This window comes from Petromyzon marinus, chromosome 79 (assembly GCF_048934315.1).
Source record: "Petromyzon marinus isolate PM22_M1 ecotype Great Lakes invasive population chromosome 79, UKy_Petmar_22M1.pri1.0, whole genome shotgun sequence".
Taxonomy (NCBI): domain Eukaryota; kingdom Metazoa; phylum Chordata; class Hyperoartia; order Petromyzontiformes; family Petromyzontidae; genus Petromyzon; species Petromyzon marinus.
In genome coordinates, this window is record NC_133745.1 from 5,289,186 (window position 1) to 5,361,274 (window position 72,089).

Here is a 72,089-nt window from a genome sequence, read left to right on the forward strand (position 1 = left end):
GAGGCGCTGCAGCTGTTGACTGTCTTGACAGCGAATCTGATCGCGGGCTTCATGGCTCACCTAGCGAAACAGACAGAGTAGCTGCAGGTGCAGGAGCAGCTGCAGGTCCAGCAGCTGCAGAAGGTTCAGCCAGCACAGCTGGTGCAGGAGGTGGTCAACTGCCTGGGGACCTGTTCCTCGCGCGGTTCAGAGACTCTGTTCTGGTGAGCCACGCGGAGGAGCGCGTGGAGCACCGAGGGCCCCGCCGGCTGCTCGTGGACGTGGCCTGGGAGGTCCTCCGTGACGTCTTCGCGAGCTGGGGCCGCGTGGTGGTCCTGGTGGTGCTCTGCTCGCTCCTCCCTCGCGAAGAGGCTGGTGGACTGCGTACGTCTGAGTGACGCGGAGAAGACGGCGGCAGTGACGGACGTGGTGGCCGCCCTGCTGGTGAACGCGTGCTGGGCCTGGTTCGTCGAGCAGGGAGGCTGGGAGGGCTTCCTGCGAGAATTCGGGCTGGGGACGCCCACCTAGGAGAGGGGCCGCGGATGCCGAGCTCCGACGGTTGGCGACGGTGGAGACAAAAAGAGAGGAGAGAGCGAGAACATCGCAGTTGGGAAAGGAAGAAACAATCCGTACGGAGGAGACGGCGCGACCGCACCCTCACCCCAACCGAGACGCGTGTCGGAGAACCCTCATGTCATTGTTGTTGAATCCGTAGTACAGGCTTTGTTTGGGTTAGATCGCGTGAATATATTAATTTTGTGTCGTTAAACCCGCCACCACCCGACATGGCCATCACCACACAGAGACCCACAGACTCACCACACAGAGACCCACAGACTCACCACACTGACACCCACAGACTCAGCCCCTTTACCGTATTCACCTGATTAAGAGACTCAGTTTTTTCTATGTTCTTGTTACAACAAAGTTTGGTTTGCGTCCTATCATCCGGTAATAGGAAAGATCAGATTTATTTAACTCACCGGTTTTGGGGTCCGTCTTACTTTACCCACTAAGCCATTCATTGCTGTTGTTTGTGTTATATTTTAAATACAACACGTTTACGTTTATGGGACCTCTTTGGCCCAGAATTAAAAAGACAGAATAAGGACACCCTGCAAGCCTCGCAGAGTGCCCTGCTAATGTGTAAGAGGCGTGCGGTAGCATTCCACCTGCCATGGCCCCTGGGGGAGGCCACATGGAGCCAACCATGGGCCCCCGACTCTTGGCCCCCACATGCAGGGCATGGAAGCAAGAAGGGGGACTCGGATTATGACCTCCGTGTGGGTAGCGAAACCAGCCAGGTCTCAAAGAGGTCATCTTCGCCGGCACCATCTTCTGCCAGGAAGACCTGTGGAGATTCTTCGAAGAGACCCACAGGAAACCAAACAAGGTGATGGAGGCCTTGTCAGGATGGCGAGCCAGACGCCATAGAAGTCTCCCTCAGACGCATCCTAGGGGAGCTCCAGCAGGAAGGACAACAATCGAGAGACCTGGAGAGGTCCAGGGTAAGGAGCCTTCTCAGCAAGGTGACTGATTGGAACAGGCGGGCCACTCGCTCACAATGACACTGCGCATCGCCTCCCTGAACATGAATGGGTGCCGAGAGGCGCTGAGAAGATACTACGCAGCGTCCCTTGCAAAGCAGCATAATGTCTCTGTGCTGTTCGTGCAGGAGACCCATCTCGCCATGGACGATGAGGTTGCCTGGAGGACGGAGTGGAAAATGGGAGCCTTTTTTCAGCCACTTCAGCAACACCTCCTCAGGAGTAGCAACCGTGCTGTCACCAAACTTCACTCCTGACACCGTCAGCCAGGTGGAGGTGATCAAGGGGAGGGTCCTGGACGTCCGGGCGCAGGTCGGCAACACCGCCATCCACCTCGTCAACGTGTACGCTCCCACCACTGACAGTGAGAGACCCGGGTTCCTGCAACTTCTGCGGAACCACCTCGGTGGCATTCCAGAGGACGAGTTTGTGGCCATGGGAGGTGACTACAACTGCACGCTGGATGCTCTCGACCGTACAGGGAAGGGTCACTGCAACGCCAAGCTCTGGGGAGAGCTCCAAGCCCTTCTGGACCCCTCCGATCTGGTGGACGTGTGGCAGCTTCACCACCCGAGGCGGCGAAGCTTCACCTACACGAGGACAAGGGGCAATGAACCAGCTACCCAGTCCAGGATCGACCGCTTCTATATCTCCAGAAGTCTTGTCTCGAGCATTCTGCCTGCTGACATCAGGGCTGCACCACTAACAGACCACAGCCTGATCCTGCTGGACCTTAGGCTGCGTGGAACACCAAGTGCTGCGGCCTACTGGCACTTCAACAACGCCCTGCTGGAGGACAGTACGTTCACCGACCTCTTTAGGAAATTCTGGGCAGGCATAGACGTTTTATCAGGAGAGAAGAGGTCACTATAAAATTCCCAGGTTATTGATATTATGTCCTCACTCTTTGTTTTATGAGTGGAGGAGGAGGAAGAAGAAGGTGAGGGGGAGGAAGAAAAAGGAGGCGCTGCAGCTGTTGACTGTCTTGACAGCGAATCTGATCGCGGGCTTCATGGCTCACCTAGCGAAACAGACAGAGTAGCTGCAGGTGCAGGAGCAGCTGCAGGTCCAGCAGCTGCAGAAGGTTCAGCCAGCACAGCTGGTGCAGGAGGTGGTCAACTGCCTGGGGACCTGTTCCTCGCGCGGTTCAGAGACTCTGTTCTGGTGAGCCACGCGGAGGAGCGCGTGGAGCACCGAGGGCCCCGCCGGCTGCTCGTGGACGTGGCCTGGGAGGTCCTCCGTGACGTCTTCGCGAGCTGGGGCCGCGTGGTGGTCCTGGTGGTGCTCTGCTCGCTCCTCCCTCGCGAAGAGGCTGGTGGACTGCGTACGTCTGAGTGACGCGGAGAAGACGGCGGCAGTGACGGACGTGGTGGCCGTCCTGCTGGTGAACGCGTGCTGGGCCTGGTTCGTCGAGCAGGGAGGCTGGGAGGGTTTCCTGCGAGAATTCGGGCTGGGGACGCCCACCTAGGAGAGGGGCCGCGGATGCCGAGCTCCGACGGTTGGCGACGGTGGAGACAAAAAGAGAGGAGAGAGCGAGAACATCGCAGTTGGGAAAGGAAGAAACAATCCGTACGGAGGAGACGGCGCGACCGCACCCTCACCCCAACCGAGACGCGCGTCGGAGAACCCTCATGTCATTGTTGTTGAATCCGTAGTACAGGCTTTGTTTGGGTTAGATCGCGTGAATATATTAATTTTGTGTCGTTAAACCCGCCACCACCCGACATGGCCATCACCACACAGAGACCCACAGACTCACCACACAGAGACCCACAGACTCACCACACTGACACCCACAGACTCAGCCCCTTTACCGTATTCACCTGATTAAGAGACTCAGTTTTTTCTATGTTCTTGTTACAACAAAGTTTGGTTTGCGTCCTATCATCCGGTAATAGGAAAGATCAGATTTATTTAACTCACCGGTTTTGGGGTCCGTCTTACTTTACCCACTAAGCCATTCATTGCTGTTGTTTGTGTTATATTTTAAATACAACACGTTTACGTTTATGGGACCTCTTTGGCCCAGAATTAAAAAGACAGAATAAGGACACCCTGCAAGCCTCGCAGAGTGCCCTGCTAATGTGGAAGAGGCGTGCGGTAGCATTCCACCTGCCATGGCCCCTGGGGGAGGCCACATGGAGCCAACCATGGGCCCCCGACTCTTGGCCCCCACATGCAGGGCATGGAAGCAAGAAGGGGGACTCGGATTATGACCTCCGTGTGGGTAGCGAAACCAGCCAGGTCTCAAAGAGGTCATCTTCGCCGGCACCATCTTCTGCCAGGAAGACCTGTGGAGATTCTTCGAAGAGACCCACAGGAAACCAAACAAGGTGATGGAGGCCTTGTCAGGATGGCGAGCCAGACGCCATAGAAGTCTCCCTCAGACGCATCCTAGGGGAGCTCCAGCAGGAAGGACAACAATCGAGAGACCTGGAGAGGTCCAGGGTAAGGAGCCTTCTCAGCAAGGTGACTCATTGGAACAGGCGGGCGACTCACTCACAATGACGTTGCGCAACGCCTCCCTGAACATGAATGGGTGCAGAGGGGCGCTGAGAATATACTACGTAGGATACCTTGCAAAGCAGCATAAGGTCTCCGTGCTGTTCGTGCAGGAGACCCATCTCGCCATGGACAATGACGTTGCCTGGAGGACGGAGTGGAGAGCGAAGCCCTTCATCAGCCACTTCAGCAACACCTCCTCAGGAGTAGCAACCGTGCTGTCACCAAACTTTTCCCCCGACACCGTCAGCCAGGTGGAGGTGATCAAGGGGAGGATCCTGGACCTCACGGTGCAGGTCGGCGTCACCGCCATCCACCTCGTCAACGTGTACGCTCCCACCACTGACAGTGAGAGACCCGGGTTCCTGCAACTTCTGCGGAACCACCTCGGTGGCATTCCAGGGGACGAGTTTGTGGTCACGGGAGGTGACTACAACTGCACGCTGGATGCTCTCGACCACACAGGGAAGGGGCACTGCAACGCCAATCTCCGGGGAGAGCTCCAAGCCCTTCTGGACGCCTCCGATCTGGTGGACGTGTGGCGGCTTCACCACCCTAGGCGGCGAAGCTTCACCTTCACGCGGACACGGGGCAATGAACCAGCTACACAGTCCAGGATCGACCGTTTCTACATCTCCAGAAGTCTTGTCTCGAGCATTCTGACTGCTGACATCAGGGGCTGCATCACTAACAGACCACAGCCTGATCCTGCTGGACCTCAGGCTGCGTGGAACACCAAGTGGTGAGGCCTACTGGCACTTCAACAACGCCCTGCTGGAGGACAGTACTTTCACCGAGCTCTTTAGGAAATTCTGGGCAGGCATAGACGTTTTATCAGGAAAGAAGAGGTCACTATAAAATTCCCGGGTTATTGATATTATGTCCTCACTCTTTGTTTTGAAAGTGGAGGAGGAGGGGGAGGAGGAGGAGGACGGGGAGGAGGAAAACGAGCGGGAGGAGGAAGGTGAGGAAAAGAAGGAGGCGCTGCAGCTGTTGAGCGTCTTGATAGCGAATCTGATCGCCGGCTACATGGCTCACATGGCGACACAGACGGAGTAGATGTAGGTGCAGGAGTAGCTGCAGGTGCAGGAGCAGCTGCAGCTCCAGCAGCTGCAGAAGGTTCAGCCAGCACAGCTGGCGCAGGAGGTGGTCAACTGCCTGGGAGACCTGTTCCTCGCGCGGTTCAGAAACTCCGTTCTGGTGAGCCACGCGGAGGAGCGGGTGGAGCACCGAGGGCCCCGCCGGCTGCTCGTGGACGTGGCCTGGGAAGTCCTCCACGACGGCTCTGCGAGCCGGAGCCGCGTGGTGGTCCTGGTGGTGCTCTGCTCGCTCCTCCCTCGCAAAGAGGCTGGTCGACTGCATACGTCTGCGCGACGCGGAGAAGACGGCGGCCGTGATGGACGCGGTGGACGCCCTGCTGGTGAACGCGTGCGGGGCCTGGCTCGTCGAGCAGGGAGGCTAGGAGGGCTTCCTGCGAGCATTCGGGCTGGGGACGCCCACTTAGGAGAGGGGCTGCGGATGCGGTGTGTTAAAGTGTAGGTACTACTTCCTCTTCATCTGCCCAGTGTGGAAGAGTAGACCAAAACATCGAGTAAAGGGGTTCTCTAGAACTCCGTCTTGTAGAAATTCTTCCTGTCACCAGAGGTATGAGAAAGCAATTGCGGAATTGTGCCACCACTCCACAATAAACATTTTTTGACAGAGTATTCAAAGAATGCTGCTGCCCACGATACAGGTTGCTGCTTATGTATTTGACATGGGGGGTGTTTGGAGGCGGCTAAGTGACCCAGAGGTCATAGCACTGACCAGGCACCACGGAGTACTTGGGTTTGAATCCACACCGCCTGTGATCAAAGCAGGTTCTCAATTCTAGCGAGCTAATGATCTCAGCCCAGTCATCATTGACAGCACAAAATAAACCATTACATGGCTGCAATGTGGTTCTGCACTTAATTTGGATAAATTTCATCGAAAAGAACGTTGTTATGACCAACGTTACTCCTACTTAAAGGACAGGTGGGAGGGTGCTGCTCTTTACTGTGAACCAGAGGGCGTTTGAAGGGTAATTAGAAGTAGCTCTGTGATATCAGCTTCAGTGAGCCATTCTCTAACACAAGGCCTGCAATGGTCTGCTAGAGACACGAATTAATAATTGGTTCCAGGGCAGGATGGCGACAGCCCAACCCAGGTTAAAATTTGGGAAAAATAAGAAAATGCAGGTTGATGAATAAAATGCGTTGCAGTTTTATTACCACTGCAGTGGCTTTTCGGCATGGAGCACAGAGGTAGGGTAGATGTAAAGTTTCACGTCATTGTGTACCCCATGCTGTTTAACGACACAGTAAAGACTCGGAGTGAATGCACATCCACTCTCGTTACTATCCACGTACAAATACAGAACACATACAGTGCATGGAATTGTCCATGTCTCTGACAAGCTCGCAGGAACATTCTCCTGAAGCCGGTGCCTCGGATGATTCCTCTGCTGCATTCGGTCGGTGCCTAGGGCGACACATTCACGGTGGTACAGGTGTTCCACTACGTGGAACAGTACATCAAGCGGAGGCGACTTTACGATGAAGAGAGGCAGTACCTGGTGAGGTGTGGCAGGGACCCCCTGGAGGAGGTGTTTTGTCTGGAGGGATTCTCACTCAGAGATCTCAGACACTCGGTGGCAGCGCTGCTCATTAAGTTATTCTCCGTAGTGACGGCCGACAACAGGCGAGCCGGTGCCAGCGTCAACACCACCTCCACCACTGCCTCTCCTTCTTACACTCCAGCCGGTAGCGGTGGTGGATGGTGATGGTGTGGGTGGTGTGGTTGGTGGTGGTGTAGGTAGTGGTGGCATGGGTGGTGGTGCTGGTGGTGTTGTGGGTGGTGTTGTGGGTGGTGGTGGTGTTGTGGGTGGGTGCGTGGTGTGCCGGTGTGAGCCACGTAGCTGCACGTTGGTTCACGGCGACAGCGAAAACCTTGCCACATGCCGCCACTGCGTCTTCGAGTTGCAGCGGCGCGGCATGGCCTGTCCCCTGTGCCGCAGGGAGATTCACTCTGTGGTGCACACATTCCTGGTCTGACAGAACACAAAGATAAAGATCCCCCATATAGCCTTAACAGACTGTAGGGGCAAGTGCTGTTAGCGAGCACCTATGAAGGCCGGAACGGTACACGAGGGGGTGGGTGGCCAGCACCACGCCCGACCGCCTTTGTCTCCCCAGTGGCAATGTTTACACACCGCACCAGGTACTCATTTGAGGCTGAGTCGACCTAGGGGAAGCCCGGGACCGGTTCAGAAAATCGTCACTGGTGTTGGCCGTGAGCGGGAATCAAACCCGGGTCGCCAGGTTCATAGCGCAGCGCGCTAACCGCTACAGAACACACACACAGACACACACACAGACACACAACAACCGCCAACTTGCTGGGCTTTTTGGTGTGTGTAAAAACACTCTTTGGTTGTTTCGGTAAAGAAAAAAAACATAGTTAATGATTTAAGTTGTTGTTGTCACGTCTGCAGCGATCCTGGCTCTCTTCGAGCCTCGCCTGACCGAGCGCCAGGAGGAGGAGCTGGCCGACGTCTGTCAAGTTTGGTTTTTCTCTATGGACGAGGGCAAATCCCGCGGTGGCATCTGCAACGATGGCTACGACGACCAAGAAAACAAATACATCCCTGTGAGGCTCACAGAGACCCAGACATCCATAGATACACCCATTGAGACACCTATAGAGACCCATAGATAACACCCATAACGACCCACAACTACATCCCTGTGAGGCTCACAGAGACACCCACAGAGCCCATTCAGACACCCATAGAGATCCACAGAGACACTCATAGAGACTCACAGAGGCACCAATCGAGACCCACAGCTATATATCAGTGAGATGCACAGACACAGAGATACCCACAGAGACCCACAACTATGTCCCTGTGAGACTCGCACAGACAGACACACAAACACAGGCACACACACACAAAGGCACACAGACACACAGGCACTACTGCTACTACTAACTACTAACCACTACGACCACTGCTGCTCCTACCACTAAGCGTTAAATATTCCCATCGTGATTGTGACTCTGACTGGCTGTGGCGGCGCTGCTGCTGCTTCGGCTGCTTTTTAGATACCCCAGGATCAGCACCAATAGGGCTTCGAGGTGCAAGAGAAGATTGGCTAGAGAGGACAGGGTGTGGTGCTGCAGTGCGTGGACCACAAGATGGGATTCCTGGTGGCTGTCAAGATGCTGGTACTGCACGGAAAGTGGGTTGGGGCAGGGGTGATGGGGTTGGTGGGGGGGTGGGTGGGTAGTGGTGATGTGGCGTGGTTGGAAATGGTGTGGGTGGTGGTGGTCTTAACACAGTGGGAGCAGTCGTAATAATTATACATGAATAAAATAATAATAGATCATAAATGGTAGTAAATACAACATGGTTACAAAATAATGAGTATAATAGTAAACAGCAATGATAATAACCTCCGTAAAACTCTCTAAATATAAACTGAAACTATCTCACTAAAATAATAACCCTCTTAAGACTACTATAAACTAGAGACAACCATAGAGATCCATAGACACCCTTAGACACTCATAGAGACCCACAGAGACCCAAATAATTCATAATAAAGGTGTTTGGGTTAGATCGCGTTTATTTATAAATGTGTCGCAACCCTCCACCACCCGACACGGCCAATCAGCAAAAAAGTGTCACGTTGACAAAAGACAAACAATTCACTACTTCAGCCCACCGGTGTGTTGAAGAGTCAATCCACATTTAAAGTTTGAGTACGACGTTTCGCTGGTAAATACATCCAGCATCATCAAGCAATTGATGATGCTGGATGTATTTACCATCATCAAGCAATTGATGATGCTGGATGTATTTACCAGCGAAACGTCGTACTCAAACTGTAAATGTGGATTGACTCTTCAACACACCGGTGGGCTGAAGTAGTGAATTGTTTGTCTTTTGTCAACGTGACACTTTTTTGCTGATTGGCCGTGTCGGGTGGTGGAGGGTTGCGACACATTTATAAATAAACGCGATCTAACCCAAAAACCTTTATTATGAATGATATTGGTCGCGAAAGTCTACGTGTTAAACTGACCCAAAGAATTGCTGTGTGCACGCAGCCCTACCAAGATGGAGATGCAGAGGATGGAGCTGAAGGTGATCACGGAGCTGCAGGGGGAGGGCAGTGCTGAGCTGCACGGCGTCATCCGCGTCCTGCACTCGTTCCACTTCCGCGGACACAACTGTCTCGTGCTGGAGCTGTTGAAGTACGCATCATCACCATTGTTATTATCGTCATCATTATCACCATCGTCATCATTATCACCATCGTCATCATTATCGTCATTATCACTATCGTCATTAAAATTGATTAACACGGAAGTGTTGTGTGTTCTTTCCTGAAATTTATGCATAAGAACTGTATTCTGTGCTGAGATCTGAACTTGGAGACCTGGCTGAACACACTAACACATACTCAGTAAATGGTAAAGCGAGAATAATTGTATTATACCCATCGATAATACGAAGTTAAACAACACAGCCGAGTTTAATGTGACATGCTCACAGTACCTGCATAACTGCATACGATTAATTGCATTATCCCGATTGATAAACGACCCTCGTCAACGAGGCGGGGCCTAATTATCATAACGGCTCGCAGTAGCATAATCACACATACACTAGCATAAATTAATACGATTATCTCTCGAATTAGCATAGTCTATGCACTTACATCAATTAGCATAATGTCGGATTATTATGCAAATTTCATTTAATTTTTATTATTTACATCAAATTTTCATAACCTACATATACAACAGAAAGCACCCTCACCCCAACCGAGACGCGCGTCGGAGAGCCCTCACGTCGTTGTTGTTGACTCCGTAGTACAGGTTTTGTTTGGGTTAGATCGCGTGAATATATAAATGTTGTGTGGTTAAACCCGCCACCACCCGACATTGCCATCACCACAGAGACCCATAGACATCGTCACCACACAGAGACCCACAGACTCACCACACCGGCAACCACAGACTCAGCCCCTTTACCGTATTCACCTGATTAAGAGAATCAGTTTTTTTATGTTCTTGTTACAACAAAGTTTGGTTTGCGTCCTATAATCCGGTAGGAGAGATTGGATTTATTTAACTCACCCGTTTTGGCGTGCGTCTTACTTTACCCACTAAGCCATTCATTGTTGTTGTGTTATATTTTAAATACAAAACGTTTACGTTTGTGGGACCTCTTTGGCCCAGAATTACAATTACAAAATAAGGGATACGGCGTTTACACCTTGTGGAAATAAAAAAAAAAACTTCATCAGCAAAAAGAAAAAAGAGGGAGACACAGGGAAGAGGGAGACGGGGGAAGGAGGAGGGACGCACGGGGACGAGGAAGGAGACCGGGGGAGGAGGGTCACACAGGGAGTTAGAGGGAGACAGAGGAGAAGGAGTCTAAGGAGGGGGAGGAGGAAGATGATGAGGTGGAGGAGGAAGACGAGGGGGAGGAAGAGAAGGAGGCGCTGCAGCTGCTGACCGTCTTGCCAGCGAATCTGGTCGCCGGCTTCATGGCTCACCTAGCGACACAGACGGAGTGGCTGCAGGTGCAGGAGCAGCTGCAGAAGGTGCAGAAGGTTCAGCAGCTGCAGGAGGTTCAGCCAACGCAGCTGGTGCAGGAGGTGGTCAACTGCCTGGGAGACCTGTCCCTCGCGCGGTTCAGAGACTCCGTTCTGGACTTGGTGAGCTACACGGAGGAGCGGGTGGAGCACCGAGGGCCCCGCCGGCTGCTCGTGGACGTGGCCTGGGAGGTCCTCCGCGATGGCTCCGCGAGCTGGGGCCGCGTGGTGGTCCTGGTGGTGGTCTGCTCGCTCCTCCCTCGCGAAGAGGCTGGTGGAATGCGTACGTCTGAGCAACGCGGAGGAGACGTCGGCCGTGACGGACGCGGTGGCCGCCCTGCTGGTGAACGCGTGCGGGAACTGGCTCGTCGAGCAGGGAGGCTGGGGACGCTTCCTGCGAGCATTTGGGCTGGGGACGCCCACTGAGGAGAGGAATTGTGTCAGCACTCCACGATAAAAATTATTTTGGCAGAGTATTCAAAGAATGCTGCTGCTCACGGTACAGGTTGCTGCTTATGTATTTGACATGGGGGGTGTTTAGAGGCGGCCCAGTGGCCAAGAGGTCATAGCACGGAACTGGCACCACGGAGTACTTGGGTTTGAATACAGGCACCCGCAAGTGATTAAAACGGGTTCTCAAGTCTAGCGAGTAAATGATCTCAGCCTTGTCGTCATTGACAGCACAAAATAAACCATCACATTGCTGCAATGTGGTTCTGCACTTAATTTGGATAAATTTCAACGAAAAGAACATTGTTATGACCAACGTTACTCCTACTTAAAGGACAGGTGGGAGGGTGCTGCTCTTTACTGTGGACCAGAGGGCACTTGAAGGGTACTCAGAAGTAGCTCTGTGATATCAGCTTCAGTGAGCCATTCTCTAACACAAGGCTTGCAATGGTCTGCTAGAGACACGAATGAATAATTGGTTCCAGGGCAGGATGGCGACAGCCCAACCCGGGTTAAAATTTGGGAAAAATAAGAAAATGCAGGTTGATGAATAAAATACGTTGCAGTTTTATTACCACTGCAGTGGCTTTTCGGCATGGAGCACGGAGGTAGGGTAGATGTGAAGTTTCACGTCATTGTGTACCCCATGCTGTTTAACGACCCAGTAAAGACTCGGAGTGAATGTACATCCACTGTCGTTACTATCCACGTACAAATACAGAACACATACAGTGCATGGAATTGTCCATGTCTCTGACAAGCTCGGAGGAACACTCCTGAAGCCGGTGCCTCGGATGCTTCCACTGCTGCAGTCGGTCGGTGCCGAGGGCGACACATTCACTGTGGAGCAGGTGTTCCACTACGTGGAACAGTACATCAAGCGGAGGCGACTTTACGATGAAGAGAGGCAGTACCTGGTGAGGTGTGGCGGGGGACCCCCTGGGGGAGGTGTTTGGTGTGGAGGGATTCTCACTCAGAGATCTCAGACACTCAGTATTAGCGCTGCTCATGAAGATATTCTCCGTAGTGACAGCCGACAACAGGCGAGCAGGTGCCAGCGTCAACACCACCTCCACCACTGCCTCTCCTTCTTACACTCCAGCCGGTAGCGGTGGTGGTGTGGGTGGTGGTGATGGTGTGGGTGGTGGTGTTGTGGGTGGGTGCGTGGTGTGGGTGGTGGTGGTGGTGTGGTTGGTGGTGGTGGTGTGGGTGGTGGTGATGTAGGTAGTGGTGGCATGGGTGGTTGTGGCCTGGGTAGTGCTGCTGGTAGTGTGGTTGGTGGTGTTGGTGGTGCGGGTGGCGTTGGTGTGGGTGGTGGTGTGGGTGGTGGTGGTGTTGTGGGTGGTGGTGTTGTTGTGGGTGGTGCTGGTGGTGTGGGTGGTTTTGGTGCGGGTGTTGGTATAGGTGGTGGTGGCATGGGTGGTGGTGCTGGAAGTGTGGTTGGTGGTGTTGGTGGTGTGGGTGGTGTTGGTGTGGCTGATGGTGGTGGTCTTGTGGGTGGGTGCGTGGTGTTGTGGGTGGTGGTGGTGTTGTGGGTGGTGGTTGTGGTGTGGGTAGTGGTGGTGTTGTGGGTGGGTGCGTGGTGTGCCAGTGTGAGCCGCGTAGCTGCACGTTGGTTCACGGCGACGGCGGCCACCTTGCCACGTGCCGCCGCTGCATCTTCGAGTTGCAGCGGCGCGGCATGGCCTGTCCACTGTACCGCAGTGAGATTCACTCTGTGGTGCACACATTCTTGGCCTGATTGAATATACACACACACACAACAACCGCCATTCGCCACTAAGTGGCGGTGACATCATAACGACGCTTGTGCCAGGCTATGTGCACTTTTAAGCCAAGTGAAGTGTCGAACTCCCGCTGGCAGGAGGTCACGGGGCAGACCCAACAGGTGCCACGGGTCGACCGACTGAGACGAGTGGCTGATGCACCACCTGTGCCCCCTACTGTGCCAATTTACTGGGCTTATTGGTGTGTAAGAAACACTCTGGTTCTGTCGGTAAAGAAAAAAAACCCATAGTTGTTGTCAGGTGTGCAGTGATCCTGGCACTCTTCCTGCCTCGCCTGACCGAGCGACAGGAGGAGCTGGCCGACGTCTGTCAAGTTTGTTTTGTCTCTATGGACGAGGGCAAATCCCGCGGTTGCATCAACAACGATGGCTACGACAACCAAGAACACAAATATATTCCTGTGAGGCTCACAAAGACAGACACTCATAGACACACTCATTGAGACACCCATTGAGACACCCATAGATACACCCATAACGACCCACAACTACATCCCTGTGAGACTCACAGACACCCATAGAGATCTACAGATACCCATTGAGACTCAAAGAGGCACCAATAGAGACCCACAGCTACATCCCAGTGAGACGCACAGACACAGAGACACCCACAGAGACCCACAACTATATCCCTGTGAGACTCGCACATACATACAGACACACACACACTACTGCTACTACTAACCACTACTACCACTGCTGCTCCTACCACTAAGCGTTAAACATTCACATCGTGATTGTGACTGACTGGCTTGTGGCGGCGCTGCTGCCTCATCTGCTCCATTTTATATTCCCCAGGAGCAGCTCCAATACCACTTCGAGGTGCGAGAGAATAATTTGGCGAGGAAGGGCAGGGAGTAGTGCTGCGGTGTGTGGACCACAAGATGGGATTCCTGGTGGCTGTGAAGATGCTGGCACTGCCCATCAAGTGGGTTGTTGCGGGGGTGATGGGGATGGTGGTGTGGGTGGGTGGTGGTGTTTTGGTGTGGTTGGAAATGGTGTGGGTGGTGGTGGTCTTAACAAAGCGGCCGCAGTCGTAATAATTATAAATGAAGAAAATAATAGATAATGGAAGTAAATACATGGTTACAAAATAATGAGTAAAATAGTAAAAAATAATAATAACCTCCGTAAAACTACTATGACCCCCAAACACCCATAGAGATCCATAGACACACGTAGAAACCCACAGAGACCCACAGAGACCCAGAGACCCACAGACTTGCTGTGTGCACGCAGCCCTACCAAGATGGAGATGCAGAGGATGGAGCTGAAGGTGATCACGGAGCTGCAGGGGAGGGCAGTGCTGAGCTGCACGGCGTCATCCGCGTCCTGCACTCGTTCCACTTCCGCGGACACAACTGCCTCGTGCTGCAGCTGTTGAAGTACGCATCATCACCATTGTTATTATCGTCATCATTATCGTCATTATCACTATCGTCATCATCACCATCGTCATCGTGATTATCACCATCGTCATTGTCATCATTATCGTCATTATCATCATCGTCATCATCATCTTCATTACCGTCATCATCGCTATCGTCGTCGTTGCTGCTGCTGCCGCCGCCGGGATTGCCTCTACGACTTGAGCAAGCGAGCGGTGATCTGGCGCATCAACGACGCCGCGTTGAGGTCATACACCAGTGGAATCGTCCGCTTCCTGGCCCAGACCAAGTCCCGCGGCATCGTCCACGCGGTCATCAAAGCCGGTGATAGCGGAGGGCACTCTGGGGGCGCGCACGCTCCCCACGACGCACTCGCGCTCGCTCCTGTTGTAGCGGTGGTGTGTAGTAAACATCGCCCAATGGGGGAGACAAAGGCGGCCGGCCGTGGTACTGGCCACCCACTCCCTCTGTGTGTGCCACATTGTCAGCTTGCATAGGCAGTGCTGCTACTAGCTACTTCTAACAGCACTTGGCCCTACAGCCTGCTAGCGGCTACACGAGGGGACCTTTGTAATTGTCGTTGTTCGTGGGTCGATCCACTGCTGGCTGACCGCTCACAGGGCAGCCTCTGAGCGTGACCTCCCCTTGCCTCCCCGTGTACGTCCAGGACAACGTGATGCTCTCTCAGGCCGGCCACATGAGAGTCACCGATATTGGTTGCAGCTTCTATGTTTGTCAATCAATGTGAGTGGCCACCCACCCATCGACCGACCCACCCACCCACCGACCCACACACCGACCGACCAACCCACCCACCGACCCAAACCGACCCACCCACCCACACCGACCCACCCATCCACCCACTGACCCAAACCGACCCACCCACCCAAACCGACCCACCCACCCAAACCGACCCACACACCCACCCACCGACCCATGCCGCCCTGACTGCACGACACGTGATGCTGCTTGCGCGCAATGCCCGGCGACGGCACCACGGGCACGCGCTGCGCCACTCCGCCCGACACAGCGCCCGCGGCGCTCCGAACGGCGCCGGTGACGCGGTCCGGCAACCCGCACCGGCTCCCGGGACGCAGGGAGCTGCTGTCGCGACTGTGGCCCTGACTGCGCGGTAGGTCTCTCCAGATTTCATCTTGGGCAGGCATAGACGTTTATAAGGAGAGAAGAATTCTGGCCAAAGCGCTATTCTCCAAGATGAAGACTGTATTGGCTCAGGTGGTGGGCAGTGACCAGGCCCACACGGTCCCAGTGAGAACAATTCATGATGGCGTCTTCCTCGTCAGAGACCTCAGCACCCTCTTCGAGAGAAAGGGGGCTCCCACTCGCGCTTCTCTCCCTCGACCAAGAGAAGGCGTTTGACCACGGGTACCTAATGGGACCACCGAGGGCGTTTGGTTTTGGGACCAGCTTCCTGGGACTGAACCGCCTGCTCTACACTGAAGTCCAGTGTCTAATCAAAGTCAACGGTACGCTCACTGCCCCTGTCAGCTTCAGAAGAGGTGTACGACAGGGTCGTCCCATGTCAGAGCAGCTGTATACCCTCGTTGTGGGGAAACATACTAATTAACTGATTACTAACGTAGTATATAATTACAATAATACACATTACACCTAATTACTAATCTACAACTTATTACTGATCATAACATTTGACTGATTACTAATCTATTATATAATTAAAATACCCCCCACTCCGCCTCAAATCACTGCACCTGAATGAGTTAAATGATGTCACCCTGCTGCTCTATTTAAGACCGCGAGTGAGTGAGGGCTTCACCATTCTGGCGAATTGCCCGATGATGCTGGATGTAATTACCAGCGAAACGTCATACTAAAAAATTGTAAATGTTGTGGATTCACTCTTCAACACACCAGTGGGCTAAAGTAGTGAACTATTTTGTCTTTTGTCAACATGACACTTTTTTTACTGATTGGCCGTGTCGGGTGGTGGAGGGTTACGACACATTTATTAATAACGCGATCTAACCCAAACACGTTTATTATGAATAATATTGGTCGCGAAAGCCTACGTGTTAAACTGACTAACCTCTATGGGGAGGATACTTTTCTTAAAACCAGAAAGTTGGAGAAGCTCCGCATCAAGCGGATGGAATTGATATCTTCACTGACGTTCCTCAAAAGGTGCAGAGATTCGAAGTTAATACCAAACGCAGTTAAAATAACACATCACAAAGTCTGCTAAAGCTAACCAAATACTACACAAAGCTAGCAAATGATTATTAATAGAGAGAATACAGCACAACAGGAGTGAATTATCTTACATTTCAGAATCTCTAAGGCAGTTGCACTTAGATATAAGCAAGTAGATCAATGCATTATTGGAATATAATCGAGACCATAACACAACAATCGGCTGATAATGTGTTTAATCTAACCAAAACTAGCCAAATGAATAAATTATCTAGACTTCATAATAAACAAATACCCACTAAAAACGAACAATTTAAAAACAAACCCGTAATGAACTTGACTAACACTGTTTTAACCAGTGACATGATCTCTGTCCTTTCTAAAGGCCTTAACTTTGCCGTTACCCCACGCACAATTCCAGTGGATGAGATAATTGCTGAGGTAGAATCAGCAGTTAGACTCCTTCCACATAATGAGGCAGAGATGACTAGACACGAGGTTGCCAAAATAATTGAAAATAGCAAAGTACCAAAAATAAATATTAGCTCGAACGAAGCAAAAGCCTTAAGAGAGATTCATTTAAATAAAGATTTTAAAATCCTGGCAGCTGATGAAGGCCGCACTACTGTGGTGATGCCACGAGCCAATTATGATAATAAAATTAAAGGTTTACTAGAGAAAAGTACCCACATTAAAATTAAACGAGATCCTATTAATACTTTAGAACGTCAGACTACTGCAATAATTGCAAATTCATTAATCCCTAAGAATGAGCAATACCGAATAATTCCAAGGGCCTCAAAACCATCTAGACTGTATGGGCTACCAAAGATTCATGAAATCGGCATCCCATTATGACCCATAGTCAGTACAATTCGCTCTGCCACATATAAATTAGCAAAATATATAACTAAACAATTACATCCCTACATCGGGAGGACATCTTCATACATAAGAAATTCAGAACATCTTGTGAATGTGAATAAAGATATTAAACTTTACCCTAATGATATTCTGGTGAGTTTTGATGTGATTTCTCTATTCACTAAGGTTCCAGTGAACGAGTCACTTAAATTACTTGATACACTAGTAAAGAATACAGGTTTACCAAAATATATTCTGAAACTGGCTCATCATTGTTTAAATAACACTTACTTCTTTTGGAGGTGATTTATTTAAACAAAAGGAAGGAGCAGCAATGGGCTCTCCTTTATCTCCGGCTATAGCAAATATGCACATGGAAAACTCTGAAACAAGAGCACTTGTCTCGAGCACATTGAAACCATGTTTTTGGTTTAGATATGTGGATGACACTTTGGTTGCCTGGCCACATGGTAAAGATACACTTAATGATTTTCTAAATCATCTCAATGCACAAAACCCGGCCATCCAGTTCACCATGGAAATGGAGGTGAATAACACATTCCCGTTCCTAGATATTTTGCTTGGACATGGCCTAAATGGTAAAATAGCACACAGCGTTTACAGAAAGCGAACGCACACACTGATGCTATTTGAATGCAGAATCACATCATCACCCAGCTCAGACATCCTCTCTTATCAAGACGCTGATATATCAGGCTAAAGCAGTGTCAGATGGTGAAAGTCTCGTGAGAGAGATTAAACACGTTAAAGAAGCACTACGACAGAATGGCTACAATAATGCTCAAATTAACAGAGCATTGAATGCCAAATCACGATGGCAAAGCAACAATGCTGAAATCGATAAGATTGTTAAAACAATTAAAATAGCATATATCTCGGGAGTAACTGACAAATTAGTACGTGTTTTGCAAAAGCAAAACATTACAGTAGGAGGGAGACACAGGGAGGTGGAGGGAGACAGGGGGAGGGAGTGGGACACGGGGAGGAGGAATGAGACACGGGCAGGAGGAGGAAGAAGATGAGGGGGAGGAAAAGGAGGTGCTGCAGCTGCTGACCGTCTTGACAGCGGATCTGATCGTCGGCTACATGGCTCACCTGGTGACACAGACGGAGTAGCTGCAGGTGCAGGAGCAGCTGCAGGTCCAGCAGCTGCAGAAGGTTTAGCCAGCACAGCTGGTGCAGGAGGTGGTCAACTGCCTGGGGGACCTGTTCCTCACACGGAGTGGGTGGAGCACCGAGGGCACCGCCGGCTGCTCATGGACGTGGCCTGGGAAGTCATCCGCGATGGCTCTGCGAGCTGGGGCCGCGTGGTGGTCCTGGTGGTGCTCTGCTCGCTCCTCCCTCGCGAAGAGGCTGGTGGACTGCGTACGTCTGAGCGACGCGGAGAAGTCGGCCGTGAAGGACGTGGTGGCCGCCTTGTTGGTGAACGTGTGCGGGGCCTGGTTCGTCGAGCAGGGAGGCTGGGAGGGCTTCCTGCGAGCATTCGGGCTGGGGACGCCCACTTAGGAGAGGGGCCGTGGATGCGGTGCGTTAAATTGTGGGTACTCCTTCCTCTACTGAAACATCCGCCCAGTGTGGAAGAGTAGACCAAAACATCGCGTAAAGGGGTTCTCTAGAACTCGGTCTTGTAGAAATTCTTCCTATCACCAGAGATATGATAAAGCTATTGCGGAATTGTGCCACCACTCCACAATTCAAATTGTTTTGGCAGAGTATTCAAATAATGCTGCTGCTCACGATACAGGTTCCTGCTTATGTATTTGACATGGGGGGTGTTTGGAAGCGGCTCAGTGACCCAGAGGTTGTGGTGCCGCGGCAGCGGAGCCGCTCCATCGGGGCCGTGCCCACCGCCGTGACGCAGCCACCGGGGAGTGACGGCGCCGACGTGGCGCGCCCATCACACGAATGCACACACACCCCACGTAGAGCCGGGAGGGAAGGTCACCTGGCCAACAGGTTTTTATCCAGAAGCCCCTAATGAGATCAAGCTTCATGGTTTCCTGCAGCCGGGAAATTGGGCGACCTACCCCCGAGGCTGAAGAGCACCGCGGTGCTGTGACCTGGGATTGTAATGGCATGGTCATGGCAGGGGCTGTTTAGCCACCGCGAGTGGAACCACACACACACAAACACGAGTCAGTGGGCGGATAGCGGGAAGAACGGAAAGCGGACGTCCAATAAACCACTGCGGTGACGTCACCAGAGCGGTGATCCGAGGGCGGGAAAATCCAGACCTCTGATTGGACAGGGGGGCACGGGGTGCGGGAACATCACCGTTCCACAGCTTCTGCAGCATCAGATTGGGACTAAGGTGAGTGCGGGCTAATTGATCAGAGGGAAGAAAGCGGAGAGGCAGGCAGGATAAGTTCAGCCCAGGATCCCCGAGGGATAAGCTAAAGTCTGCTGACCCACACAATCACGAGTAGTTTAGCGGGTTACTCGCGGTGAATAAAATAGCTAGTAGGGGGATAAACTGTGTCGTGTGGTCTTTGTGAGTGTGAAGAGGAAGGCGGAGTGCTTAGCATTCGCGTGCCCGTGCGGCTGTTTACCGGAGTGCTTAGCGTTTGCGTACCTGGGCGACTGTTTACGGGAGTGCTTAGCGTTCGCGTGCCCGTGCGGCTGTTTACCGGAGTGCTTAGCGTTTGCGTACCTGGGCGACTGTTTACGGGAGTGCTTAGCGTTTGCGTACCTGGGCGACTGTTTACCGGAGTGCTTAGCGTTCGCGTACCTGGGCGACTGTTTACGGGAGTGCTTAGCGTTCGCGTGCCTGGGCGACTGTTTACGGGAGTGCTTATCGTTCGCGTACCTGGGCGACTGTTTACGGGAGTGCTTAGCATTCGCGTGCCCGTGCGGCTGTTTACGGGAGCGCTTAGCGTTCACGTACCTGGGCGATTGTTTACGGGAGTGCTTAGCGCTTGCGTACCTGTGCGACTGTTTACGGGAGTGCTTAGCGTTCGCATACCTGGGCGACTATTTACGGGAGTGTCTTGCGGTCGCGTGCATGCGCGGTTGTTTCTAGCGAAGCAGAGAGCTAAGCGCCTGGTGTGCGCGTACACGCGCGGCTGTTTAAACGGCCCTTTTAAATCAGAGCGGAGTGACTCCCTCCAATAAGCGGCGCGCGCACGGCAGACACCCCTGCCCTCTCACCCCCGAACCCAACTCCCTCGCGTGTGATTGGTGTATGGGGCTGGGCAGGTAGCGGTGTTGGGTTTGTTATTGCCTAGGCGCATAGAGCGTGTGTGTGAGGGAGTCATGTGTCAGCATACCGTACCCATTTGTTTACGTACTGAAATCACGCGTCGGCGCACCGTACCCATTTGTTTACGTACGTGAGTCACGCAGAGTTCGACCGGGGGGGGTCGACTCTCGGGAGACAGTTCGACTCGGAGGGGTCGGAACTCGGGGAGTTCTACCAGGGGGATCGGAACTCGGGGAGTTCGAATCGGAGGAGGTCGGAACGCGGGGAGTTCGACCAGTGGGCCGGCTCAGGAGCAGTTCCAATCGGGAACGAGAGCAACAGGTCGCCAGCCGGCAAGCTGCAGAGCAGGAGGCGGCGAGCAGAAGCCAAAGTGGCCCCGTCGCTACCCACTGACGTTGGCAAGACTCGCAAGGTAGTGAGGCGTCACCTAGTGTGATTTCCAAGAGCTGAAAGACAGAGTATTGCTGAAAGATTATTCTACATTGAGTCCAGCTGCAGAGCGACCGACGCACCAAGCAAGAGCTTCTGCAAACCAGAGCAAGAGCACGTGCGACTTGAGTCATCGAGCAGTGGAGAAAAACCTGCTTTCAGCAAACCAGCAACGAGCACGTTCGAGTTCTCCACCCAGAGAGAGGGAGCGTACCGATGCAGCTCATCCAACAGCGGAGAGAAACTGCTGTCAGCGAACCAGCACGAGCGTGATCGCGCAGCTCATCCAGCAGTGGAGAGAGGTGTCCACTGAGCAGAACTGAGAGCGATCAAGCAACTCTCCCCCGTGGACAGAGGCTGGCTGCTGCGTGGAGGAGGGCGGCGATTCGTATGATGCACTCCCACACACCTCACCGCTCTAAAGGGAGCGAGGCTACTTCTCCTACAAGCGATGCCAACTTCAGCATATGGCAACGCAAATAATTAATTCCAAACACTGACTATTCAAAACAATTCATATCACTCAAACATACACAGGTCCTTAACCAGAAGCGAACACTCAAGTCCGTGAACCATCTGGCTGTGGAAGCATCGATCGTGTGATAACAGTCCGTCATTTATAAGTATATTCATAATTTCCCTCTTTAATATTTTGTTTTGGACTGTACTTCTAATCGCATAAGTTACCAACCGATCTATCAATACGAATTAACCCTTGGCACCTTCGCCACGGAGCTACGGTCCCGGGGAGGAATCGTGCTAAACCGATTTTCTGATCATACATTCTTATTCACGAATTAATTAATTAATTAATCTCCCGTGAGATAACACGTTCCGCCGCATACCCTCACACTAAGCCATTTCGGTAATCTTATAGTCTGTCCGGTGGATCTGTTGTTACATTTATGCCTTTGGAAATAATAACTGTTTGATTGTCTTTTTATATGAATACCGTTGCATGTTAATCAGTCGCCTGTGATAATGTGCTGACCATTTCAAGCATAATGATCGTTCATATTATAATGTATAAGCTTTTGTGTAACATAGCATTTGCATGTTCTGACTCTCTCTCTCACTAACAGCAATCGCTTTATGCGGGGTCCATGTGTTATCAAAGTGAAATCGTACAGTCGTTGATGATACTGTCTTGATACCGTGTGGATACCGTGTTGAAGTTCCGAGATTGAGAGTCACATACATATTATAGTTAAGGTTTAATTAGAAAATAAATTGATTAATACAGAAGTGGTCGTGTGATTCTTTCCTGAAGTTTTTGCATAAGATCTGTATCCTGCGACGAGATATGAACTCGGGAACCTAAACTATAAACACACCAATCCACACTCATTAAACTAATGCGAACGATGTGAACATGGAACCTAAAATATGAACACTCGGGGAGTGTTAAAGCGAGAATCATTGTATTATGCTGATCAATAATACGAAGTTAGACAACGAGGCCGAATTGACACTAGCGTAACGGCACACGATTGATTGCGTTATCCTGATTGATAACCCCACCTCGTCAACGAGACGGGGCCTGATTATCATAAAGGCTATCATTAACACAACCACACCCACTCGTATAAATTAATACGATTACCTCTCTAATTAGCATAGTTACACGCATAAGTACACAAATTAGCATAATTTCGGATTAATTATGCAAATTTCGAATTTCATTTAATTTTAATTATTTTTCATCAATTTTCACACACCCACATATACAACAAATTGGGGGCTCGTATCCGGGATCTCTCGCAGACAGTTTATGCTTAAATTAAGGAACGAATCACTGTTGTATTAATCAAGGTATTGTGAACTAACATTGCCCTGTGACTGTAAACGGTGTAAACAAACAAAAAAACGCACTCTGAAGGAAAATACCAGAGTAGCAGTGGATAACAAAGACAGTGGGGGTAAGATTATTTGCTCGAGTTGAACCAACACATCCTGTGATACGAATGTTTTTATATGTACTCTGAAGTGGAATTCCAGAGTAACTCACGCCACACATAAGAGACTAGAGTTAAGATACACTCTTAGGTCTATTAACTACACTACGTAATAGAGATGGCACATGACCCGCAACGTTCTGAGGGTGACATCCCAACGCATAACACTGATACAGAATGGACCTCCGAGGAGGAGATAGAATCTATGGAAAAACAATATCGTGAATTTGTGTTAAAACGTACTGGACGGACTGCTAGACAGCAGACAGAGCAGAGAGACGTATGGGAGGGGAGACATATAGAAGATGTTAAGGCACATAGGAGGAAACTACTTAAGGATGTGATGAAATGTAGCAAAGACAAACGTGACGTAAAAATTGCAGAAATAGCAAGGTTAGGCTCGTATCTCCTCACACAGACATACAGAGAAAGATTATGGACTGGGGAAAAATTTGACAGGGAAAGGAAGGAGAAACTGTCCCTAATAGAGGATGCTGAGCGTCTGCACGCCCTCGTGAGAGAAAAAGAGTCGGCGCTGAATGCACCAGCGAAACCCCCAGATGTTGATACACATAACACATACGGGAGTAACAGTTTACCACACTCCGAGCCACGCGGACGTAAACCAGAGACAGGTCACACAGGAGGTGTGGCTACCAATCAAAGTGGTTTTGACAGAGATTCCCCCTCGCGACTCGAGAGAGGGGAGGGAGAGATACGGATGAAAATAGGAAAACATAGGACTGACAACTTCGAGGGTAGAGAGGAAAAAAATATTAACACTAAGTCAGCAGGATATTCTGTACTGATCGAGCAAAAAAGGGCGGAGCTGGGGCAAGACGAGCGACATGACAGAGACAGCTCATTTGGTAGACACATTCCACGCAAGCACGACCGACGTGGAACCTATGGCAGAGATTACTTTCCAGAAAGACGCACATCACACAAGCATGAGCCATGGGATAAGCAGGAGTCACCGAGCAAAGTTGACTCACGTTACAGGTGCAAAAGGCTCTACAAAAGTTATGTTAAGCAGCGCCACCGTGATGGTGACAGCTCGAGTGAGCACTCCTCAGGAACAGACGCCTCTGACGATGATCAACTGTCCGAATACTCATTCAGTAGTAAAACTCTGAAATTGATGGACAAGGCTCTCGTCAGAATTCCCTACTTTGATCCACACGATAGGAACAGAGACATACACGCTCACATCGCAACGGTAGAAGCAGAAGCAGAAGCAGTGATCAGGGGTTTGAGGAAAACGAATGAGAAAGCCAGTTTACTGAGACGAAGCTTGCACGAGCAGTCTATACCATGGGTAAAGTCGCTTTCATACAAGGTTCGGAACGATTTCAAAAAGCTGAGCCTGGCAGTGAGCCGGAAGTTTGGAGAATATTTAACATGGTCTGAGGGATTTAATGCTGCAAAATCTATGACCCAGTGCGCAGACGAGGATCCGCGAGATTACCTCCTACGGTTTAAAAGAGCGTACTACGCGGGTGATGTGGATCAGTATCACGAAGGTGACAAAAGGTTCAAAGTTATGTTTTTCGGGTCTTTGAGTCCAGAGATTACAGAAATTGTGGGAATGGTATTGAATCCAGAAACAGCCTCCTTACACCATATAGAGGATAAGGCGCACAGAGCTTGGCTGTACAGAGCTAAAGACAATAGTTCTACGACACCCAGAGAGAGGGATGATGTAACCAGCGTTTCAGAGGGAAATAAAAATCACGTGAGCAGAAACACAGCACCACCAGCGAGGCAATGGCCCGCAGGCTGGGAGCGATCGCAGTGTGCAGGGACGCATATTTGCGAGAATCGCGGTGTGTGTAGACCAAGAGCAGAATCATGCCGGGTCCCAATGCCACGACACACGAGGGATCAAACACAATCGGCCCACTTCCGATCGATTCCCCCACCAGTTTTACCAGGAGAGAGCAGAGGCATGAGGAATAGGGAGACAGGCGTGAGCTTGGCTGAGACACAAAAAATGACACGGGCACGTGATGAATCAATCACATTGGTTGAGAGGGAGCTTTCAGTGAGAGTGGTGTCCGTGGAGCTGCAGGGAAATTATGGACCCGTTAAAAAAATTAAGCAGGCTGCGGTTGACAAGGTAAACCAGGAGGGTCCCAATGATTGGGAAACAATAAATGCGTCGGGCACCAGTTCTGATAATGTGGTGGAGAGCGCAAGTGTTGCTCCCGTAATTGACACACCTATCGAGCAGGGAAACATAACTGCATTAAAGTGTGATCCTACAGGAGATGATAACCAACCGCAGGGAGGGGAAGGAAAACCTGATTGTCTGGTAAATATAAATGCCATCCCTTGTGTCGCGGAAGTGCGTGAGTGTACTGTGGAAGAGGCAGATGAATGCAGACATCAGCCTTTGGATGTTAAATTGTGCTCGGGCACACTAAGGAGGGATGGAGATCAGAGTGTTGAAGTGGAGGAGAAGAATATCCGTGACGGATCGGGAATTGTGTTGAAACACAGCATACTCAAAAGCACGGAATCGAATCGTGACCCAGAATCGAATCGTGGCACGGAATCGAATCGTAGCGCAGAAGGGAATCGTGGCCCAGAGTCAAATCGACTCCCAGAGGCAGCAGATGTGCACAGGGCTGCGGAGAATACAAATGACCCCAACAGTCGAGTACGGAAACTCGTGGTGTATGTTGATCCTGGTTACGCACAGCATAACTTCACGCCACACAATCTCACATGGAAAGGGAGTGATAAAATAAATTACCGATACGAACCAGTGAGCCATGTTCATTAGGCCAAAGCCATCACGACGATGAGCCGGGACGATGATGTGATGATGTTGCATGGAAGGGTCATCGGTAACTCTAAGATACCTGGCCATGAGAGATATGATACACTCGTGACTAAAAGAGTCAGTCAGGTTATCAATGACTTGGTACAAGGTGGCAGAGAGGTAACATGAGAAAGTCAGAGAGACACCGTGGTTCTCGTTAACCTGCACTCCGCCATGGTTAACTTAACAATCCAAGAATTGGGTTTCGCAATCCGAGATCTGTACGAAGAAGAGAATACTCGACAGCAAATTCAATAGTTGATCCAAAGACTTGTTGCATTGCACCAGCGGCAGCATCAGTGATCTTCTCCAAGGACAATTTCCTTCATATCTGGTAACCCCAACACTAAAAAAAAATGTGATACCATTAGCATCCCTGGAAACAATCAGTACAACACAGGTACAAATTGACTTTAAAATGGGTACAGCCACACCCATACATGGGGACTCCCAGACCGGACAGGTGGGATTTTTGTTGAATTTCCCACTGGTCAAACCCGAAAATGTATTTCGATTGCGGACAGTATTGAACGTGGGTACATGGAATAACGACATCTCCTATAACATGTAGCCAGTTAAACAATTTCCCCTTGTTTTACCTTCCTTTTAGTATTTCTTTTCTTATTTCAAATGTAATCATAAGTTGTGACGTGCGCGCGTTGTAAGGAAAAATTACTTGAGTAATATTGATGATTCATGATGGAAAAGTGCATAGATTCTTTGTTTTAAAAATGACCCGTGGCCAATTGACCACCGATCATTTTTAAAAGGGCGGAATGTTGTATCTAGGCACCTTTTCCATCTTAATATTAACAAGTAATTTTTCAATACATATAGATACATATTTCTATTGTTTCTTTTAATTTTAATAATGAATAAAAACACCAAACCAGGCCTCAGCATGGCATGTGGGGTCATATTTACCTTGACCCACTAACACGATTTTGACGTTCAGAGCCCTCCCAGGGTCAGAGGGAGCAGATAGAGAGCAGAGCGCAGTGGATTGCAAAGGGCTGACGTAAACACAAAGCCAGGGTCACTGGGAGGTTGCGTTAGCCTAGATCTAGTTAAGTCAAAAAAAGCTAATTGGTTCTGCATTACTATTAAAGTAACTTAAAGTCGGAATTTAACGACAGGGTAGGCTAAAGTTATTGATCTTCACACCCACTTCAATTGAACCCTGCCACAAGCTACGTCAATGTAACCATCACCCGTCTATTAATTTAATATGAAATGTATTTCCATATTTTAATAATGTCTATACGACTTGACCCGAAGCCTATAACAATCAGGTTTTCCTAAGTCAACATAAATGCTCTAGCCTCCACCCATACGCAAATAATATGCAGGGTTAAAGTAAGAGTAGAGAGGAAAAGAAATGCAAGCGCACAGCAAAACTGCAACGTAAGCAAAGGGTGATGTTAAACCCAGGGTCGGAGAGAAAGACAAATCCCGACCGTCTTTGTATCCCTGCAGCGCGGGGTAGGAGTGTGTATACGCTTGGGGAAACACGAGTCAAACACCACAACGAGAAGCTGACTCAGACCTTGGATTAATACAGAATCATAACTATGGAACTCTGATGAAATGAAATGTTAACTTAACACTTTTTAACCATTTCTTTGTGCGTCGGTGAAAGTCGGAGGGAATATCGCCCCTCCCTCAGGTTGTGCACCCAGACAGAGAGGCGCCTTCGAGACAATTTATAACATTTGATTGTTTTAATTGTGGGTTTTATGGTAGGAGTATGACAACGGAATATACCGTGGGTGATCCACACAAGGACACACACTGACACATGTACGGACACACACACGGACGCAGATACATACGGACAAACCCTGACACAGCAAAAATCGAAAGAAACCTCGCCTTGTGGGCAGGATTTTTGGGCATAAAAAGAGGATCCTGAGCATTGAAACCTCAGTTCGACTGGGGGGGGGGGTGGGGGGGGGGGGTCGGCTCACCAGAGTTCGACCGGGGGGTCGACTCTCGGGAGACAGTTCGCCTCGGAGGAGCAACTCGGAAGAGTTCGACCCGGGGGGGGTCGGCTCACCAGAGTTCGACCGGGGGGGGTCGACTCTCGGGAGACAGTTCGACTCGGAGGGGTCGGAACTCGGGGAGTTCTACCAGGGGGATCGGAACTCGGGGAGTTCGAATCGGAGGAGGTCGGAACGCGGGGAGTTCGACCAGTGGGCCGGCTCAGGAGCAGTTCCAATCGGGAACGAGAGCAACAGGTCGCCAGCCGGCGAGCTGCAGAGCAGGAGGCGGCGAGCAGAAGCCAAAGTGGCCCCGTCCCTACCCACTGACGTTGGCAAGACTCGCAAGGTAGTGAGGCGTCACCTAGTGTGATTTCCAAGAGCTGAAAGACAGAGTATTGCTGAAAGATTATTCTACATTGAGTCCAGCTGCAGAGCGACCGACGCACCAAGCAAGAGCTTCTGCAAACCAGAGCAAGAGCACGTGCGACTTGAGTCATCCAGCAGTGGAGAAAAACCTGCTTTCAGCAAACCAGCAACGAGCACGTTCGAGTTCTCCACCCAGAGAGAGGGAGCGTGCCGATGCAGCTCATCCAACAGCGGAGAGAAACTGCTGTCAGCGAACCAGCACGAGCGTGATCGCGCAGCTCATCCAGCAGTGGAGAGAGGTGTCCACTGAGCAGAACTGAGAGCGATCAAGCAACTCTCCCCCGTGGACAGAGGCTGGCTGCTGCGTGGAGGAGGGCGGCGATTCGTATGATGCACTCCCACACACCTCACCGCTCTAAAGGGAGCGAGGCTACTTCTCCTACAAGCGATGCCAACTTCAGCATATGGCAACGCAAATAATTAATTCCAAACACTGACTATTCAAAACAATTCATATCACTCAAACATACACAGGTCCTTAACCAGAAGCGAACACTCAAGTCCGTGAACCATCTGGCTGTGGAAGCATCGATCGTGTGATAACAGTCCGTCATTTATAAGTATATTCATAATTTCCCTCTTTAATATTTTGTTTTGGACTGTACTTCTAATCGCATAAGTTACCAACCGATCCATCAATACGAATTAACCCTTGGCACCTTCGCCACGGAGCTACGCTCCCGGGGAGGAATCGTGCTAAACCGATTTTCTGATCATACATTCTTATTCACGAATTAATTAATTAATCTCCCGTGAGATAACACATTCCGCCGCATACCCTCACACTAAGCCATTTCGATAATCTTATAGTCTGTCCGGTGGATCTGTTGTTACATTCATGCCTTTGGAAATAATAACTGTTTGATTGTCTTTTTTATATGAATACCGTTGCATGTTAATCAGTCGCCTGTCATAATGTGCTGACCATTTCAAGCATAATGATCGTTCATATTATAATGTATAAGCTTTTGTGTAACATAGCATTTGCATATTCTGACTCTCTCTCTCACTAACAGCAATCGCTTTATGCGGGGTCCATGTGTTATCAAAGTGAAATCGTACAGTCGTTGATGATACTGTCTTGATACCTTGTGGATACCGTTTTGAAGTTCCGAGATTGAGAGTCACATACATATTATAGTTAAGGTTTAATTAGAAAATAAATTGATTAATACAGAAGTGGTCGTGTGATTCTTTCCTGAAGTTTTTGCATAAGATCTGTATCCTGCGACGATATATGAACTCGGGAACCTAAACTATAAACACACCAATCCACACTCATTAAACTAAAACGAACGATGTGAACATGGGACCTAAAATATGAACACTCGGGGAGTGTTAAAGCGAGAATCATTGTATTATGCTGATCAATAATACGAAGTTAGACAACGAGGCCGAATTGACACTAGCGTAACGGCACACGATTGATTGCGTTATCCTGATTGATAACCCAACCTCGTCAAGAAGGCGGGGCCTGATTATCATGAAGGCTATCATTAACACAGCCACACCCACTCGTATAAATTAATACGATTACCTCTCTAATTAGCATAGTTACACGCATAAGTACACAAATTAGCATAATTTCGGATTAATTATGCAAATTTCGAATTTCATTTAATTTTAATTATTTTTCATCAATTTTCACACACCCACATATACAACAGAGGCCACATGGAGCCAACCATGGGCACCCGACTCTTGGCCCCCACATGCAGGGCATGGAAGCAAGAAGGGGGACTCGGATTATGACCTCCGTGTGGGTAGCGAAACCAGCCAGGTCTCAAAGAGGTCATCTTCGCCGGCACCATCTTCTGCCAGGAAGACCTGTGGAGATTCTTCGAAGAGACCCACAGGAAACCAAACAAGGTGATGGAGGCCTTGTCAGGATGGCGAGCCAGACGCCATAGAAGTCTCCCTCAGACGCATCCTAGGGGAGCTCCAGCAGGAAGGACAACAATCGAGAGACCTGGAGAGGTCCAGGGTAAGGAGCCTTCTCAGCAAGGTGACTGATTGGAACAGGCGGGCCACTCGCTCACAATGACACTGCGCATCGCCTCCCTGAACATGAATGGGTGCCGAGAGGCGCTGAGAAGATACTACGCAGCGTCCCTTGCAAAGCAGCATAATGTCTCTGTGCTGTTCGTGCAGGAGACCCATCTCGCCATGGACGATGAGGTTGCCTGGAGGACGGAGTGGAAAATGGGAGCCTTTTTTCAGCCACTTCAGCAACACCTCCTCAGGAGTAGCAACCGTGCTGTCACCAAACTTCACTCCTGACACCGTCAGCCAGGTGGAGGTGATCAAGGGGAGGGTCCTGGACGTCCGGGCGCAGGTCGGCAACACCGCCATCCACCTCGTCAACGTGTACGCTCCCACCACTGACAGTGAGAGACCCGGGTTCCTGCAACTTCTGCGGAACCACCTCGGTGGCATTCCAGAGGACGAGTTTGTGGCCATGGGAGGTGACTACAACTGCACGCTGGATGCTCTCGACCGTACAGGGAAGGGTCACTGCAACGCCAAGCTCTGGGGAGAGCTCCAAGCCCTTCTGGACCCCTCCGATCTGGTGGACGTGTGGCAGCTTCACCACCCGAGGCGGCGAAGCTTCACCTACACGAGGACAAGGGGCAATGAACCAGCTACCCAGTCCAGGATCGACCGCTTCTATATCTCCAGAAGTCTTGTCTCGAGCATTCTGCCTGCTGACATCAGGGCTGCACCACTAACAGACCACAGCCTGATCCTGCTGGACCTTAGGCTGCGTGGAACACCAAGTGCTGCGGCCTACTGGCACTTCAACAACGCCCTGCTGGAGGACAGTACGTTCACCGACCTCTTTAGGAAATTCTGGGCAGGCATAGACGTTTTATCAGGAGAGAAGAGGTCACTATAAAATTCCCAGGTTATTGATATTATGTCCTCACTCTTTGTTTTATGAGTGGAGGAGGAGGAAGAAGAAGGTGAGGGGGAGGAAGAAAAAGGAGGCGCTGCAGCTGTTGACTGTCTTGACAGCGAATCTGATCGCGGGCTTCATGGCTCACCTAGCGAAACAGACAGAGTAGCTGCAGGTGCAGGAGCAGCTGCAGGTCCAGCAGCTGCAGAAGGTTCAGCCAGCACAGCTGGTGCAGGAGGTGGTCAACTGCCTGGGGACCTGTTCCTCGCGCGGTTCAGAGACTCTGTTCTGGTGAGCCACGCGGAGGAGCGCGTGGAGCACCGAGGGCCCCGCCGGCTGCTCGTGGACGTGGCCTGGGAGGTCCTCCGTGACGTCTTCGCGAGCTGGGGCCGCGTGGTGGTCCTGGTGGTGCTCTGCTCGCTCCTCCCTCGCGAAGAGGCTGGTGGACTGCGTACGTCTGAGTGACGCGGAGAAGACGGCGGCAGTGACGGACGTGGTGGCCGCCCTGCTGGTGAACGCGTGCTGGGCCTGGTTCGTCGAGCAGGGAGGCTGGGAGGGCTTCCTGCGAGAATTCGGGCTGGGGACGCCCACCTAGGAGAGGGGCCGCGGATGCCGAGCTCCGACGGTTGGCGACGGTGGAGACAAAAAGAGAGGAGAGAGCGAGAACATCGCAGTTGGGAAAGGAAGAAACAATCCGTACGGAGGAGACGGCGCGACCGCACCCTCACCCCAACCGAGACGCGCGTCGGAGAACCCTCATGTCATTGTTGTTGAATCCGTAGTACAGGCTTTGTTTGGGTTAGATCGCGTGAATATATTAATTTTGTGTCGTTAAACCCGCCACCACCCGACATGGCCATCACCACACAGAGACCCACAGACTCACCACACAGAGACCCACAGACTCACCACACTGACACCCACAGACTCAGCCCCTTTACCGTATTCACCTGATTAAGAGACTCAGTTTTTTCTATGTTCTTGTTACAACAAAGTTTGGTTTGCGTCCTATCATCCGGTAATAGGAAAGATCAGATTTATTTAACTCACCGGTTTTGGGGTCCGTCTTACTTTACCCACTAAGCCATTCATTGCTGTTGTTTGTGTTATATTTTAAATACAACACGTTTACGTTTATGGGACCTCTTTGGCCCAGAATTAAAAAGACAGAATAAGGACACCCTGCAAGCCTCGCAGAGTGCCCTGCTAATGTGGAAGAGGCGTGCGGTAGCATTCCACCTGCCATGGCCCCTGGGGGAGGCCACATGGAGCCAACCATGGGCCCCCGACTCTTGGCCCCCACATGCAGGGCATGGAAGCAAGAAGGGGGACTCGGATTATGACCTCCGTGTGGGTAGCGAAACCAGCCAGGTCTCAAAGAGGTCATCTTCGCCGGCACCATCTTCTGCCAGGAAGACCTGTGGAGATTCTTCGAAGAGACCCACAGGAAACCAAACAAGGTGATGGAGGCCTTGTCAGGATGGCGAGCCAGACGCCATAGAAGTCTCCCTCAGACGCATCCTAGGGGAGCTCCAGCAGGAAGGACAACAATCGAGAGACCTGGAGAGGTCCAGGGTAAGGAGCCTTCTCAGCAAGGTGACTGATTGGAACAGGCGGGCCACTCGCTCACAATGACACTGCGCATCGCCTCCCTGAACATGAATGGGTGCCGAGAGGCGCTGAGAAGATACTACGCAGCGTCCCTTGCAAAGCAGCATAATGTCTCTGTGCTGTTCGTGCAGGAGACCCATCTCGCCATGGACGATGAGGTTGCCTGGAGGACGGAGTGGAAAATGGGAGCCTTTTTTCAGCCACTTCAGCAACACCTCCTCAGGAGTAGCAACCGTGCTGTCACCAAACTTCACTCCTGACACCGTCAGCCAGGTGGAGGTGATCAAGGGGAGGGTCCTGGACGTCCGGGCGCAGGTCGGCAACACCGCCATCCACCTCGTCAACGTGTACGCTCCCACCACTGACAGTGAGAGACCCGGGTTCCTGCAACTTCTGCGGAACCACCTCGGTGGCATTCCAGAGGACGAGTTTGTGGCCATGGGAGGTGACTACAACTGCACGCTGGATGCTCTCGACCGTACAGGGAAGGGTCACTGCAACGCCAAGCTCTGGGGAGAGCTCCAAGCCCTTCTGGACCCCTCCGATCTGGTGGACGTGTGGCAGCTTCACCACCCGAGGCGGCGAAGCTTCACCTACACGAGGACAAGGGGCAATGAACCAGCTACCCAGTCCAGGATCGACCGCTTCTATATCTCCAGAAGTCTTGTCTCGAGCATTCTGCCTGCTGACATCAGGGCTGCACCACTAACAGACCACAGCCTGATCCTGCTGGACCTTAGGCTGCGTGGAACACCAAGTGCTGCGGCCTACTGGCACTTCAACAACGCCCTGCTGGAGGACAGTACGTTCACCGACCTCTTTAGGAAATTCTGGGCAGGCATAGACGTTTTATCAGGAGAGAAGAGGTCACTATAAAATTCCCAGGTTATTGATATTATGTCCTCACTCTTTGTTTTATGAGTGGAGGAGGAGGAAGAAGAAGGTGAGGGGGAGGAAGAAAAAGGAGGCGCTGCAGCTGTTGACTGTCTTGACAGCGAATCTGATCGCGGGCTTCATGGCTCACCTAGCGAAACAGACAGAGTAGCTGCAGGTGCAGGAGCAGCTGCAGGTCCAGCAGCTGCAGAAGGTTCAGCCAGCACAGCTGGTGCAGGAGGTGGTCAACTGCCTGGGGACCTGTTCCTCGCGCGGTTCAGAGACTCTGTTCTGGTGAGCCACGCGGAGGAGCGCGTGGAGCACCGAGGGCCCCGCCGGCTGCTCGTGGACGTGGCCTGGGAGGTCCTCCGTGACGTCTTCGCGAGCTGGGGCCGCGTGGTGGTCCTGGTGGTGCTCTGCTCGCTCCTCCCTCGCGAAGAGGCTGGTGGACTGCGTACGTCTGAGTGACGCGGAGAAGACGGCGGCAGTGACGGACGTGGTGGCCGCCCTGCTGGTGAACGCGTGCTGGGCCTGGTTCGTCGAGCAGGGAGGCTGGGAGGGCTTCCTGCGAGAATTCGGGCTGGGGACGCCCACCTAGGAGAGGGGCCGCGGATGCCGAGCTCCGACGGTTGGCGACGGTGGAGACAAAAAGAGAGGAGAGAGCGAGAACATCGCAGTTGGGAAAGGAAGAAACAATCCGTACGGAGGAGACGGCGCGACCGCACCCTCACCCCAACCGAGACGCGCGTCGGAGAACCCTCATGTCATTGTTGTTGAATCCGTAGTACAGGCTTTGTTTGGGTTAGATCGCGTGAATATATTAATTTTGTGTCGTTAAACCCGCCACCACCCGACATGGCCATCACCACACAGAGACCCACAGACTCACCACACAGAGACCCACAGACTCACCACACTGACACCCACAGACTCAGCCCCTTTACCGTATTCACCTGATTAAGAGACTCAGTTTTTTCTATGTTCTTGTTACAACAAAGTTTGGTTTGCGTCCTATCATCCGGTAATAGGAAAGATCAGATTTATTTAACTCACCGGTTTTGGGGTCCGTCTTACTTTACCCACTAAGCCATTCATTGCTGTTGTTTGTGTTATATTTTAAATACAACACGTTTACGTTTATGGGACCTCTTTGGCCCAGAATTAAAAAGACAGAATAAGGACACCCTGCAAGCCTCGCAGAGTGCCCTGCTAATGTGGAAGAGGCGTGCGGTAGCATTCCACCTGCCATGGCCCCTGGGGGAGGCCACATGGAGCCAACCATGGGCCCCCGACTCTTGGCCCCCACATGCAGGGCATGGAAGCAAGAAGGGGGACTCGGATGATGACCTCCGTGTGGGTAGCGAAACCAACCAGGTCTCAAAGAGGTCATCTTCGCGGGCACCCATCTTCTGCCAGGAAGACCTGTGGAGATTCTTCAAAGAGACCCCCAGGAAACCAAACAAGGTGAGGGAGGCCTTGACAAGATGGCGAGCCAGACGCCATAGAGGTCTCCCTCTGACGCATCCTCACAGAGCTCCAGCAGGAAGGAAAACAATCGAGAGACCTGGAGACGTCCAGGGTAAGGAGCCTCCTCAGCAAGGTGACTCATTGGAACAGGCGGGCGACTCACTCACAATGACGTTGCGCAACGCCTCCCTGAACATGAATGGGTGCAGAGGGGCGCTGAGAATATACTACGTAGGATACCTTGCAAAGCAGCATAAGGTCTCCGTGCTGTTCGTGCAGGAGACCCATCTCGCCATGGACAATGACGTTGCCTGGAGGACGGAGTGGAGAGCGAAGCCCTTCATCAGCCACTTCAGCAACACCTCCTCAGGAGTAGCAACCGTGCTGTCACCAAACTTTTCCCCCGACACCGTCAGCCAGGTGGAGGTGATCAAGGGGAGGATCCTGGACCTCACGGTGCAGGTCGGCGTCACCGCCATCCACCTCGTCAACGTGTACGCTCCCACCACTGACAGTGAGAGACCCGGGTTCCTGCAACTTCTGCGGAACCACCTCGGTGGCATTCCAGGGGACGAGTTTGTGGTCACGGGAGGTGACTACAACTGCACGCTGGATGCTCTCGACCACACAGGGAAGGGGCACTGCAACGCCAATCTCCGGGGAGAGCTCCAAGCCCTTCTGGACGCCTCCGATCTGGTGGACGTGTGGCGGCTTCACCACCCTAGGCGGCGAAGCTTCACCTTCACGCGGACACGGGGCAATGAACCAGCTACACAGTCCAGGATCGACCGTTTCTACATCTCCAGAAGTCTTGTCTCGAGCATTCTGACTGCTGACATCAGGGGCTGCATCACTAACAGACCACAGCCTGATCCTGCTGGACCTCAGGCTGCGTGCAACACCAAGTGGTGAGGCCTACTGGCACTTCAACAACGCCCTGCTGGAGGACAGTACTTTCACCGAGCTCTTTAGGAAATTCTGGGCAGGCATAGACGTTTTATCAGGAAAGAAGAGGTCACTATAAAATTCCCGGGTTATTGATATTATGTCCTCACTCTTTGTTTTGAAAGTGGAGGAGGAGGGGGAGGAGGAGGAGGCGGGGGAGGAGGAAAACGAGGGGGAGGAGGAAGGTGAGGAAAAGAAGGAGGCGCTGCAGCTGTTGAGCGTCTTGATAGCGAATCTGATCGCCGGCTACATGGCTCACATGGCGACACAGACGGAGTAGATGTAGGTGCAGGAGTAGCTGCAGGTGCAGGAGCAGCTGCAGCTCCAGCAGCTGCAGAAGGTTCAGCCAGCACAGCTGGCGCAGGAGGTGGTCAACTGCCTGGGAGACCTGTTCCTCGCGCGGTTCAGAAACTCCGTTCTGGTGAGCCACGCGGAGGAGCGGGTGGAGCACCGAGGGCCCCGCCGGCTGCTCGTGGACGTGGCCTGGGAAGTCCTCCACGACGGCTCTGCGAGCCGGAGCCGCGTGGTGGTCCTGGTGGTGCTCTGCTCGCTCCTCCCTCGCAAAGAGGCTGGTCGACTGCATACGTCTGCGCGACGCGGAGAAGACGGCGGCCGTGATGGACGCGGTGGACGCCCTGCTGGTGAACGCGTGCGGGGCCTGGCTCGTCGAGCAGGGAGGCTAGGAGGGCTTCCTGCGAGCATTCGGGCTGGGGACGCCCACTTAGGAGAGGGGCTGCGGATGCGGTGTGTTAAAGTGTAGGTACTACTTCCTCTTCATCTGCCCAGTGTGGAAGAGTAGACCAAAACATCGAGTAAAGGGGTTCTCTAGAACTCCGTCTTGTAGAAATTCTTCCTGTCACCAGAGGTATGAGAAAGCAATTGCGGAATTGTGCCACCACTCCACAATAAACATTTTTTGACAGAGTATTCAAAGAATGCTGCTGCCCACGATACAGGTTGCTGCTTATGTATTTGACATGGGGGGTGTTTGGAGGCGGCTAAGTGACCCAGAGGTCATAGCACTGACCAGGCACCACGGAGTACTTGGGTTTGAATCCACACCGCCTGTGATCAAAGCAGGTTCTCAATTCTAGCGAGCTAATGATCTCAGCCCAGTCGTCATTGACAGCACAAAATAAACCATTACATGGCTGCAATGTGGTTCTGCACTTAATTTGGATAAATTTCATCGAAAAGAACGTTGTTATGACCAACGTTACTCCTACTTAAAGGACAGGTGGGAGGGTGCTGCTCTTTACTGTGGACCAGAGGGCGTTTGAAGGGTAATTAGAAGTAGCTCTGTGATATCAGCTTCAGTGAGCCATTCTCTAACACAAGGCCTGCAATGGTCTGCTAGAGACACGAATTAATAATTGGTTCCAGGGCAGGATGGCGACAGCCCAACCCAGGTTAAAATTTGGGAAAAATAAGAAAATGCAGGTTGATGAATAAAATGCGTTGCAGTTTTATTACCACTGCAGTGGCTTTTCGGCATGGAGCACAGAGGTAGGGTAGATGTAAAGTTTCACGTCATTGTGTACCCCATGCTGTTTAACGACACAGTAAAGACTCGGAGTGAATGCACATCCACTCTCGTTACTATCCACGTACAAATACAGAACACATACAGTGCATGGAATTGTCCATGTCTCTGACAAGCTCGCAGGAACATTCTCCTGAAGCCGGTGCCTCGGATGATTCCTCTGCTGCATTCGGTCGGTGCCTAGGGTGACACATTCACGGTGGTACAGGTGTTCCACTACGTGGAACAGTACATCAAGCGGAGGCGACTTTACGATGAAGAGAGGCAGTACCTGGTGAGGTGTGGCAGGGACCCCCTGGAGGAGGTGTTTTGTCTGGAGGGATTCTCACTCAGAGATCTCAGACACTCGGTGGCAGCGCTGCTCATTAAGTTATTCTCCGTAGTGACGGCCGACAACAGGCGAGCCGGTGCCAGCGTCAACACCACCTCCACCACTGCCTCTCCTTCTTACACTCCAGCCGGTAGCGGTGGTGGATGGTGATGGTGTGGGTGGTGTGGTTGGTGGTGGTGTAGGTAGTGGTGGCATGGGTGGTGGTGCTGGTGGTGTTGTGGGTGGTGTTGTGGGTGGTGGTGGTGTTGTGGGTGGGTGCGTGGTGTGCCGGTGTGAGCCACGTAGCTGCACGTTGGTTCACGGCGACAGCGAAAACCTTGCCACATGCCGCCACTGCGTCTTCGAGTTGCAGCGGCGCGGCATGGCCTGTCCCCTGTGCCGCAGGGAGATTCACTCTGTGGTGCACACATTCCTGGTCTGACAGAACACAAAGATAAAGATCCCCCATATAGCCTTAACAGACTGTAGGGGCAAGTGCTGTTAGCGAGCACCTATGAAGGCCGGAACGGTACACGAGGGGGTGGGTGGCCAGCACCACGCCCGACCGCCTTTGTCTCCCCAGTGGCAATGTTTACACACCGCACCAGGTACTCATTTGAGGCTGAGTCGACCTAGGGGAAGCCCGGGACCGGTTCAGAAAATCGTCACTGGTGTTGGCCGTGAGCGGGAATCAAACCCGGGTCGCCAGGTTCATAGCGCAGCGCGCTAACCGCTACAGAACACACACACAGACACACACACAGACACACAACAACCGCCAACTTGCTGGGCTTTTTGGTGTGTGTAAAAACACTCTTTGGTTGTTTCGGTAAAGAAAAAAAACATAGTTAATGATTTAAGTTGTTGTTGTCACGTCTGCAGCGATCCTGGCTCTCTTCGAGCCTCGCCTGACCGAGCGCCAGGAGGAGGAGCTGGCCGACGTCTGTCAAGTTTGGTTTTTCTCTATGGACGAGGGCAAATCCCGCGGTGGCATCTGCAACGATGGCTACGACGACCAAGAAAACAAATACATCCCTGTGAGGCTCACAGAGACCCAGACATCCATAGATACACCCATTGAGACACCTATAGAGACCCATAGATAACACCCATAACGACCCACAACTACATCCCTGTGAGGCTCACAGAGACACCCACAGAGCCCATTCAGACACCCATAGAGATCCACAGAGACACTCATAGAGACTCACAGAGGCACCAATCGAGACCCACAGCTATATATCAGTGAGATGCACAGACACAGAGATACCCACAGAGACCCACAACTATGTCCCTGTGAGACTCGCACAGACAGACACACAAACACAGGCACACACACAAAGGCACACAGACACACAGGCACTACTGCTACTACTAACTACTAACCACTACGACCACTGCTGCTCCTACCACTAAGCGTTAAATATTCCCATCGTGATTGTGACTCTGACTGGCTGTGGCGGCGCTGCTGCTGCTTCGGCTGCTTTTTAGATACCCCAGGATCAGCACCAATAGGGCTTCGAGGTGCAAGAGAAGATTGGCTAGAGAGGGCAGGGTGTGGTGCTGCAGTGCGTGGACCACAAGATGGGATTCCTGGTGGCTGTCAAGATGCTGGTACTGCACGGAAAGTGGGTTGGGGCAGGGGTGATGGGGTTGGTGGGGGGGTGGGTGGGTAGTGGTGATGTGGCGTGGTTGGAAATGGTGTGGGTGGTGGTGGTCTTAACACAGTGGGAGCAGTCGTAATAATTATACATGAATAAAATAATAATAGATCATAAATGGTAGTAAATACAACATGGTTACAAAATAATGAGTATAATAGTAAACAGCAATGATAATAACCTCCGTAAAACTCTCTAAATATAAACTGAAACTATCTCACTAAAATAATAACCCTCTTAAGACTACTATAAACTAGAGACAACCATAGAGATCCATAGACACCCTTAGACACTCATAGAGACCCACAGAGACCCAAATAATTCATAATAAAGGTGTTTGGGTTAGATCGCGTTTATTTATAAATGTGTCGCAACCCTCCACCACCCGACACGGCCAATCAGCAAAAAAGTGTCACGTTGACAAAAGACAAACAATTCACTACTTCAGCCCACCGGTGTGTTGAAGAGTCAATCCACATTTACAGTTTGAGTACGACGTTTCGCTGATAAATACATCCAGCATCATCAAGCAATTGATGATGCTGGATGTATTTACCATCATCAAGCAATTGATGATGCTGGATGTATTTACCAGCGAAACGTCGTACTCAAACTGTAAATGTGGATTGACTCTTCAACACACCGGTGGGCTGAAGTAGTGAATTGTTTGTCTTTTGTCAACGTGACACTTTTTTGCTGATTGGCCGTGTCGGGTGGTGGAGGGTTGCGACACATTTATAAATAAACGCGATCTAACCCAAAAACCTTTATTATGAATGATATTGGTCGCGAAAGTCTACGTGTTAAACTGACCCAAAGAATTGCTGTGTGCACGCAGCCCTACCAAGATGGAGATGCAGAGGATGGAGCTGAAGGTGATCACGGAGCTGCAGGGGGAGGGCAGTGCTGAGCTGCACGGCGTCATCCGCGTCCTGCACTCGTTCCACTTCCGCGGACACAACTGTCTCGTGCTGGAGCTGTTGAAGTACGCATCATCACCATTGTTATTATCGTCATCATTATCACCATCGTCATCATTATCACCATCGTCATCATTATCGTCATTATCACTATCGTCATTAAAATTGATTAACACGGAAGTGTTGTGTGTTCTTTCCTGAAATTTATGCATAAGAACTGTATTCTGTGCTGAGATCTGAACTTGGAGACCTGGCTGAACACACTAACACATACTCAGTAAATGGTAAAGCGAGAATAATTGTATTATACCCATCGATAATACGAAGTTAAACAACACAGCCGAGTTTAATGTGACATGCTCACAGTACCTGCATAACTGCATACGATTAATTGCATTATCCCGATTGATAAACGACCCTCGTCAACGAGGCGGGGCCTAATTATCATAACGGCTCGCAGTAGCATAATCACACATACACTAGCATAAATTAATACGATTATCTCTCGAATTAGCATAGTCTATGCACTTACATCAATTAGCATAATGTCGGATTATTATGCAAATTTCATTTAATTTTTATTATTTACATCAAATTTTCATAACCTACATATACAACAGAAAGCACCCTCACCCCAACCGAGACGCGCGTCGGAGAGCCCTCACGTCGTTGTTGTTGACTCCGTAGTACAGGTTTTGTTTGGGTTAGATCGCGTGAATATATAAATGTTGTGTGGTTAAACCCGCCACCACCCGACATTGCCATCACCACAGAGACCCATAGACATCGTCACCACACAGAGACCCACAGACTCACCACACCGGCAACCACAGACTCAGCCCCTTTACCGTATTCACCTGATTAAGAGAATCAGTTTTTTTATGTTCTTGTTACAACAAAGTTTGGTTTGCGTCCTATAATCCGGTAGGAGAGATTGGATTTATTTAACTCACCCGTTTTGGCGTGCGTCTTACTTTACCCACTAAGCCATTCATTGTTGTTGTGTTATATTTTAAATACAAAACGTTTACGTTTGTGGGACCTCTTTGGCCCAGAATTACAATTACAAAATAAGGGATACGGCGTTTACACCTTGTGGAAATAAAAAAAAAACTTCATCAGCAAAAAGAAAAAAGAGGGAGACACAGGGAAGAGGGAGACGGGGGAAGGAGGAGGGACGCACGGGGACGAGGAAGGAGACCGGGGGAGGAGGGTCACACAGGGAGTTAGAGGGAGACAGAGGAGAAGGAGTCTAAGGAGGGGGAGGAGGAAGATGATGAGGTGGAGGAGGAAGACGAGGGGGAGGAAGAGAAGGAGGCGCTGCAGCTGCTGACCGTCTTGCCAGCGAATCTGGTCGCCGGCTTCATGGCTCACCTAGCGACACAGACGGAGTGGCTGCAGGTGCAGGAGCAGCTGCAGAAGGTGCAGAAGGTTCAGCAGCTGCAGGAGGTTCAGCCAACGCAGCTGGTGCAGGAGGTGGTCAACTGCCTGGGAGACCTGTCCCTCGCGCGGTTCAGAGACTCCGTTCTGGACTTGGTGAGCTACACGGAGGAGCGGGTGGAGCACCGAGGGCCCCGCCGGCTGCTCGTGGACGTGGCCTGGGAGGTCCTCCGCGATGGCTCCGCGAGCTGGGGCCGCGTGGTGGTCCTGGTGGTGGTCTGCTCGCTCCTCCCTCGCGAAGAGGCTGGTGGAATGCGTACGTCTGAGCAACGCGGAGGAGACGTCGGCCGTGACGGACGCGGTGGCCGCCCTGCTGGTGAACGCGTGCGGGAACTGGCTCGTCGAGCAGGGAGGCTGGGGACGCTTCCTGCGAGCATTTGGGCTGGGGACGCCCACTGAGGAGAGGAATTGTGTCAGCACTCCACGATAAAAATTATTTTGGCAGAGTATTCAAAGAATGCTGCTGCTCACGGTACAGGTTGCTGCTTATGTATTTGACATGGGGGGTGTTTAGAGGCGGCCCAGTGGCCAAGAGGTCATAGCACGGAACTGGCACCACGGAGTACTTGGGTTTGAATACAGGCACCCGCAAGTGATTAAAACGGGTTCTCAAGTCTAGCGAGTAAATGATCTCAGCCTTGTCGTCATTGACAGCACAAAATAAACCATCACATTGCTGCAATGTGGTTCTGCACTTAATTTGGATAAATTTCAACGAAAAGAACATTGTTATGACCAACGTTACTCCTACTTAAAGGACAGGTGGGAGGGTGCTGCTCTTTACTGTGGACCAGAGGGCACTTGAAGGGTACTCAGAAGTAGCTCTGTGATATCAGCTTCAGTGAGCCATTCTCTAACACAAGGCTTGCAATGGTCTGCTAGAGACACGAATGAATAATTGGTTCCAGGGCAGGATGGCGACAGCCCAACCCGGGTTAAAATTTGGGAAAAATAAGAAAATGCAGGTTGATGAATAAAATACGTTGCAGTTTTATTACCACTGCAGTGGCTTTTCGGCATGGAGCACGGAGGTAGGGTAGATGTGAAGTTTCACGTCATTGTGTACCCCATGCTGTTTAACGACCCAGTAAAGACTCGGAGTGAATGTACATCCACTGTCGTTACTATCCACGTACAAATACAGAACACATACAGTGCATGGAATTGTCCATGTCTCTGACAAGCTCGGAGGAACACTCCTGAAGCCGGTGCCTCGGATGCTTCCACTGCTGCAGTCGGTCGGTGCCGAGGGCGACACATTCACTGTGGAGCAGGTGTTCCACTACGTGGAACAGTACATCAAGCGGAGGCGACTTTACGATGAAGAGAGGCAGTACCTGGTGAGGTGTGGCGGGGGACCCCCTGGGGGAGGTGTTTGGTGTGGAGGGATTCTCACTCAGAGATCTCAGACACTCAGTATTAGCGCTGCTCATGAAGATATTCTCCGTAGTGACAGCCGACAACAGGCGAGCAGGTGCCAGCGTCAACACCACCTCCACCACTGCCTCTCCTTCTTACACTCCAGCCGGTAGCGGTGGTGGTGTGGGTGGTGGTGATGGTGTGGGTGGTGGTGTTGTGGGTGGGTGCGTGGTGTGGGTGGTGGTGGTGGTGTGGTTGGTGGTGGTGGTGTGGGTGGTGGTGATGTAGGTAGTGGTGGCATGGGTGGTTGTGGCCTGGGTAGTGCTGCTGGTAGTGTGGTTGGTGGTGTTGGTGGTGCGGGTGGCGTTGGTGTGGGTGGTGGTGTGGGTGGTGGTGGTGTTGTGGGTGGTGGTGTTGTTGTGGGTGGTGCTGGTGGTGTGGGTGGTTTTGGTGCGGGTGTTGGTATAGGTGGTGGTGGCATGGGTGGTGGTGCTGGAAGTGTGGTTGGTGGTGTTGGTGGTGTGGGTGGTGTTGGTGTGGCTGATGGTGGTGGTCTTGTGGGTGGGTGCGTGGTGTTGTGGGTGGTGGTGGTGGTGTTGTGGGTGGTGGTTGTGGTGTGGGTAGTGGTGGTGTTGTGGGTGGGTGCGTGGTGTGCCAGTGTGAGCCGCGTAGCTGCACGTTGGTTCACGGCGACGGCGGCCACCTTGCCACGTGCCGCCGCTGCATCTTCGAGTTGCAGCGGCGCGGCATGGCCTGTCCACTGTACCGCAGTGAGATTCACTCTGTGGTGCACACATTCTTGGCCTGATTGAATATACACACACACACAACAACCGCCATTCGCCACTAAGTGGCGGTGACATCATAACGACGCTTGTGCCAGGCTATGTGCACTTTTAAGCCAAGTGAAGTGTCGAACTCCCGCTGGCAGGAGGTCACGGGGCAGACCCAACAGGTGCCACGGGTCGACCGACTGAGACGAGTGGCTGATGCACCACCTGTGCCCCCTACTGTGCCAATTTACTGGGCTTATTGGTGTGTAAGAAACACTCTGGTTCTGTCGGTAAAGAAAAAAAACCCATAGTTGTTGTCAGGTGTGCAGTGATCCTGGCACTCTTCCTGCCTCGCCTGACCGAGCGACAGGAGGAGCTGGCCGACGTCTGTCAAGTTTGTTTTGTCTCTATGGACGAGGGCAAATCCCGCGGTTGCATCAACAACGATGGCTACGACAACCAAGAACACAAATATATTCCTGTGAGGCTCACAAAGACAGACACTCATAGACACACTCATTGAGACACCCATTGAGACACCCATAGATACACCCATAACGACCCACAACTACATCCCTGTGAGACTCACAGACACCCATAGAGATCTACAGATACCCATTGAGACTCAAAGAGGCACCAATAGAGACCCACAGCTACATCCCAGTGAGACGCACAGACACAGAGACACCCACAGAGACCCACAACTATATCCCTGTGAGACTCGCACATACATACAGACACACACACACTACTGCTACTACTAACCACTACTACCACTGCTGCTCCTACCACTAAGCATTAAACATTCACATCGTGATTGTGACTGACTGGCTTGTGGCGGCGCTGCTGCCTCATCTGCTCCATTTTATATTCCCCAGGAGCAGCTCCAATACCACTTCGAGGTGCGAGAGAATAATTTGGCGAGGAAGGGCAGGGAGTAGTGCTGCGGTGTGTGGACCACAAGATGGGATTCCTGGTGGCTGTGAAGATGCTGGCACTGCCCATCAAGTGGGTTGTTGCGGGGGTGATGGGGATGGTGGTGTGGGTGGGTGGTGGTGTTTTGGTGTGGTTGGAAATGGTGTGGGTGGTGGTGGTCTTAACAAAGCGGCCGCAGTCGTAATAATTATAAATGAAGAAAATAATAGATAATGGAAGTAAATACATGGTTACAAAATAATGAGTAAAATAGTAAAAAATAATAATAACCTCCGTAAAACTACTATGACCCCCAAACACCCATAGAGATCCATAGACACACGTAGAAACCCACAGAGACCCACAGAGACCCAGAGACCCACAGACTTGCTGTGTGCACGCAGCCCTACCAAGATGGAGATGCAGAGGATGGAGCTGAAGGTGATCACGGAGCTGCAGGGGAGGGCAGTGCTGAGCTGCACGGCGTCATCCGCGTCCTGCACTCGTTCCACTTCCGCGGACACAACTGCCTCGTGCTGCAGCTGTTGAAGTACGCATCATCACCATTGTTATTATCGTCATCATTATCGTCATTATCACTATCGTCATCATCACCATCGTCATCGTGATTATCACCATCGTCATTGTCATCATTATCGTCATTATCATCATCGTCATCATCATCTTCATTACCGTCATCATCGCTATCGTCGTCGTTGCTGCTGCTGCCGCCGCCGGGATTGCCTCTACGACTTGAGCAAGCGAGCGGTGATCTGGCGCATCAACGACGCCGCGTTGAGGTCATACACCAGTGGAATCGTCCGCTTCCTGGCCCAGACCAAGTCCCGCGGCATCGTCCACGCGGTCATCAAAGCCGGTGATAGCGGAGGGCACTCTGGGGGCGCGCACGCTCCCCACGACGCACTCGCGCTCGCTCCTGTTGTAGCGGTGGTGTGTAGTAAACATCGCCCAATGGGGGAGACAAAGGCGGCCGGCCGTGGTACTGGCCACCCACTCCCTCTGTGTGTGCCACATTGTCAGCTTGCATAGGCAGTGCTGCTACTAGCTACTTCTAACAGCACTTGGCCCTACAGCCTGCTAGCGGCTACACGAGGGGACCTTTGTAATTGTCGTTGTTCGTGGGTCGATCCACTGCTGGCTGACCGCTCACAGGGCAGCCTCTGAGCGTGACCTCCCCTTGCCTCCCCGTGTGCGTCCAGGACAACGTGATGCTCTCTCAGGCCGGCCACATGAGAGTCACCGATATTGGTTGCAGCTTCTATGTTTGTCAATCAATGTGAGTGGCCACCCACCCAGCGACCGACCCACCCACCCACCGACCCACACACCGACCGACCAACCCACCCACCGACCCAAACCGACCCACCCACCCACACCGACCCACCCATCCACCCACTGACCCAAACCGACCCACCCACCCAAACCGACCCACCCACCCAAACCGACCCACACACCCACCCACCGACCCATGCCGCCCTGACTGCACGACACGTGATGCTGCTTGCGCGCAATGCCCGGCGACGGCACCACGGGCACGCGCTGCGCCACTCCGCCCGACACAGCGCCCGCGGCGCTCCGAACGGCGCCGGTGACGCGGTCCGGCAACCCGCACCGGCTCCCGGGACGCAGGGAGCTGCTGTCGCGACTGCGGCCCTGACTGCGCGGTAGGTCTCTCCAGATTTCATCTTGGGCAGGCATAGACGTTTATAAGGAGAGAAGAATTCTGGCCAAAGCGCTATTCTCCAAGATGAAGACTGTATTGGCTCAGGTGGTGGGCAGTGACCAGGCCCACACGGTCCCAGTGAGAACAATTCATGATGGCGTCTTCCTCGTCAGAGACCTCAGCACCCTCTTCGAGAGAAAGGGGGCTCCCACTCGCGCTTCTCTCCCTCGACCAAGAGAAGGCGTTTGACCACGGGTACCTAATGGGACCACCGAGGGCGTTTGGTTTTGGGACCAGCTTCCTGGGACTGAACCGCCTGCTCTACACTGAAGTCCAGTGTCTAATCAAAGTCAACGGTACGCTCACTGCCCCTGTCAGCTTCAGAAGAGGTGTACGACAGGGTCGTCCCATGTCAGAGCAGCTGTATACCCTCGTTGTGGGGAAACATACTAATTAACTGATTACTAACGTAGTATATAATTACAATAATACACATTACACCTAATTACTAATCTACAACTTATTACTGATCATAACATTTGACTGATTACTAATCTATTATATAATTAAAATACCCCCCACTCCGCCTCAAATCACTGCACCTGAATGAGTTAAATGATGTCACCCTGCTGCTCTATTTAAGACCGCGAGTGAGTGAGGGCTTCACCATTCTGGCGAATTGCTCGATGATGCTGGATGTAATTACCAGCGAAACGTCATACTAAAAAATTGTAAATGTTGTGGATTCACTCTTCAACACACCAGTGGGCTAAAGTAGTGAACTATTTTGTCTTTTGTCAACATGACACTTTTTTACTGATTGGCCGTGTCGGGTGGTGGAGGGTTACGACACATTTATTAATAACGCGATCTAACCCAAACACGTTTATTATGAATAATATTGGTCGCGAAAGCCTACGTGTTAAACTGACTAACCTCTATGGGGAGGATACTTTTCTTAAAACCAGAAAGTTGGAGAAGCTCCGCATCAAGCGGATGGAATTGATATCTTCACTGACGTTCCTCAAAAGGTGCAGAGATTCGAAGTTAATACCAAACGCAGTTAAAATAACACATCACAAAGTCTGCTAAAGCTAACCAAATACTACACAAAGCTAGCAAATGATTATTAATAGAGAGAATACAGCACAACAGGAGTGAATTATCTTACATTTCAGAATCTCTAAGGCAGTTGCACTTAGATATCAGCAAGTAGATCAATGCATTATTGGAATATAATCGAGACCATAACACAACAATCGGCTGATAATGTGTTTAATCTAACCAAAACTAGCCAAATGAATACATTATCTAGACTTCATAATAAACAAATACCCACTAAAAACGAACAATTTAAAAACAAACCCGTAATGAACTTGACTAACACTGTTTTAACCAGTGACATGATCTCTGTCCTTTCTAAAGGCCTTAACTTTGCCGTTACCCCACGCACAATTCCAGTGGATGAGATAATTGCTGAGGTAGAATCAGCAGTTAGACTCCTTCCACATAATGAGGCAGAGATGACTAGACACGAGGTTGCCAAAATAATTGAAAATAGCAAAGTACCAAAAATAAATATTAGCTCGAACGAAGCAAAAGCCTTAAGAGAGATTCATTTAAATAAAGATTTTAAAATCCTGGCAGCTGATGAAGGCCGCACTACTGTGGTGATGCCACGAGCCAATTATGATAATAAAATTAAAGGTTTACTAGAGAAAAGTACCCACATTAAAATTAAACGAGATCCTATTAATACTTTAGAACGTCAGACTACTGCAATAATTGCAAATTCATTAATCCCTAAGAATGAGCAATACCGAATAATTCCAAGGGCCTCAAAACCATCTAGACTGTATGGGCTACCAAAGATTCATGAAATCGGCATCCCATTACGACCCATAGTCAGTACAATTCGCTCTGCCACATATAAATTAGCAAAATATATAACTAAACAATTACATCCCTACATCGGGAGGACATCTTCATACATAAGAAATTCAGAACATCTTGTGAATGTGAATAAAGATATTAAACTTTACCCTAATGATATTCTGGTGAGTTTTGATGTGATTTCTCTATTCACTAAGATTCCAGTGAACGAGTCACTTAAATTACTTGATACACTAGTAAAGAATACAGGTTTACCAAAATATATTCTGAAACTGGCTCATCATTGTTTAAATAACACTTACTTCTTTTGGAGGTGATTTATTTAAACAAAAGGAAGGAGCAGCAATGGGCTCTCCTTTATCTCCGGCTATAGCAAATATGCACATGGAAAACTCTGAAACAAGAGCACTTGTCTCGAGCACATTGAAACCATGTTTTTGGTTTAGATATGTGGATGACACTTTGGTTGCCTGGCCACATGGTAAAGATACACTTAATGATTTTCTAAATCATCTCAATGCACAAAACCCGGCCATCCAGTTCACCATGGAAATGGAGGTGAATAACACATTCCCGTTCCTAGATATTTTGCTTGGACATGGCCTAAATGGTAAAATAGCACACAGCGTTTACAGAAAGCGAACGCACACACTGATGCTATTTGAATGCAGAATCACATCATCACCCAGCTCAGACATCCTCTCTTATCAAGACGCTGATATATCAGGCTAAAGCAGTGTCAGATGGTGAAAGTCTCGTGAGAGAGATTAAACACGTTAAAGAAGCACTACGACAGAATGGCTACAATAATGCTCAAATTAACAGAGCATTGAATGCCAAATCACGATGGCAAAGCAACAATGCTGAAATCGATAAGATTGTTAAAACAATTAAAATACCATATATCTCGGGAGTAACTGACAAATTAGTACGTGTTTTGCAAAAGCAAAACATTACAGTAGGAGGGAGACACAGGGAGGTGGAGGGAGACAGGGGGAGGGAGTGGGACACGGGGAGGAGGAATGAGACACGGGCAGGAGGAGGAAGAAGATGAGGGGGAGGAAAAGGAGGTGCTGCAGCTGCTGACCGTCTTGACAGCGGATCTGATCGTCGGCTACATGGCTCACCTGGTGACACAGACGGAGTAGCTGCAGGTGCAGGAGCAGCTGCAGGTCCAGCAGCTGCAGAAGGTTTAGCCAGCACAGCTGGTGCAGGAGGTGGTCAACTGCCTGGGGGACCTGTTCCTCACACGGAGTGGGTGGAGCACCGAGGGCACCGCCGGCTGCTCATGGACGTGGCCTGGGAAGTCATCCGCGATGGCTCTGCGAGCTGGGGCCGCGTGGTGGTCCTGGTGGTGCTCTGCTCGCTCCTCCCTCGCGAAGAGGCTGGTGGACTGCGTACGTCTGAGCGACGCGGAGAAGTCGGCCGTGACGGACGTGGTGGCCGCCTTGTTGGTGAACGTGTGCGGGGCCTGGTTCGTCGAGCAGGGAGGCTGGGAGGGCTTCCTGCGAGCATTCGGGCTGGGGACGCCCACTTAGGAGAGGGGCCGTGGATGCGGTGCGTTAAATTGTGGGTACTCCTTCCTCTACTGAAACATCCGCCCAGTGTGGAAGAGTAGACCAAAACATCGCGTAAAGGGGTTCTCTAGAACTCGGTCTTGTAGAAATTCTTCCTATCACCAGAGATATGATAAAGCTATTGCGGAATTGTGCCACCACTCCACAATTCAAATTGTTTTGGCAGAGTATTCAAATAATGCTGCTGCTCACGATACAGGTTCCTGCTTATGTATTTGACATGGGGGGTGTTTGGAAGCGGCTCAGTGACCCAGAGGTTGTGGTGCCGCGGCAGCGGAGCCGCTCCATCGGGGCCGTGCCCACCGCCGTGACGCAGCCACCGGGGAGTGACGGCGCCGACGTGGCGCGCCCATCACACGAATGCACACACACCCCACGTAGAGCCGGGAGGGAAGGTCACCTGGCCAACAGGTTTTTATCCAGAAGCCCCTAATGAGATCAAGCTTCATGGTTTCCTGCAGCCGGGAAATTGGGCGACCTACCCCCGAGGCTGAAGAGCACCGCGGTGCTGTGACCTGGGATTGTAATGGCATGGTCATGGCAGGGGCTGTTTAGCCACCGCGAGTGGAACCACACACACACAAACACGAGTCAGTGGGCGGATAGCGGGAAGAACGGAAAGCGGACGTCCAATAAACCACTGCGGTGACGTCACCAGAGCGGTGATCCGAGGGCGGGAAAATCCAGACCTCTGATTGGACAGGGGGGCACGGGGTGCGGGAACATCACCGTTCCACAGCTTCTGCAGCATCAGATTGGGACTAAGGTGAGTGCGGGCTAATTGATCAGAGGGAAGAAAGCGGAGAGGCAGGCAGGATAAGTTCAGCCCAGGATCCCCGAGGGATAAGCTAAAGTCTGCTGACCCACACAATCACGAGTAGTTTAGCGGGTTACTCGCGGTGAATAAAATAGCTAGTAGGGGGATAAACTGTGTCGTGTGGTCTTTGTGAGTGTGAAGAGGAAGGCGGAGTGCTTAGCATTCGCGTGCCCGTGCGGCTGTTTACCAGAGTGCTTAGCGTTTGCGTACCTGGGCGACTGTTTACGGGAGTGCTTAGCGTTCGCGTGCCCGTGCGGCTGTTTACCGGAGTGCTTAGCGTTTGCGTACCTGGGCGACTGTTTACGGGAGTGCTTAGCGTTTGCGTACCTGGGCGACTGTTTACCGGAGTGCTTAGCGTTCGCGTACCTGGGCGACTGTTTACGGGAGTGCTTAGCGTTCGCGTGCCTGGGCGACTGTTTACGGGAGTGCTTATCGTTCGCGTACCTGGGCGACTGTTTACGGGAGTGCTTAGCATTCGCGTGCCCGTGCGGCTGTTTACGGGAGCGCTTAGCGTTCACGTACCTGGGCGATTGTTTACGGGAGTGCTTAGCGCTTGCGTACCTGTGCGACTGTTTACGGGAGTGCTTAGCGTTCGCATACCTGGGCGACTATTTACGGGAGTGTCTTGCGGTCGCGTGCATGCGCGGTTGTTTCTAGCGAAGCAGAGAGCTAAGCGCCTGGTGTGCGCGTACACGCGCGGCTGTTTAAACGGCCCTTTTAAATCAGAGCGGAGTGACTCCCTCCAATAAGCGGCGCGCGCACGGCAGACACCCCTGCCCTCTCACCCCCGAACCCAACTCCCTCGCGTGTGATTGGTGTATGGGGCTGGGCAGGTAGCGGTGTTGGGTTTGTTATTGCCTAGGCGCGTAGAGCGTGTGTGTGAGGGAGTCATGTGTCAGCATACCGTACCCATTTGTTTACGTACTGAAATCACGCGTCGGCGCACCGTACCCATTTGTTTACGTACGTGAGTCACGCATCAGTGCGCCGTACCCATTTTTTTACGTACGGGACAGAGTCTTGCTTCGCGAGCGCGCTCACCGCAGCACGCCGCCACTGAACCCGCGTAGCGCGCCGCAAGAGTAAAGCGTACAAGCCCACTAATTGAGCCATGCCAACGCGGTCGGTAACAAAGTCAGGGGCCCCGGGGGGCGAGGAGTTGGAGGTCGCTAACCCGAACCCTACAGAACTGCCAGGTGGTAGTAGTACAAATGTAATGGGGGAGTCAGGGGGCAACGGCCCCGACAATTCAGTGATGGCGGGGGACGGCAGCCCCCACAGTTTGGCGTCAGAAGTGGTACGAACCCCCGCGTTACCCCACGCAAAAATATGGCATATATTTACCAGCCGGGGGGCTCCTTGGTGGAAGGCATTCGCCCGCAACGTCATAGGGGCTAAAGAGATTAATGGGTGGACGGACGCGCAGGCGTTACGCCAACTTATTATGAACCTGGATGGGCGGGCAGCCAATTTTGTGGAAACCCTACCCACAAGCGCGCAGACACAGCTAGAGGAACTGATGCGCCGACTTGATCTGCGTTTCGGTACGCGTGATGAGGAGGAGGCAAAAGCAGCCTTAGAGGCACGCTACCGCCAACCCGGCGAGGACCTGCGTGATTATGCCGAGGATGTGCGCGAGCTAACAAAGATCGCACACCTGGGATACACGACAGAGATGATTGAGGAGCTTGCCGCTGAGAAGATCCAGCGATACTTGACTCGCACGTCGTGGTGGCAGCCAGACATGAGCTATACACGTCTCCCCTTTAACGCCCTTGTCGAGCGCGCGCGTAAATGTGAAGGAATTTCCAGCGAACGCGCGCAGCTCCGGGGGCTGGGAAGAGAGCGCACCATCGCAAGCCTGTCGTTAGAGTAGGAAGAGGAGGAACAGGAGCTCGCCACGACGGTAAGGGGTCGGGAAAGGGAGCCCCCGGTAGCCCGCGAGACAACCCCGGGATGGGTAGCAGGGCTACAGACCGGCATGGGTGATATAGTCGGCCAGGTGACCCAAGTTGGTGGCCATATCACCAAACTACAGTCCACAGTGGAGACCATTCAGTCGGAAATGGGGGAAATGCGCTCCACGGTAGGGGGGCTAGCCGGGAGGGTGGCCCGACTAAAGGCAGAGTCTGGGCAGCGGCGTACGGGAGGGGAAAGAGGGAGCGTGCGGGGAAGCTCCTACGGGGCCACCGCCCTTCCCCGAGTGTGTTACCTGTGCGACCGCCGCGGGCACCTCGTGAGAGACTGTCCTCAAATCGCCCGCACTAGACAGGCGCCAGGGTTAAACGCCAACGCCCCCTAGAGAGTGGACCACCTAAGGGTGCAATCGACGAGGTCCCAAAACAAAACAACGATAGTAATAATGGTGAGCGAGTGACCCCCGCACAGATTCCGACCACAACACCCAAGGACGCGGTGAGGACAGGTGACTGGCTATGGGAGCTGGTGGCGGCGATCACGGGGGCCACATCACTGGTAGGACAGGTGAACGGGCAGCGCACCTGGATCCTACTCGACACGGGGGCAGTGGCTTCACTCGTGAGCGCCACACACTGCAGCGTGCTCGGGGTTGACGTGAGCCGCCTGCAGGCACACAGCGAGCAGAGCCGGGATGGGGTTGCTGGGAATGATCTCCCTCGAGGTCCGTCTCGGACACCAGGTGTGTACACAGGAATTCTATGTCTCGAGTGTGTTGTGCCATGAGTGTATTGCGGGTACGGACCTCCTGGAGAAACTGGGGCTCAACGACTAGCCAGGCCAGCGATGCGCCACCGTGGAGGACAGCGGGGAGAGGATCCCGCTCCTGGGACAAGAACGGAATCGCCCTCACTTCACACCCATGGCCGCCACCCTGGTGTCGGCAGTCACCATCGGCCCGCTTGCCGAGATGCTGGTGCCCGTAGCAACACCCTCCGCCGACCCCACACACCGACCATCGGGCGAGGTAATGCTAACTCCTCACCCGGAGCTGGCGGACCGGTACGGAGTTGTGGGGTCAGCCACACTGGTAAACGCAGATGAGGGCCGACTGTTTATGCGGGTGTTTAACCCACACAGTACCCCGGAAATTCTACGACGACGCACCACGGTAGCCACCATACACCCCCTGCACGCGCGCCATTCTAACGACTCGGTGTTTGCACTCTGGGCGGAAGACCCTGGCTGCCCCGAGGACAACCAGGATCTGGCCTGGCGAGTCGGCCCGACCCCCCGAGCCGAGATCGTTCCCTTGCATGATGCGTTACATGTGCCTTGGGCAGATTTACCTAAGGGGGAGGCCGATCAACTGTGCGGATTGTTGCAGGAGCACGCCAACGTGTTTAGTGAGCACGATTCAGATATGGGCCGGACAGACCTTGTTAAGCACCAAATTAACACAGGTGCAGCCCGACCCATCAAACTCCCCGCATACCGAGTGGGCGCGCCTGATCGGACCCAGATCAAAGAGGCAGTCGCGGATATGCTACGTGATAACATAATCCAGCCCTCGGCGAGCCCCTGGTCTTCCCCGGTAGTGCTAGTGACGAAAAAGGATGGGTCGACCCGATTCTGTGTTGATTACCGAAAGTTGAACGCAGTCACCCTCGGCGACGCCTTCCCCATATCGTGCATCGACGACACCTCTGACAGCCTCGCAATAGCACAGTATTTTTCCACCCTCGATCTGGGGTCCGGGTACTGGCAGGTGGAGATGGCAGAGGAGGATCGGCCAAAAACCGCATTCACCACCCCAATTGGACTGTTCGAGTTTCGAGTGCTTCCGTTCGGACTCACTAACGCGCCCGCAACGTTCCAGCGATTGATGGAGTTGGTGATGTGGGGCTTGCAGTGGGAACAGTGCCTGATTTACCTGGACGAGGTGACAGTGTTCAGTAGATCTGTCGGAACACTGGTCCAGGCTGCGAGAGGTGTTCCAGCGATTGCGAGCAGCCCATCTCAAGCTCAAGCCGCGTAAGTGCTACATTGCGCAGTGCGAGGTGGCATACCTCGGATACCGAGTCAGCGAGGCGGGGTGTGCACCGATCCGGAGAAGGTACGCGCCGTAGTGGAATGGCCACGGCCAAGGAACCTGACGGAGATCATTCTTGGGGCTCGCCACCTATTATCGTCGATCTGTAAAGGGATTCAGCGAGATTGCATGCCCCCTCACCCAACTCACCTCCCCTAAGAACCCCTATCAGTGGACGGAGGCCTGCCAGACGGCCTTCACCACCCTCAAAGACCACCTCGCCCACACCCCCACTCTAGCTTTCCCCAATTTCACCACTAATTTTATTTTAGACACCGATGCCTGCAGCAGTGGGCTGAGCGCGGTGCTGTCGCAGGTGCAGGGTGGGACGGAGCGGGTCATCGCATATGCCAGTCGGACCCTGAGTGGGGCCGAGCTGAATTATTGCGTGACCCGTCAAGAACTGTATGCCGTGATCTTCGCGTGTAAACAGTTCCGACCGTATATGTATGGCAGGAAATGTCGGGTGCGCACCGACCATCATGCCCTGCATTTCCTCCTTACGTTCAAGGAACCACGGGGGCAGATGGCCCGATGGTTAGCGGAGTTGCATGAGTACAAATTGCAAATCGAGTACAGAGCTGGGCGTACACATGCAAACGCGGACGCCTTGTCGAGGCGACCCGCGGTGTGCGCCGAGACAAGGGCGGAGGAAGTCTGCCCGTGCTTCACGGGGGGACGCTGCCAGCAAACAGCGGACCACCGAGGGCGCGCCGAAACTAAAACCCCCCCTCGCGGGGGAGAGTGCAATATGTGCCACAGAAACCCCGGCAGGGGGAACCAGGGAACCGGGGGACCACCCGGCGGACGCGGAGCCCACGCCCCGGGGCCCAACGGGTCGCTTAACCCCACCCAATCGGATCCAGGAGAACATCGGCTGCGCCTTCCCAGGCCTGGACGACGAGTAGCTGAGACGGACCCAGCTGCGAGGATCCAGATCTGGCGGCGGTGGAAGCGGCCCTACGGGAGAAGAGGGACACCCTACCAGGACCCTGGCGTGGTTTGTACGCCCGGTTGTGCATGCAGAACGGGGTGGTACGGGAGCTCACCGAAGCCGGCCAGCCTGGGTGCATCTGTGTTCCCGCCCAGGTGCGACCCCAGCTGCTAAGACTAGTGCATGACCACCTGCTCGGGGGCCACGACGGGGAGACCCTGCATCGCCAATATCTCTGGCCCAAGTTAGCACAAGACGTGGCCGCCTGGGTGCAGGGCTGCCGCGCGTGTCAGTAATGCGGGCCCAAACCAGCGCGATACCAGGTCCCCCTGAGACCGTTCCGCGTCAGTCGGACGAATCAGCTGGTTGGGATCGACCTGCAGGGGCCATTCCCGCGATCCCACCGGGGCAACCGATATATTCTTGTAGCGGTGTTGTACTTCACACGCTATCCCATAGCGGTGGCCATCCCCGATAAGACAACCCTCATAGTGGCCCGAACATTCGTGGAACACTACGTACTTAAGCACGGGATCCCCGAACGAGTCATTACTGACCAGGGTAGTGAGTTCGACCCTATGCGGAGCTAGGGTCCGGGCCTACCTGCAAGGCGAGGCCGCACACCAGCGGCAGGAGCAGGGCGCCCGACCCCGGATGGAGCCCCCTTCTACTCGGCGGGCTCCAAGGTGTGGCTGCACACCCCTCGCGTCGGGGCCGGACAGATGGGGAAGCTAACCACCTACTGGCGGGGACCCTGGACCGTGGGGCGACAGATCTCCCCCTGGACGGTACTGATTCAAGGGGGGGAGAGAGGCCGGGAGATGGTGGTCAATGTCCGGCGAATAAAACCATGGAGGGCGGCCCCAGTGAGGGAGAACCCCGCCGTTCGAGGACCCCGATACCCCGGGGTCCCCACACCCCCCCCCCCATACCCGGGGGCCTTGCACAGTGTATGGGCCCCACGGAGCCCCGGGCCCCAGGGGGTCCCGACCCGAGCCAGGAGAGACGGGTACGATGGCCCCTGCACCCTACCGCTACCGAGTTTGTCTTCCAGCTCGCACGTACCCAGGACCGGTGAGAACCACTGGAGTGGAGGAGGAGACCGCCGCCGGAACCCCGAGAGGTAGAGCCACCACCGCCAAGGCCAGCCACGAGAGCCGGACGAGTTCCGCGGACCCCGCGGCGCTACCTTGTAGGGGCAACCCAGGCGAGGTGCTCCAGTCAACCCGGGACGAGGACTGACACCTCGGGGGGCTGTGTGGTGCTGCCACAGCTGAGCCACTCCGTCGGGGCCATACCCACCGCCGTGACGCCGCCACCGGTGCCTCGGATTTCCCGCCACTCTCCCGAGGCCGGTGCTCTCGCAGACGTCCGCTGTTTAGCCTCTACACAGTTGTGGTGCTGCCGCAGCGGAGCCTCTCCGTCGGGGCCGTGCCCACCGCCGTGACGCCGCCACTTGGGAGTGACGGCGCCGACGCGGCGCCCCCCTCGCACGAATGCACGCACACACCATGTAGAGGCGGGAGGGACGGTCACCTGGACATTGTTGCCGTCAATGATAAGTGTGATTTGTAGAGTGTCTTGTCTAACTGATCTAGTTCGGTGCGTATAAGTCTGATTTTCTCTGAGATAAGAGCTAAGCTAGTTTTGAAAATAATTCGTTTCGCATTAGAAGAAGTTACAGCAGCAGAGGTCAGTGTAAATGCGATTGGAATTACCCCAGAGTCGCGGCATCTCTTCAGAAAGGTGAGAGACTCGATCAGCTGAGCCTTCTTATCCCGGAGTTTGTTGAAGGATCTTAAAGTGACGTGGAAACCCTCCCCGTAGAGGCGGTAAAATTTTCATTTAAAGCTTTCGTGACTGCAGTAATTCATATTCTTAGCTCTTTCGGTAAAGTCACGTTGAAGGGAAATAATAAAATAATAAATATATATAAAACAATACAAATTATCACGACGTTTCGAAAGGAATAGATGTAAGATGCATGGAACATCTGAAGGCTGTGCTAGTTTACTTGTTAGGAAGCCATGCTTGTAATTGTGCATGTTAAAAAAGATAGGTCCACCTGGATTGTGGTTCAATTCACGTGATGTTTTAATCTCTTTTAGCTGTTTTATAAACATATTGGCCCTTAGGATTTCAATTTGCGCACATAAGAAAGAAATATTATGAAAGTATCTTTACATATTTTTTTTTAATTGTCGTAATTTAAATGCACTAACAAGACTAAAACCTTGAATCACATCCAAAAAAGGAATCTGTGCCTGTAATGCCCACAAATTATTAATAGACTTCAGGTATTGTATCCCTATTGTACAGATACATGGTTTCTGTCTTTGTTTTTTCATAGCCCCTCTTTCTTTTGTACTTGTAATATGTTGGATAAACATGTTGAGACAAAATTGCACAAATACATGTCAATCTGCTGTTCCTTTTCATAGTTCTTATCTTTTTGATGGTGCTCGGTTGACTTAACGTAAGTGAATTGTGGCACCATGAAGGCATGCTATTGGGTGGATTAGAAATATAAATGTTATGGCAACAGACATTCAATATAAGTATTTTATTTAGTAAATCCAAATCATTGAACCAGATATTTAGTAAGCTTATATCAATTTCACCCAGGCAATTAGTACATGTAAATCAATTTCAGCCAGATCATTAATAAATATTAATCAGATTCCTCCAAATATTTAGTAAATCTAAATTACCATTGCTCAGACATTTAGTAAATATAAATCACTTTTCCTTGTAAAATCTATTTGTATTTGCACTATTTTTCAGGCTAAATAACTCATAATTTGGCATGCTATTACTAAATCCAACACATTTTAACTGTTGCTTTTATTACCATGTACTTACTTTTATTCTTTATTTTTAATTTATTCAATATTTTTTTTTTCAAAATTGTAGTGCTTAAAATCTATTCAATTATATCACGTATCACTTCATTGCCAAAATTGTTTTAAGTAACAATGGGTCACTCATTATAGACACCCAGAGAGACCTACAGATTTGCACGGTTGGCTACGTACGGTGCGAAAGAGGTTCAACATACAGGTTGGTGCTGATGAATTCTGACTACCCAATAAGTTGTATTTGTATTCTTGGGTCTTTCGGTAAAGTCACCACGTAGATAAGTTCAGAGAAAGTAGCAAAAAATAACAAAAAACTACGACGTTTCGATTGCAACAAAAGCGGTCGTCAAAGACTTTTAAAACGGCCTGCATCAGCACCTTTCCACCTCCTTGTTTCCTCCTGATGTCGAGGAATGAGTGGGTGGGTGAATGAGTGAGTGGATGAGTGGTTGGGTGAGTGAATGGGTGGGTGGTTGAGTTAATGAGTAGATGTGATGGTGAATGAGTAGATGGGTGTGTGAGTGAAAGGGTGGGTGAGTGAATGGGTGGGTGAGTGAATGAGTGGATAGGGTGGGTTAGTGAACAGAAGGGCAGTTGTGTGAATGAGTGGATGGGTTGGTGAATAAGTGAGTGGGTGGGTGAGTGAATGAGTGGGTGGGTGAGTGGTTGAGTTAGTGAATGAGTGGGTAAGTGAGTGAATGAATAGTTGGGTGAGTGAATGTGTGGGTGGGTGGGTGAGCGAATGAGTGGGGGGGGGGGGGGGTGAATGAGTGGGTGGGTGAGTTAATGATTAATGGGTGAGTGAACGAGTTGGTGAGTGAGTGGATGAGTAGTGGGTGAGTGAAATAGTAGGTGGATAAGTTGATGAGTGTATGGGTGAGTGAATGAGTGAGTGGGTGGGTGAGTGAATGAGTGGGTGGGTGAGTTAATGAGTGGGTGAGTGAGTGAATGAGTTCGTGGGCGAGTGAATGAGTGGGTCTGTAAGTTGATGAGTGTATGGGTGAGTGAATGAGTGGGTGTGTACGTTGATGAGTGCATGGGCGAGTGAATGAGTGCGTGGGTGAGTGAATGAGGGGGTGGGTGAGTAAAGGAGTGGGTGCGTGAGTGATTGAATTGCGGTTTTGGGAAGGCGCCTGAAATCTAGGCGGGGGTTGGTGGATCACCACACACAAGATGAGTGGATGAGTTCGTGAGTGACCCCACCCTACCTGGCCATTATATACTCATTCTACCGGGCAATTATGAACCCAACCTTTCATTATCACCAGCACCAATAATCATCACCAGCACCAGCACGAACCATTATCATCATAACCAGCACCAATAATCATCATCATGGCCAACACCAATCATCATCATCATCCCCAGCACCAGGACCAATCATCATCATCACCATGACCAGCACGAACCATCATCATCATGACCAGCACAAATAATCATCATCACCAGCACCAATCATGATCATCTTCACCAGCACGAATCATCATCATCATCATAACCAGCACCAGCACTCATCATCATGCTCATCACCAGCACCAATCATCATCACCAGCAACAATCATCATCTTCATTACCAATCATCATCACCAGCACCAATAATCATCACCAGCATCACCAATAATCATCATTGTCATCACCAATCATCAGTCGTCATCACCAGCACCAATCATCATCATTATCACCAGCACCAGCACGAATCAGCGTTATGACCAGCACCAATCATCATCATCACCAGCAGCAATCATCATCACCAGCACCAATCATCATTATCATCAACAGCACCAATTATAAATCATCATCACCAACCACCCACCACCACCCAACACCACCCACCACCACTCACCTCCACCATCCACCACTCACCACCAACCACCACCACCACCCACTACCCACCAACCACTAGCCACCACCCACCACCACCCACCACCAACCACGAGCCACGACAACCCACTACCAACCACGCACCTCCACCACCACCCGCCACCCACCACCCACCACCACTAACCACCACCCACGACCACCCACCACTACCCACCACCATCCACCACCACCTAGCACCACGCACCACCCAGCACCACCCACCACCACGCATCACCACCCACCACCCACCATCACCCACCATCACCCACCACCGATCTCCACCAACCACCCACCGCCCACCACCACCAAACCACCAACCACCCACATCCACCAACCACCCACCACCACCCACTACCACCTCCACCACCCACCAACCACCACAACCACCCACCAACCACTACCATCCACCAACCACCACCCACAAACCACCACCACCACCCTCCAACCACCTCCCTCACCCACCAACCACCACCACCACCCACCAACCACTACCATCCACCAACCACCACCCACAAACCACCACCCACAAACCACCACCCACCAACCACCATAACCACCACTACCCACAAACACCCACCAACTACCACCTACCACCAACCACCACCACCCACCACCACCACCCACCAACCACTACCATCCACCAACACCACCCACAAACCACCACCCACAAACCACCACCCACCAACCACCATAACCACCACTACCCACAAACACCCACCAACTACCACCTACCACCAACCACCACCACCCACCAAACACTACCACCACCACCACCCACCAACCACCACCACCCACCACCACCCATCCCCACCCACCAACCACCACCACCCACCACCACCCACCACCACTCATCCCCACCACCACCCACCCCCACCCACCACCACCCACCACCCACAACCAATCACCACCAACCACCACCATCCACAACCAACGACCAACTCATCCAACCACAACCACCAGCAACTACAACCACCACCAACCACAACCACCACCTCCCCTCATCATCACATAATCATCATCCATCATCATCATCCATCATCATCGCCACCCAACATCATCGTCACACATCACCACCCATCATGACCAGCATCCTTCATCACAACCACCCATCACCTATCATCACCACCACCACAGACCCATCATCACCACCACCCATCATGATCAATCACCCAATATCACCAACCACCACCACCACCAACCACCACCACAACCCACAACCACTCACCCACAACCACCCACCCACCACCACCCTCCAACCACCACCACCCACCACCACCCCAAAGCAACCACAACCGCCACCCAAGAACCACCAATCACCACTAATCGCTAAATACCACAAATTACCAATCACCGTTAATCACCAATCACAACCAATAACCACCAACCGCCAAACACCAATCACCACCAATCACTGTTAATCACCAATCACCACCAAACAACACCAATCTCCAAACACCAATAACAAACATTCACCACGAATCACCAATCAAAAACAATCACCAATCACCACCACTCATCATGAATCACCAATCACCATCAATCACCACCAATCACCATGAATCACCAATCACCATCAATCACCACCAAACACCATCCATAACCACCAATCTCCAATCACCTTTCACCACCAATCACCAATCACCACCAATCACAAATCACCACCAATCACCAATCATCACCAATCACCACCAATCACAACAATCACCAATCACCACTAATCACCACCAATCTCCAATCACCACCAATCTCCAATCACCACCAATCTCCAATCACCACCAATCACCACCAATCATCATCATCACCCATCATCACCACCCATCATGATCACCACCCTTCATCACTACCACCCTTCATAACTTCCAACTATCAAAACCACCACCAATCAACCATCATTATCACCATGACCAATCATCAGCACCACCCATCATCACTTTTACCTATCATAACCACCACCCATAAACCAAGATCATCACCATGACTAATCATCACCACCACCCATTATCACGGACCACCATCATCATCATTGCCACCAACCACCCAACATCACCATCACCCATCATTATCCTCACCACAAATCAGCATCATCACCCATCATAATCACCACCCATCGTGATCACCACCTTACATCATTAACACCAATTATCAGCATGAACACCCACCATCATCACCAACCATCATTATCACCATCTATCACAATCATCACCACCGATCATCATCAACCACCTATCAACACCACCACCACCGACCATCATCAACACACATCATCACCCATCAACCATCATCATCAACAGCCATCAGCACCCATCATAATCACCACCCATCGTCATCTATAACCATCATCACCACCCACCATCATCAACCACCACCACCCATCATCATCACCCATCATCATCACCACCCACGGCCACCACCCGCACTGCACCACGTGGTGCGGCAGCTGTGCGCGTGGGGGCGGAGCCTCGCGGAAGTGACGTCATTTCTGGTACGTCATAGCCACGCCTCCACCGCCAGTCGAGAGGAATGCGCACGAGGGACCAGCTGCAGACGACGTTGGAGAGCGAATCCTCAACGAGGTGAGCGTCCCTGTTGACTATGAGTGTTGTTTATCTTTATTTTACATTTTGACCGCAAATTAAAGCCTCATTATTGTTGATATGTTGGTATTTTTATTTTCTGCAATCAAATTAGGACTGCTAGATAGGTTACTTGGCATGCCCTGATATGTTGCTTTTACTGTCACTGTTTAGACATAAGCGAGTCAGCATTTTAAAATTAATAACTAACTTGTTTAAATCTCAGAGTATGAATAACATGTCTACAATTATTGTTTTCTGATTGCTGGCACAATTGTGCCCTACATTTTATGTATTGAATGTTATTCAACATTGGGGAGGAGTCTGCCTTCTTGTTCAGACCCCAGCTGCTGCCATAGTTGTCTCTAATCTGTGATGTCACAGCCACATGGGTGGTGTCTCTGACATCACGTGACCCACGACATCATGCTCGGTTTATAACAAATTATTTAAGTAAGGTCATATGACCCTCATGACCTACAAGGCATAGGGGGTGGGGGGGGGTGTTTATCAAGAATTCGATTAATGCAAATGGGCTGTACATTAACATGCATGTGTGGATTAAATATCATTAAGTTTGGCGATTATGTTTAATGTAATAGGCTGGTGGAATAAACATGTTTGTGTGGATCGATGAGTGAGTGATCAGAAGCACGTATGAGTGGCAAACAAGTGCGGGCGTTGGCTTGAAAGCAACAGGCATGGAAGTGATGGGATTGGTACAGTGAGTGGCCAAATATGTAATATTTTAGAGGATGAGTGATTCAAATTGTTGCTAAATCTTAGCGTTGTTCCAAACTCCACAGGCCATCCAACTTCACGCAGAATCTACTCTTTCCCAACAACATGGATAGCCATATCAAGTGGGCTGAGATTGTGGATGACTATGAGGGTAAGTCCCAGATACCTGCATCACGTGGCTTATATACAGAGAAGGAGGCTCCTTTATCAATTACTTTGAGAAGACATGGCTTGGTTGTGATGGGAAGACGTAATGATCGAGTGTTCCAGAAACGATGGGTTTATATCTGAATTTCAGCCATTTTTGTTTAAACTGGGGTCTCAAGCTTATGGAATTAATGGTCTCAGCATGCCCACAAAAACATGACTTGTAAAGTTTTACTGCCATGTGATTAATATTTCTCAATAGCAGCTCCTGTTGTGTGGAAAGAGCTAATTACAGGGATCTTAAAATTCGTTCTGTGAAACTCCATGTTCTTCGTTCTCTAATTCATTACTCGTCCTTTGAATTACCTGTCTGCTCTTCGCAGGCCGGGAATCGTCGCGCCAGTCGACCACCTGGGGTGACATTATGGATAAAGTGGACCCTTTCCCAGGCCAAGGTTACAAGCATCGCTCCCCAAAGGTGTGTATGGGGTCTGTGGGGGTCAAATACACATTATCTACAAAACTGGCACACCATCTCTCCACATTACCTTTCTCACCACACCACCACCAATTAAATAGACCATCATATAGCCTTATCATGAATCTATAACATCACAAGACACCATCTCTCTGGAACATTCCTCTGCTTCACCTCTCTGTATATCAAAACCAGCTCCAGACACCATCAGCCAATCTCTCCACCATCCCACTCATGCATTGGTCATTCATTACCATTGAGGACGAAATGATATAAATCAGTCACATTAATTACGTCTGCTAGTTCAGTTGATTGGAAGTAGCCATTCCAGTTGCCCACTATGGGCACTGCGTGAAATTTGTCGAGATTATGGGCTACGAGATCTTTATAATGTAACATTCTGTGGAAACTATTGCCAGTGATGATTGTTGCCAACAATTGCTATGAAATATTCCCAGTCGATCACAGACTTAAGTGCATGTATGGGGTGTGTGAGGATATATGAGGATGTAACATGTATTTTGATTATGTAGGGGTTGGGATTATTAAGGGTTAGGGCTACACGTACAATGTGATAAAAGTATTGATGGATAAGGTGTTATGTTATCAGGTGATTTTATATATTCAATCTTGATTTGAAATTTTCTTGACTGTGTATATTCATGCGAGTGTAAAAAGCGAGTTTGAATGAGTGAACGTGGATGTCTGCATCTGTACAAAGATGTGTGAGTATGCATTTGTGTTGGGTTTATGTGCACGTTTATGTTTGCATGCATGTGGGTATTAATTTTTGTTTGCATGTGCATGTCTGAATATTAATGTGGTGATCTTTGCTTGAACAGAGGATAATTGGGGAGTTAAAAGACTTCAGCGGGGTGAAGCGTCTTCAGGAGAAGGACCTTGGGACGCTGAAACGCCTCCTGGTAGAGGAGCGCCTCTTTGAGGTGCAGCGCCTGGCCAGGGAAAAGTGCCGCACAGAGGAGCATTGCTTCAGAGACCATCTCCTCAAGAAGCGACTCGTTATAGTGCAGTGCTTCGCGGAGGAGAAGCGACTTCGTGAGATGAAGCATCTTGAGGAGAAGCGTCTGGAGGAGGATGAGGAGAAGTACCTTGAGGAGGAGCAGTGCCCCGTCAGGACCGCTGCCATCACCACCACTGCCAGCAACGCTGCAACCACCACCACCGCTGCCACCCCCGCCATCACTGCCACCACTGACATGACTGCCACCACCGCCACCGTCACCGTCACCGCCACCACCGCGGCAACCACCACCTCTGCCACCACCACAACTTACTCCACTGCCAGCGCCACCACCACTGCTGCCACCGCCACCACCGACACCTTTGACGCTACCGCAACCACCTCCACCAACTCCACCACGTCCACCGCCATCATCACCACCGACCGCCCTGCCGCTAACGCCACCACCACTGCCACCACCATGGCAACCACCACCTCTGCCGCTACCAACGCAACCAACACCACCACTACCGCCACCACCACCACCACCGCCACTGACACCACCAGCACTGCCACCTCAGCCAACACCACCACCACCGACACCACTGCCACCACTTCTGCCACCTCCGAGGACGAGGAGGTTGAGGAGGATGAGGAGAGAATTGAGAAAACAGAGAAGGGGGATACGATGGTGGTGGAGGATGAAGATGAAATGGAGGAAGAGACAAAGGAGCAGGAGATGGAAGAGGTGCAGGTGGTGGAGGTGGTGATGCAGGGAAAGAAGAGGAAGCGAGGGGGCCTCGCTCGCGTTGCAAGAGCGATCACCTCACTCCTCCGCCGCGTGCTGCTTTGTGGTAGCATGTCAACCACTCAGTAGGGGTGATGGTGGTGGTCGTGGATTGGTGCCAACCATGACCACTATCACCATACTACCCACCCACCCTGTGATACATGCCACACCCACCCACCCCGTGATACATGAAACACACTTACCACACGGTTCCCCAGAGAAACGTTGCCACTGGGACCACAGCTGTTGAAGTGGAGAACGATTGCTACCAAGACACCACGCACACCACACACACACGGGACTAGCCCAAAAGCATAGCCGGCCCCACTCTGGGCCCCTTCCATGCTGGTTTTTATCCAGGCAGTCCTCATGGGATGACCTTGCTATGGTTTCCAGGACATGGAAGGGGCAGAAAAGCCAGGGTGAGAGAGCTGGAGGGGTCTGGATCGGACAATGGACGACACCTGCCACATGGCAAGCCCCAGGGCCACCCTGCAAATAATACGGTTAAATACCATTGTTCTTATTGGTACTATAAACTCTTTGAAATAAACCCATGATGACAAAAATATATTTGAATTGCTTGCAAGTGCTGCCTGAGTTGGTTAAATGTGCCTTGGCTCAGGTGTGCGGTTTTCCAGCTGTGTGTGGAGGTACAAGGACAAATATAGAATGATCGCCGTTTTGAGAGATGGTCCTTCTTTAGAGCACATACAAATGTCGGTGGGAAAAGATATTCAGGTGATTCGCCTCCTTCACAACACTGCCACTCTACTCCACTGCCCCACTGATCCACTGCTCCACTGCCCCACTGTCCCACTGTCCCACTGCTCAATTGATCCATTGCCCCTCTGCCCAACTGTCCCTTTGCTCCACTACTCCACTGCCCTACTACCCATTTGGCCCACTGCTCTTCTGCTCCGCTGTCCCACTGCCCATCTGCTCAATTGCCCTACTGCTCAACTACTCCAATGCTCCACTGCCCTTCTACTCCACTGCCCCTCTACCTCCCTGCTCCACTGCCCATCTGTTCCCCTTCTGTAACAGCAGTTGAAACAAACGTTTGAGTTTCTTAACCCCCCCTGCCTCTGTCCACCAATCAGTAGAAATGGGTAAGCCACAATCGAGCAGCAAGGTGCATGTGGTGTGTTAAAGTGTGGGTACTCCATCTTCTAAAATATCTGCTCAGTGTGGAAGAGTAGAACAAAACATCGTGTAAAGGGGCTCTCTAGAACTCGGTCTTGTAGAAATTATTCCTGCAACCAGAGGTATGATAAAGCAATTGCGAAATTGGGTCAACACTCCACAATTCAAATTGTTTTGGCAGAGTATTCAAAGAATGCTGCTGCTCACGATACAGGTTGCTACTTATGTATTTAACATGGGGGGTGTTTAGAGGCGGCCCAGTGACCGAGAGGTCAGAGCACTGAAGTGGGACCACGGAGTAACTGGGTCTGAATCCAGGCACCCGCCTGTGATCAAAGTGGGTTGTCAAGTCTAGCGAGTTCATGATCTCAGCCTGGTCGTCAATGACTGCGAAACATAAACCATCACATGGCAGTAATGTGGTTCTCTACTTAATTTGCGTGAGGAGGCCCTCGTAAAACCATGTTTTTACAAGAAGGTCTGCATTGTGCACATAGAATCGCCCCTTGGATACGGAGAATCGGAGCGACCGCCCAGGTCCGCGGGCATTGGGGGGGCCCTGCGCTTCAATGTCACGGGAGTGTCAGATGTAATACTTGCGGTGGAATTTGAACGCGTCGGAGGCCCACATGCTGGGATTTTCCCCTGGCCTAGCACCCTTATGGACGGTCCTGTGTGTACATTGTTCAAAGTCTCGCACAGGCTTTTGCCAAACTCAATTATGGCAATAATAATAAAACGAATTACAGGACTGTGAAGGACATGGCATGTGAGCCCTGTAGCTCTCCCAAGTGCTTGTGAGTTGAACCGCGTGTTGTTCAGCAGGAATTCAGTGTTTTTGAAGAGAGGTGAGACAGTGAGACCCAGGTTAGTGTGGGTAGAGTGGTGAGTGTGACAGTAAGACAGACCCAAGTGAGTGAGTGTAGGAAGACAAATGAGTGAGAGAGTGAAACAGACTCTGGTGAGTGTGTGTGGGTAGAGGTGAGTGTGACATTGAGACAGACCAATGTAAGTGTCTGTGGAATGTGGTGTTAAAGTAAGACAAACCCAGGTGAGTGTGGTAGAGAGGTGAGTGTAACAGTGAGACAGACCCAGGTGGGTGAGTGTGACTAGTGATGTGAGTGTGACAGTGAGACAGACCTACGTCAGTGCGTGTGGATGAGGTGAGTATGACAGTGAGACAGACCCAGATGAGTGAGTGTACGAATAGAGGTGAGTGTGACAGTGAGACAGACCAAGGTGAGCCCGGTTGTCCTTGACAGCACAAAGAAGTAAGAACATTGTTACGACCAACGTTACAGGAGGGAGGATCCTGCTCTTTATTACGTGGATGAGAGGGCACTTGAAATGTACTCAGAAGTAGCTCCGTGATTACAGCTTCAGTGGGCCATTCTCTAACACAAGGCTTGCAATCTTCTGCTCGAGACACGAATGATTCGTTGTTTCCACGGCAGGATGGCAACATCCAACCGAGGTTAAGATTTGGGTAAAATTAGAAAATGCAGGTTTACTAATAAAATACGTTGCAGTTTGGTTACCAAAGCAGTGGGTTGTCGGCATGTAGCATGGAGGTAGGGTAGATGTGAAGTTTAACGTCATTGAGTAAAAACTCAGAGTGAGTGTACATCTACTGTCGTTATGATCCACGTCTAGCGATACACGCAGAGACACGAGGAGCAGGAGGTACTCTATTTATTATAGCCTTCACAGGGTACAAGGGGTCACTACACTTTCAGTCAAGAGAGCTAACAGACTGCCTGTCTGACACCGCCGAGAAAATGCAGATGGTGACGATGACTCCAGCAGTCCGACGAGATTCCACTCCAAGCAACAGCCCCAAACCTTTGCCCGGGGTCCCCTTTTATCCTCCTAGCGTGGCCTCGCTAGGAGGATAATGGAAATCAAATTATAACATTTTTGACATGTTTTTCTGGATGTTTTTGTTGTTATTCTGCCTCTCACTGTTCAAATAAACCTACCATTAAAATTATATTCTGTTCATTTCTTTGTCAGTGGGCAAATGTACAAAATCAGCAGGGGATCAAATATTTTTTTCCCTCACTGTACTTGATATGTACAGGACCGGACAACATCACCTTAACAAATTCATATGCCACAGATTGCACATTAGATCAGAGCACAATTATTTGTTTTGTCATAGTTCTGAATGTCTCAACTGGGACCAAAAAAGTTAAACAAAGTTAATGTAATAAACAGTGCTTGTTAATATTTGTCTGTTGTTTAAAAGAAATAAGTTTGTGTTCCCAAAACTTATTTTCAATAAATTGTACCATAGATGTACACTTGAATAGTGTGCTGATCTTTAAAGGTGTATTGAATATTTTTTTACATACTGCGACTCATAATCCTGCTGTTATGGAGTGACTCATACAGCCAGCTATGGCTGCAAAGTTTGGTCGTACATGTTATGTATATATCGTTAATTGTTAAATTTGAATCACAGTTCCTATGATCACTGTTACATTGTTTTTATAGCTTTATTTTGGTGATTTTGAAAACGTTTTGGTTTAGCCATGTTTGTTTTTTGTAGTACAGAGTTAGCCTGATAACTTTAATCTAAATTGTCTTATGATTGTTATTATTCGACTTGCATCCCACCGGGATTTTTGCACACAGTGTTGATATACGGTGCTTTTCTGGAAGACTTTGCTGTCTTTTCCTGGATTTTTCTGTTGCGTGTAGTCGCTTTAAGATATTCCTTGATCATGTTTTTGTTTGTTGCGGTTGCACCCGAGTCAAGAGCAACATAGCTCACAGGGTTATACCAAATAAATGAATCTGAAAAACTTAAATGAATTTCTGCTTGCATGTCTGTATATTCATGTGATTATCTTTGCTTGAACAGAGGATAATTGGGGAGTTGAAGGATCTCAGCGGGGTGAAGCATCTCCAGGAGGAGAAGGACCATGCGACAGAGAAACGCCACATGGTAGAGGAGCACCTCTTTGAGGTGCAGCGCCTTGCCAGGGTGAAGCGCCGCACAGAGGAGACCTGCTTCAGAGACTATTTCCTCAAGAAGCGCCTCGTTAAAGTGAAGTGCTTCACGGAAGAGAAGCGTCTGGTGGAGGAGAAGTGTCTCGCCAACGTGAAGAGCGTCGAGGAGGAGAAGCGCCTCATGGAGGAAGAGCGGTGCCTCGCCAGGACTACTACCATCACCACCACCAACGCTGCCACCTCCGCCCCACCACCGCTGGCGCCACCGCCATTACCGCTGCCGCCACCGCCACCTCCGCTGCCACCATCACCACCATTGCCACCGCCACCACGGCCATCACCTCCAGCACCTCCGCTGCCACCACCGATGCCCCCGACGCCACCTCGGAGGTTGAGGAGCATGAAGAGAGAATGGAGAAAACAGAAGAGGGGGAGAAGATGGTGGTGGAGGATTAAGAGGAGGTGGAGGAGGATGAGACAAAGGAGGAGATGGAGGTGGTGATGCAGGGAATGAAGACGAAGCGAGAGGGCCTCGCTCGTGAGGCGAGAGCGGTCACCTCACTCCTCCGCCGCATGCTGCTTTGTGGTGGCATGTCCACCACTCAGTAGGGGTGATGGAGGTCGTGGATCGGTGCCTACCATGACCACTATCACGATACTATCCACCCACCCCGTGATACATGTCACACCCACACACACACCACATGGGTCCCCGGAGAGACCGCGCCACTGGAACCACAGCTGTGGAATGAAGCTGAGCAGCAGATGCCAGGACTACAGTGGAGAACGATTGCTACGAAGACACCGCACACCACACACAAACGGGACTAGCCCAAAAGCATAGCCGGTCCCACCCTGGGCCCCTTCCATGCTGGTTTTCATCCAGGCAGTCCTCATAGGATGACCTTGCCATGGTTTCCAGGACATGGAAGGGGCAGCTGACCCAGGGTGAGAGAGCTGGAGGGGTCTGGTATGGACAATGGACGACACCTGCCACGTGGCAAGCCCCAGGGCCACCCTGTAAAGAAAAAGGTTCAATACCATTCTGTTAAATTTCGATTTAAAGCTATCTTGGCTGCAAGGATTCATCTTCTTTGGTTCTTTCGGTAAAGTAGCGTAGAATGAGAATAAAATAATACATTGATCAAATAAAATAACACAATAAAATTCTCACGACGTTTCGGCCACAACACAAGCGGCCTTCATCAGGTGAAGGGACGAGACTGTCTGGAGGAAAGCGCTGGAGTGAACACAGCCAAGCTCAGACCGCGACCTTTAAGCTGTGTGAGAAGAAACAGAGCGCCTTGACAAACGAATTAGCATAAAATTTAGCATTGAAAGAGCTGAGTGATTAGCTTGTGACTGGTCACAGAAATGGCTATGTTAAAGTCAAAGCCTACACATCCACAGAGGCACCTAGTACAAATCAAACAGGATAATTTAGCATTGAAATTGCTGAGTGATTAGCTTGTGTCTGGTCACAGAAATGGCTATGTTAAAGTCAAAGCTTGCAAGCAGAAATATCCCTGTGAAACTCGCACAGACAGACACACACACACGCAGATGCGCACACAAACAGGCACACAGGCGCACACAGACACTACTGCTACTAACTACTACTCAGTACTACCACTGCTGCTACCACTAAGCGTAAAACATTCCCATCGTGATTGTGACTCTGACTGGCCGTTGCGGCGCTGCTGCTGCTGCTTCTTAGATACCCCAGGAGCAGCTCCAATGCCGCTTCGAGGTGCGAGAGAAGATTGGCGAGGGAGGGCAGGGAGTGGTGCTGCGGTG